At 33.7% G+C, this 72,089-nt stretch overlaps 1 protein-coding gene across 1 annotated transcript; it reads right to left on the bottom strand.

The window, feature by feature from the left end:
• Positions 1 to 48,394: 48,394 nt before the first annotated feature.
• On the bottom strand, positions 48,395 to 50,275 carry LOC131630993 (uncharacterized). The gene is made up of 2 exons (XM_058901754.1): positions 49,894 to 50,275; positions 48,395 to 49,706 (listed from the first exon to the last, which is right to left on the bottom strand). Exons 1-2 carry the CDS (start codon positions 50,212 to 50,214, stop codon positions 48,582 to 48,584), a joined length of 1,446 nt encoding a protein of 481 aa, XP_058757737.1. The 5' UTR covers positions 50,215 to 50,275; the 3' UTR covers positions 48,395 to 48,581.
• Positions 50,276 to 72,089: the final 21,814 nt, after the last annotated feature.

Raw genomic sequence — 72,089 nt, 5'->3', positions numbered from 1 at the left:
GCAAAACTTAACTATCTAATCAATTTGTTAGTTGGTGCTTCAACTAATTTATTATAACTTGAGTAACACCTCATAATAGATTGAGTGACCTTGTTAATTGATTAAATGACACAATATATTAGGATTTCCTTTTTTGGCTTAAACTAATTGATTTGGTTGGTGTTCTAATTAATTAGCAAGCAATCATGCCCATGGATTGTCTCACTCATTCTCTTTCTTTTATAAGTTTTTATTCACTATAAGTTTCCTTAGTGATGCAGGTTTTAATAATGTTCGTGGTTCTACTAATTGAGGGTGGTGCTTTAGGGATCATTTGGGAAGATTCATCAGTGCAGGTGCTTCGTGGGATTTGGGACTTTTTTCCGTTTTTGAAGCCGAAGCCATTGCTTTAAAGGAAGCTATCCAGCATGCTATCTCCTCCCAATTTTCTCATGTTATCTTTGAAAGCGATTGCCAAGTTATTGTCAATTCTATTCAAGCTAAACATGTCGGATCCTCTGAATTTAGTTTTATCATTAAGTCTATTCAAAATTTGTTATGTTTATTTCCAAACTTTGAGGTAAAGTTCATTAAGCGCCAAGCGAATTCGGTTGCCCATACGTTAACTAAGGCGGCCAATTCTTGGACTAGGCGTAGGTTCTTTAATATGATACCTCCTTGTATTATCGTTGTTTGATGAATGAAATGTGTTAAGTTTGTTTTTGTCCAAAAAAAAAAGTTGCCTTAGTGATGAAAGGGGGAAAAGCTTCATCTGAGAGTTGCGTTGTTCTAATGTTGTGCTTAATTTATTATATTAAATAGCTTAGTTCTTGCGTGTTCTTATAATAGATTTGATGATTGCAATCAAAACCTATAAAATCTTGGAGGAAGGTTTGCTGGGTTGATACTGCGTAAATGTTCAAGTTGATGTTGTAAGGTTGCTAGGTTGAACTTGTGTAAGAGCTCAAGGGTGTTTTTAATGGAATTCTCGAGAGGAAATTCTTGGGGACTGGAATAATTCACATGTTTAAAGGCAGAACGAGGATAATATCTAGAGTGGTTTTTCTCACCATATCTCTTTATATTTCTGTCATTTATATTTTCGGTATCTTTTATATTTTTCTTTGCTTAATATCGGCTTATATCTTCTTCTAACATAAATATTTTTAAAATAAATTGTTTTTTAAAAAATATTTTGAAAACTGAATATCATAATTCACCCTCTTTTATGTTTAGAATCGTTTGCTTAACAAGTGACATCATAGCCTAACTACTATTATAAGCCTAATAGTCGCAAGTGCTAGGAATGACTTTTAATTCTTCACTAAACAAACCATCATCCTTCAACAGAGATGGGTATGCTTATTGAAAAGAGAATATGAGAATATGTATAGAGGGTATGGATTGTGATATTGGACTGCTGTTAAAAATGGTCCATTTATTCTATCACATCAAGTTGATGGTACTGTGGAAAATAAATCTAGAAAAATTGGGACCAAAGAGCACATGGAAAAAGTGCAACACATTTTGAAAGCTAACACTATTATCACTACCGCTTTTGGTAATGATGAGTTTTTGTGTGTTTCCCATTATAAAACTATCAAAGAAAGAATTATGGGACACCCTTCAACTTGCTCCTTAAGGTACAACCAAGATAAAAAGGGATGTGATGAACATATTGACCCATGAGCACGAGCCTTTTGGAATGAAATTTGAGAAAAACATTTAGAATATGGAAAAAAATTATTGAAATTTTGAATTACATGATAACTTTGGGTAAAGTTTTTCTAAATGAGGATTTGATTAACAAAGTCCTTAGATACCTAAACTGCAGGTTGCAACCTAAAGTCAAAGTAATTTGTAAATATAAGGACTTTGTTGGTCCGAAGATTTAAAAAATTCATAAAACATGACAATCAACAGGACTTTCAAAACAAAAATGAAGAAAGATCTTTGTTAGTCCCAACTTAGTATCAATGCGAAAATAAGGGTCATATAAACCAAATATCTCTTAGAACCAAAATCAGATTAAAAGATGAAAAAAAATTTAAAAGCCTAAAAAAGAAACAAAAAAGGTGTACATAGCTTGTGATGACAATGATATGGAGTCTTCAGATGAAATGGAAAAGGAGAAACAAAAAAACATATATTTGATGGAAAAACATGAAGATGAGTAGGTAAATAGTTAAACTTCATACTTAACTTATACTGAATTATTTCGTATCTATAAAATGTTGGATAGGAAATCAAATAAATTAAAATACATTTTTTTATATCTCTAAGACTACTATCCCTTCTCTTGAAATAGAAAATAAAAATTTGTTGGAAGAAATAGATAATTATAGAGAGAAAGAAAGTACTTTAATTCAAATCACTCCTTCTCCTGCTTCTCCTTTTCACGAGGATCTTTTGAAACCTATCGAGTGTGAACAATGTAATATTTATCAAAGGAATAGATAACTTGAATCTCATTCTAAGTAGTCAAAGAGCCTCATATAGAAAAATCGATTTAGGTGATGAACCTACAGAATGATAAAAGTTTTAGTAACATATGTCATGCAACTATGACCTCTAAATATAATATGCTTAAATGTAATTATTGTAATTAAAATGAGCATGTTGCTATATTTAATTTTTTAGAAAATCATGAAAGTGAAAATGTGTATCCTCCTTCTCATTTCCATAAAGAATGTCATGAAAATAAAAATGAGAAATATGTTTGTCTCATCTTACTTCTGCAATTATCATCCTAATTAGAAAGACAAAAAAAAAAACATGCCTTATACTAAAGTTAGAGTATCCAAAATGATTTGAATATCTAAAGTTAAGACTGATAATGATGATGTATACAATTATATTTTACCCTTATACTATATTGAACACAAAAACAATTTTAGTTGTAATTAAAATAAAATATAAATAGTTAAAGGGAGAATTATTGGTTCCAGTATTATTGGTAAGTTTCTCAATTCAACGATTGAGGATGTTTTCTAATTTGGTGGTTTAAAGCATACTCTGCTAATTATTAGCCAAATATGCAATAAAGGTAATAATGTGATTTTTTATTCTTTTGATGCGGGATTGTGAAATCTTAAACTAGTCAAACTCTTTTTACTAGTGTAAGAAGTGAGAATACCTATACTAGTAATTTTAATAAAATCTCTTCAAATGATGTATGTATTTTAAGTGATGATGATGAATTGTGTCTATGGCATAGAACCCATATCCATATGGATCATTTGAACAAATTGGCCCCCAAGGATTTGGTAATCGATTTTTCCAAACATGTATTTTGAAAATAATGGGTTATGTTAAGCGCTCCAAAAGGGAAAACAAGTAAAGGCATAATTTAAATAGAAAAAAAATTGTTTCTAGCAATAGGCCTTTATAGGTGTTTCATATGGTTCTTTTTTACTCATCCACAACCATGAGTTTTGGAGGTAATTACCATGTCCTTGTAATCGCAGATGATTATTCTTGTTGTACCTGGACGCTATTCTTATCTTATAAAATAGACACGTTTACTGCGTTTTGGAAGTTAGACAAATTTATCTAAAACAAAAAAGGAATAAGCATTGCGTCAATCCAAAGTGATTATTGAGGTGAATTTCGTTATGTAGATTTTGATAACTTTTGTAAAAAGAATGTAATTAATCACACTTTCCTAATTACTTTTGATGAACTAGTGAGGATAATGCTCAATGAGACTCACTTTCCTAAGTACTTTTGAGTTGATGTAGTAAGCATTACTTGCTATGTAATGAATGTTGAACATATGAATCCACACACTAGAGAGAAAGTGAATTGTAGAAGTTTGAAAAACAAAAAATTTAAAATTAATTTTTTTTTCTAAATCAGAGTTTACTTTTTTTTAGGAAAACATTTGAATATTGCAGCGAAAAAACAATGATAAATAAGTTATACGGAAAGTAAAGAGATGAGGAAAAAGGGATGACACTAAGATTTATAAAGGTTCAGTATAAATGAAGTGATAACTTAATCCTCTCCCTAAGACTTGATCTTCTCTCCCTAAGACTTGATCTTGAGAGTATCCAATAGTACTTATAAATTTTTAGTTGGTTAAGCTCATGAACCCCCTTATACAAGGAAAAATAAAGTTTTAGGTTTACTTCCAACTAAACAGCGAACAATAAAATGAAGTGGTTAGTCTTCCTTCAAAACACAAACATAGCTTTGAGTGGTTAGTTCCTAAGCTAAATTGAGATTTTATAAGAATTTATCTCAAACCAATGCGGAGTTTTGAACAGACTATCCTCCAAACTGAACAGGGATTTTACACTTGACCTCTTTGATGTTAATGAGGGTGGTTGTTCTTTGTTGCGGAGATTTTTTCCTAAATTTAGGTGTATACATCAAATATAGTCTTGACCTAGCAAACTGAATTTTTCAATTGTTTATGTCTCTAATGTCCCACCATGCATGTCAAATTTGTTGTTGAACAAGAACATCAACCAAAGTATCCGCTAGTAGCTCTCAATAGTGATTCCCTTTTCTTCGAGTGACTACATTGAGGAAGAAAAACTATGTCTCTCGGTTGGGTTACTTAACTACTCCAAAGAATGTTAAGTTCAATATTTTAGATGTTTGACCTATTGAACTAAAAATACATAAAGATTATAAGATAAAGATAGAACGACAAATAATAAAATGGTAAAATAACTTGTTTGATGGATATTATATGTTGGAAAATTTATAAATTCGGTATTTATAAACAATACTAGATCTACATGTGACCTTCAAAATTTAATTTTGCTCAACCATTTTTGTGAGTAATGCGTGAATTTTTCTGTAAAAATGACCCACGTTCCATTTGATTCTCCACTTTCCCATAATTTCCCATTTCTTTTTTTTAGGTGTGAGGAGCTCTCTAAAATTTATTTGCCAATCTCAACTAACAAATAATTATTTTATATATAAATAAATACATAAAAATATTTCAAGTCAACTAAATTGATTATCTATAACATTATGTTCTATTCTTGGAGGTGGTTATGTAATAGTGACACTAAGTCTAGGTTTATTTTCTATGATTGGTACAAGCTACCACTTAATAGTTTCAACTCTTATTAGAGTTTTTTGGTTGTAAGGGTTGCACCCCTAGTGCGATTTCTTTAATCAATTGCCTATTAAAAAAAAAAAAATCTAATGCTATTTTAGTATATGGAATCCAAAATCCATGTCCTTCTCATGCATCTAGCTACATGGAGATTCCATATCTCTCTCTTTCTCTCTCTTTGATTCTACATCATGACAAAGCATAAATTTGGATCAACTCATCCAATAAACCATAGAAGATTCTAGAGGCATAACCTATCATGCTTTTCATATCACAATATAAAATAAAAAATAATTGACCAAATTTCTCTATCCAACATGGCCAGATGAGTCCTTATCATTGGACTCCACCATGTACAACGATTGTATACTAATTTTGTGAACATAATTAAAAGGTAGCTGTTATCTATGCAAGTGATTCTATCATTTTTACGTTTGTCTCAAGATAGGTAACTCTCAATTACCCTCTTCTTTGAATTGTTATTTTCAGCTGAGGGAAATTGAGACAACTATCACTTAGTGCCCTTCAATGTCTTGTACCTATCCATGTACAACTTGATCATTTATTTACCTATTTGTAGGACATATCCAAAATTTTCTAGTTCAATTTCAACCAATATACCTATGACTTCAATGCAAAAAACTTTAGTTTCATTTTCTTATTTCCAACCAACATGGTGTGACTAGTGTTGTCTTGATTTTTTTTTTGTAAATTTTTTTTAATCGGAATTTATACATGTCAAATTTTAAATCATATACGATAATCTGTCTTATACGCTCTCAAGAATGATATTAAACGTGACAAGTTAAAAGATAATCAAATTTCTTAATATAATATTAGAGATACCTTGAAAGATTCAAATAATATTGTTGTCTTATTATAAATAAATGAAATACATCTCAATTCACCATGGCCCCATTAACAAACTCCAATTGGTTGAGGTAGCACATCAGATATAGTAGCTAATTTACACCACTCTTCACTCCACAATTACATAATAGAAAATCAAATCAATGGCTATTAATTAATTATAACCTCCTAATCATTTCTATTTATTTAACTAGTCAAGAGAGATTCCCTTTCCTCATCAATTATTTCCCCTAAGTACAACCAATTCAACACAAACCATGCAATAAATAATTCACATTAATCTTTCCCTTCATAATTCTAAGGGACATAATCAACTACTTTTTCCTGCATGTCAATGATTATAATAGGAAATGGGCATATCGTATCTGTTTAGATTCGTTCTGTCAAAACTTGTCAAAAAACGGGCAGAATAGAATGACCATAGTAGAGAGGTACATTTGAAACTTTAGCTTGATGATAGAGAGTAAAATTGTGTTTAGTTTAATTAGAATTATTAATTTAAGGTTTTATATTAGTTGGTATTTTAGTTTAATTGTTATTGAATTGGACTTCCACTAGTATTGGGGTATTTTAGATAATGGCCCATTAGTATTATTATATATGTAGTGTCTTTGACACATTAGGGGAAATGAATGAAAATCAAAGTTATCTTTTAATTCTATTTTTCTTAGTTTGTTTACTTGTCTTTCTCTTTTTATTGTTGAACCCTAAATTGATAGTCTTGGTAGGATTAACTTCTTATCAATGGGTGCTTTCATCATGTACTCAAATCCTCCTATGGATTATCATTTTCATACACCTTCATATCATCCATGGAGTATTCCTCCTACCTATCCCACAAACCCTTCCTTTACATCCCCTACCCCACCTTCATTTCCATCATTTCCATGGGAAAATTTTTCACCTTCTTACACAAATCCATATGTTGCAACTCCATCACCATACTTGTATTTTAATCATGGGTATACACCTCCTCCACCTAACCCATATTCATCCTATCGTACATCTCATTATTCATCCTACTACAACAATTTCTATCAAATCCAAAACCCAACAAATAACTCCTCCATACTTGGTCCTAAATTTCAAACTCATTCTAATCATGCAAGAGATTTTGAGAAATATTTGCAAGTGTCTCACCTCTCTTTTAAGAAAAGATCCAAAACCTTTAAGAAGGGTTTTACGGTTGCCAGTAAGAATCCTACTAGTATTACCAACGCTGGAGTTGCAAATTTTGATGAAATCCTTGCAAATCTAAATGTGATTGAGTATTGTTCCTTCAGAATGTGTGATTTAGGGTTTCATGAAAAACGTAGATCACGGAGGCGTGTCGGTTCAACACGACGTAACACCGCCACCACCGTCGTTGTGGCCGGTGATACAAGCCCTGACTCTGTCATCTTCACTCTCGAATCTAACGTCAGTCTCTTCTCCTCCGCTTCCGCCAGCGTCGATCTCCGTTCCTTCGCTTCCGATGCTCACAATCGTGACTCTTTGAACTCCGAAATCTCACTGCATTTAGCTGGGAACGGTGATTTTGCTCCGAGTGAAAGTTGGAGCGGTCCAAATCCGAATCCGAATCTGAATCCAAATAGACAACACCATGATACAGTACAGAAAAAGAAACCCTTTCTAAACCCTGATTCAACAAACCTTTATTCTTCACTCTCAACAATGTCACCCAGTTTCATCTTCGACCCTCCCAGCGACAAAGAAACAGACGAAGATGAAGTCGTAGAACCGCGAGTTTCGAAATCTGAACAAGAACGACCTGGATCTCCATCTCCATCACATTCACAATCAGAAGCAGAGCTAGAATCAGACGAAGATGAAGTCGTAGAACCGCGAGTTTCGAAAAAGAAAACACAGTCTCCATGGGATTCCACTAAATACACTGAATTAGTAGCTGAAGAACACGAACGTCGAAGCACAACATCAGTAAACGACAAAATCTCAGCCATCAGACACCGTTCAGCGCCCGTCGTTGCTTTGCCTGATTCAGACGAAGACAGCGCCTCTGACTCCGAACCTGATAAACAAGAAGACTATAGACCAGAAGAAAAAGATGGGAAAGAGGGTAATGCTGGTGACACTAAGTCCTTTTTTTCTCCTTCTGATGGAGCCTCCTTCAGTGCTGATTCCTTCATGCAACTCAATTTTTCTCGCCCTTTGCTCAGGGCTTGTGAGGCCTTGGGGTATGCTACACCAACACCAATTCAGGCTGCTTGTGTACCGACAGCGTTGACTGGTCGTGATATATGTGAAAGTGCCATTACTGGGTCAGGAAAGACAACTGCATTTGCACTACGTATTTTAGAGAGGTTGTTGTTTCGTCCAAAACGCCTGTATGCAATAAGGGTCCTTATTCTTGCTCCAACCAGTGAGTTGGTTGCCCAAGTTCACATTATTATAGAGAAGCTTGCTCAATTGAGTTGTGTCAAACAGGGAAGACTTGATAAATTGGTGGAAACAATTTTAACTTTGGGCGGTGTTCACCTACAACTCTCTCGAGAACCTGTTAGTGCATTTCAAGCTCATGTTGAAGATACACAGGATCTCTTTTCTGATTTTGAAATGAGTGATGTTAAAGAAAGTAAATTACAAATTTCTTCTTTACTTAAAAGCTTCCATTGCAGCATCACTCAACTTAGAATTTTCTGGTGTGAGGTGCATAGTGTTGTTAATGTCAACAACCAGAGATCTTTCCCTACTTGGAATTCAATTAATGAGTTTGATCCAAAACATTTTGGTGTGGAATGGAGGCAGAAATTTGAGACATTGATCAGCTTGGAAAAATACTTGCAGTGACGAATACTTGAAGTTTGGAATAATAAAGTTCTCATTCCTTCTCATAATTTAATTTCTGCATGTGAGACTATGGGATCTGCTACTACTATTTGCACTGATAAAACAGGAGTTGCTCATAATACAACTGGTGGTGTTAAAGAGAAGTTTGGAAATTTCATAGTTGAACCTCCTGGATTATTTTGTGGCCGAGGAGAGCATCCCAAGATGGGAAGATTAAAAAAATGCATTCATCCAAGTGCTATTGTAATTAATATTGGAAGTGATGCACCAGTTCCTGAATGTCCTACTACTTGTGAAAGATGGAAGGATATAAGAAATGACAATACAGTTACATGGTTATGCTATTGGAGTGACCCAATTAATCCAAAGCTATTCAAGTATGTGTTGCTGGCAGCTATTAGTTCCTTGAAGGGTCATTTCTTGGTTGCATATTTTGGTGCACATCAGTGGGTGCACCTGATGTCAAAATATGAGTTTGCAGCTAAATTAAGACCAATAGAGGAGTTTCTCAGCAAATTTGAAGGCCAATACACTTTCAAAGGTATCAAGGTTGTTGGCTATAGAAACATGGGCTGGAATTCTGTTGTAAGTATGGTTGCATATGTCTACACTAACAGAGTTTTTCTCTTCATACTATGGGATCCAGGGAAGATTTTTACAACCTTGAGGACAAGGTTGATCTTGAAGGGGTGAGTAATGATAGAGAGTAAAATTGTGTTTAGTTTAATTAGAATTATTAATTTAAGGTTTTATATTAGTTGGTATTTTAGTTTAATTGTTATTGAATTGGACTTCCACTAGTATTGGGGTATTTTAGATAATGGCCCATTAGTATTATTATATAGGGTTAAACCCTATTTTGCCCCCTGCCATTTGGGGTGAATCCCAAAAAGGACCCTGTAAAAAAAAAACACAGATTCCATCCTTGCCAAATTCAGATTCCCTCATTTTAAACCCTCAGTGGATGAGATCCCATAAAAAGCTGACATGGACTTGCCACGTTGGCATATCTTATTATTTGAGGTACAGGTGTCATTTTTTATTTTTATTTTTAATTCAGAATAAACATTTAACATATTTTAATTATTGGAACACTTAAACTTAAAATTAAAAAATCAAATGAAGATATAAACCTTTCGTTCTCCCCCTTGCAACCCTAAAACAGAAAAGTTCCATTTGCATGTTCTCCATGTCAGCTTTTTATGGGATCTCATCCACTGAGGGTTTAAAATGAGGGAATCTGAATTTGGCAAGGATGGAATCTGTGTTTTTTTTTTACAGGGTCCTTTTTGGGATTCACCCCAAATGGCAGGGGGCAAAATAGGGTTTAACCCTATTATATATGTAGTGTCTTTGACAAATTAGGGGAAATGAATGAAAATCAAAGTTATCTTTTAATTCTATTTTTCTTAGTTTGTTTACTTGTCTTTCTCTTTTTATTGTTGAACCCTAAATTGATAGTCTTGGTAGGATTAACTTCTTATCACTTGACCTAAAAAATAAAAGTAAGTTAAATGGACGAACATAACAACCTACTATATTTTGTCACTCCTATAATATATTTTGAGGGATAAAAACTTGTCCGCTTTATTTAACTCGTCCTACCAAAATCCATCAAAATATAGAGCAGAAAAGAGCCTTTAAATTAGCGGACGGCCGTTCAAAACTTTAATTTTATCAATAAAAAATTACGTGTTAAAAAAGCGGAAACAAAACAATTGCAACAATGGTACCATTTATAAATGCATTTCTTCTATCCTCTTATTGTCTTAGCTATACCTAATAAATTTTTGTTGAATTTTTTTTTCAAACAAGTTTACTTTCTACAAAAGCAATCATTCTCAACCCTAACCACACTTCATCACTCCATTATCATATGTTTAAGATAACAATGAAGAAAAAAAAAAAAGCCAAAAATCACATCTTGTAATTAATATTTTGAAAACCATGTAGTAGTAGTAGCTAGTAGTATTAAATATGCACATGTGGACGTGTGTAAGGCACAGGAGAATGGTTATCCACTGACCCATTGTTGAATCAAGGACACTCGTAGTTTCAACTTTCATGGTATCAAATAACTATTTCTGAAAATTATGTTCCCTATTGTTTGGTGCAATATCACTTTCAATATATTATATACTTCTTCCGTCCCAAAATAAGCGTCCCAAAATAAGTGTCACATTTTCTTTTTAGGTTCATTGAATATTTAATGTATCTAGTCTGTACAGACTAGATACATTAAATATTCAATGAACCTAAAAAGAAAATGTGACACTTATTTTGGGACAGAGGGAGGAACATTGTAATGCTTCATGTAGACGTGTCAGTTAACAGTTGCTACTTTTATTTTTTTGTTGCAACAGTTTGCATAAAGCTCAACAGTTTAATGACCTTCACGCATGGAGCATGCAAATTGCTGTACATATACTGTTGAAAAATATAAAAATCTGAATGGGATACATAAAATTAAATCTCAATTATATGTCATAAAATAAAATAAAATGTCAAAGTTTCATTTTGATTTGAATCCTCTCATTACATACTTTATGGCTCTGATGGGTAAAATTAGCGGTTGGATGATAAGCTAGCTGATAATTTATAACTTATGATTGATTGGTAAATTTTGTGGTTGGATGATAAGCTAGCCGATAACTTATAACTTATGGCTGATAGCTTATAACTTATAGCTGATGGTTGATGATTGATAACTGATAAGAAATGTTTGGTAAAATTAAAGATTTAACTAGCTGATCAATTTACAATAACATAAAAAGATATTTCTTAATTAATAATTAAATGTATATTTAAAATAATTAAAATTTATACGAGTAATAATGGATGAAAAGTGATAAGTTAAAAGCTATAAGCTAAAACGCTATTAAAAATAGTGTCTAAAAAATAAGCTATAAGTTAGTAAAATAAACTATAAACTTATGGTGAAAAGACTGTTATCAAACATGTATCTTATTATCATACGAACTTATAAGCTATAAGCTCAAAATAAGATTTGCGAAACAAAGCCTATATCAATATCTTAAAATCGACCAATCCTTTGATCCAACAAGGTAATAGGATCAAAAGGTTAGTGGTCGAACCAAAAAAAGATATTAATTAAGTTATATAACTGACTTGAATAAAATCGAATAATTCAATGATAATAACAAAATTTTACAAGTATTAAATCGTTGAATTAGATGATTCAATGCATAAAAAGTTCTAAAAAGAATTATACCATCTAAAGAAAAGTTAAAAATACCATAGACAATTGATTTTTTTATTTTTTTAACAATTGAGATTTTTCTTTTCAACTTCTTTCAAATATTCAATTTTTAATTTTTTAATTTTAAAGTTTTTTTTAATTTTTTAAAATAAAAATAATTATTATAAAATGATATTTATTTGATTTTTTAAAAAGAAAAGATATCGACATTAATCCTTCGATTATTTTTCAATTTTTTTTTCAATTTTTCATCATTTACATCAATTTTCTTCGATCTAATTAAATGATCGATTCAATAACCAGTTCAGAACAAAATAGCTCTCCAATTCTCGACTTAAGGTCAATCATTATCTCTATGACACTTTCATCAACTCCAAGGCTCTCTTTGGTAAGAAATTTTTTTGAGTATATAGTTTATAGCTTATAAGCTTATATGACAATTTAGACTTGTTTGATAGCGGTCTTTTCATCACGAACTTATAACTTATTTTCCAAATGCTATTTTAAATACCGTTTTAACTTAATTTAAAATGAAATAATTATGAATTAATTATCTTTTATCTTTTATGTCATTTCATATTTATAAGTTAGTTGAACCATTAATTTACCAAATATTTCAATTAGCTTATCAGCTATAAGCTACAAGATATCAGTCATCGACAATCAGTCATAAGCTATAAATTATTCGATAACTTATCAGTCAACGGTTATTTTTACCAAACAGTATCCTCGAAGGTTGAACTCAAATCAATTATCAAATATATTTTTAAATGATTAATTGCTCTATTAATAAATCAAAAGTTAATTTAGTGCTACTTGTATTTTAGAATAAAATGTTACCCACTATCAATCATTTCTCTGTTTTCACATCACTCCCTAGAGAGTCCCACTTACTTAGTAGCTAGTATCTACCCATTTGATTATTGTGAAAGGCAAGACTTTGTGGATATGGTGTTCGTGGCAATGTGAATTTTCTATGTCAAATTGAGTTTTGGATACAATCATGACGTAAAGCACTTTGATTTTTATAATGCTTAGCCCAAATGAGTGAAAAATGAATGATGTGCTTGGCATCTACTAAAAAAAAATAAGTGTCACCATAAATCAGTGTCACTAAAAGGTCCCATGACATTTCAAATCAAGATTTTAATAGGCTATTTGTTGTGTCTAGAAGTACAAGTTAAATGGCTTTAATTATGATGGGTATGGTCCCCTCATGAAACATGTTGTGGACATGAACTAATCAATAAGTCGCCTTGTAATTATGTTTGAAATTAGAATAGTTGGGTTCTTAGGCTTATTTGTGTTTATCCCTTTTAATAGTTTCTCTATGTAAAGGAATTAGAAGTTGTTTCTTAATTATCTATATGTAGTTTATATATATGTTTATTATCTATATGTGGATCAACTCATAAATTGAATTAGATTATGTTTTATGGATCAAGATATGATACAAGTTGGAGAATTTAACTTGCCACCCCTAAAATTAAATCTGCCATTCCCCAAAGTTATATTTTTATCATTATACTCTTGCTTAAATTTATTAATTTTCAAAAAAATTACGTTTTTATTGAAAATTTTAAAAAAATACTGGATTTTTTCCGTGAGTTTTTATCGGAAATTTCATAAAAAATTTGGAAATTTTGAAAAACTTATCGGATTTTTCAAAATTTCCAATATTTTTTGCAAAATAAAATCTTTGTATCTCAACATTTTTCAACAAAGATAAAATTAGATTAAAAAAATATGAGGAGTGGCAAGTTAATTCCTCCACAAATTGACTCTAGTTATGAGTAAGAGGAGGGACAATGTGTGTCATGGGCCAAGAGGATTAGAGTCAAGCCCAAATAATTGTAGGACTACTACATACCCACATTAGTTTGTCCAAGAACTCATTAGAGGTGAGGTATTCCTTACGGGTGGAAAGAGGCTAATTTAGATATAGGTTTTGCCAAGCTTACGTTTTTCTACTAAAAAATTTAGAGTCTAAGTCAAACATGTAACATGTTAAATACTTATTTATAGGTTAGACTTTGCTTTTTTCGAAAATCTAATTGATTTATTAATCTATTCAAAATCTATTTCATTTAAACTTTATATAAATGAAAAACCAACCAAATTTTTAAGTAGATTAATAAATTAAAAGAACAATTGGACTAAATATTTGTTTGCATTGACTTAATCGAGTTTACCTAGTAACATAAATTTTGTAATACTATTTATTTTTGAAAACTTATAAAAACAACTTATGATAATATTTTATAAATTTTTTCAGTTTATTATCATAAATTCTTCATAATAACTAAGCTTTATTTTTGTATTTAATTTAAATTCTAAAATATAATATTATAATAATAAATTTATTCATATTTATTTAAATATGTCGCCGTGATAGATTTAAAATGTTTTTAATATGACCTTTGGCTTGGCATTATTAATTAAACAGACTTTAAAAAAAAAGCTAAACCTTTTCGATTTAAAGAAAGTCTAATGTGACTTAGGCCTCTGTAGGCTAGATTGGATGTCTTTGTTAGTTAGTCTAACCTATTATCACCTATAGCTATACAAACTAACACGCTATATTTAATACAATATGCATAAATCCACATGTTAAACGATTTAGACTAATTCGTCTGCAATTATTAATGAGTTGGGATATGCTGATCCAAATTTGACATGTGTGATGGAAAATTTACATACAATAATAGACCAATACACAGCTGAAACAAAATTTCTCAAACTGGTAAGAACCTTGAGGGTCAACAACTAATATATGACAACAAATGGAACAAACAAAGGCACAAGAGAACATCAATATTTTAACGTGGAAATCCCCTCAATATAAGAGTAAAAACAATGAGTCGTCAAGATCAAAGATTTAACTCCACTATAATCAAATAAGGGTACAAAAGAGTCTTAAAGTGATTCACAAACTAATGCTAACAGCTGCAAAATCACAAAGCAAACTAGCTTACTTATAAGAATTAAGAAGTTGGAAAATTACTCAAATCTACAGTTTCAGTGCAAAGCATATATATCTCGGCTCAGACTTTGTTTTGAAGATCCGAACAGTCAAAAGGTAAACACAGGTGTTGCGAACCTGTCCTCAACATTTTAGCTCGATCCAATGGTTAACAAATTTGGAATCACCAATTTAGTGGGACTGGTAGCAAAAAAACTAGAATATGGTTCTCTACTCTTTTCTAGCTAACTTTGTGTGTCTTTTTCTCTCCTTGTCTCAATCCTAAATTGAACCTCTCTACTTAAGTAAGAGAGACAAATTGACTAATCATATTTGGGTCTTTCTCCATATAGGAAGAGAGCCCAAACTCAACAAATCTCCCCCTCACAACCAGTGACGGATCCAGACATTTTGTCTATTGGGGGCAAAATGCAGTTGAATAAATTTTTATTTAGAATAGAAAATTACTATTAATCTTACTTTAATTGATAAAAAATTATTTTCTTCTAAATTTTTTTAAAATATATATTAATAAATTAATATTATATTGATAAATTAATATTACAGTATCAGTCGCTAGAATTTTTTTCTTTCAAAAATAATTATTTTCTTTTAAATTTTTTAAAATATATATTAAAAGGATGTTGGATAGGTGTTACATAGAACTAAGAGAATCACTATAAATTATAACCAATTAAAAGGATGTTGGATAGGTGTTACATAGAATTTTGTATGGAAATTTTCTATTAAGTAACAAAATAAATAGTAAATAGAAAATTTTACTTTACAAATTAAAAAAGAAAAATTTAAACTAAAGTGCCAATGAGTTATAAACTATAGACGCCTATCTAAATAGTAGGATTATTATATTTGAATTATTAGTATACAACAAATAGTGAGAAAGTGGAGAAAATATCAAAAAAAAAAAAAGTTGTGGGGGCAAGCATCTCCATACTTCATATACATAGGAAGAATACTAACATTGCAAGTAGAGAGAAAATTAATTGGTGGGGGCTTGAGCCCACATATGAAGGTACGTAGATCCGCCACTGCTCACAACTATGTGGAGGAAATCTCTAAACCGACGATATCATAACAATCTTCACACTACCCTATTAATAATGCTTTAGTCATCATATCATAACCATTGTCATCTGTATGAAATTTAGCTAACTCTAACAACTTAGTATTCAAAACTTCGTGTGTCCAATGATATCTCACATCAATGGGTTTGGAGCTATTATGAAAAATCGAATTCTTACCAAGATGAATACCGCTTTGACTATCAACAAATAACACATATTTGTTTTGAACAAAACCAAGCTCCTGTAAAAATTTCTTCAACCATAGTAACTCTTTGCATGCTTCGATAATGGCGATAAACTCAGCCTCTGTAGTAAACAATGCTATACATTTTGCATTATAGACTGCCAAGCCACAACTTTCCCTGAAAATTTAATCATGTAACCAGAAGTGGACTTTCTGGAATCTAATGACTCCAACCATATCAAATTTAGAGTACCTTAATAGGCTAGGCTTATCTCCTCCAAAGAAAAGCCTCACACAAGTAGTACCGCGAAGGTACCTTAAAATCCATTTTACGGCATTACAATACTCTCTACCTAGATTTGACAAAAATCTACTAATCAATAACATGCGTTATATTTGGTCTTGTACACTCCATTGCATATATCAAACTATCCATAACAGACACATAAGAAACACATTTCAATATCAAATGTTTCATCTTCATTTGAAGGAATTTGATTAGAACTCACATTGAAATAAGTAGCAAGAGGAGTGCTTATCGCCTTAGAACTTTCATTTTGAATCTTTGTAGCATTCTTTCAATATAATATTCTTGTGACATCTAAAAAATATTCTTCTTTCTGTCACGCATGATTATAATGCTTATAATCTCTTTAGCTACTCTGATGTCTTTCATGGAAAATGACTCGTCTAATCGTTTCTTTAACCTGCCAATGTTAGAAATATTTTTCCCTACAATAAGCATATCATCAACATATAACAACATGATAATAAAGTCATCGTAAGAAAAATTTCTAACAAAGACGCAATGATTTGAAGAAGTCTTCTAGTATCCTTGATCACACATAACAAAGACAAAATTTTCATGTATCGAATTTTGTTTTTCTTGTTTATGGATAAGTTTGTTAATGAGTTGTGTTTTTAGTTCATTAAGTATCTGTTGGGTTTCAACAGTTCTTGTCTTCACAACCATTAGAACTTTGAGAGTTGAAGACTGAGAATAATGTTTAGGAATCCTAATGGTAATCTTAAAGAGTTAAAGATAAATTCCCAAGAGTGTGTTTTTGGAATTTGGGAAAAATTTGGAGATATCTAAAGGAGATTGAAAAACAATTCAAAACATTTTGCGCTTGTGTGATTCATATATAGAGTATGAGAGATTGAGAAGCCTTAGGTAGAACATAGGTTTTGTTCTTGCAAACTTTGACTACTATTTTCTCGTAACTCGTTTGTAATCTTTTATAACAACTTTTAGAAATATAGTAAATTGGAGAGATACTCTCTTCTCTAGAGTAAATTGGTTAATGGTAAACAAATTATTATGTTTCTTATCTTTTTTTCTCTTTTGTCAAATATAATTGTTGTTTTGTATTTTCAAGCTTCTCCAAAATTTCTTGAAGACTTAGTTTTGATGAAGACAACATATTTCAAAAAGGATGAGCAAAGACAAATGGATAGAACATCAAGACTTATAACTTTCATGAAGATTAAAGACTTGGTTTGATTGATCTTCAAATATTGGTACAAAACTAAAACTCTTTTACATTGATATTGTTTAGTGCTCAAAAGATATACTTTCATACAAATGCATTATCAAAGTTTCATACAAATGCATACCATAAAGTCTTAGCCCTTTTAAAATATGTTTTTAAGCATCTTTAGTATGATGTAACCGGTTACCAAAATCATGTAACCGGTTACATTGCTGGCAGTAGCTTTTCATCTTTTGTTATTGATCTTTTTTAACATGATGTAACCGGTTACATCATTTAGGTAACCGGTTACATGGTCGTGAATTTAAAATTTCTAGGCATAACGTAACCATGTAACCGGTTACATCCTTTAGGTAATCGGTTACATCTGAACCAGTGGCACTTTTTCAGGCTGTTTTGAATCCAAACGAATTTGTCTTTCAAGCCTTTAACCATTGCATTGTTCCATCAAAATGCAACCATTCTAAAAGGTGTAAAGCCACCTATATATACTATACATTTCAGATTTTATACTTTACCTCTTTCATAATATTCACAACCTTTATCTCACAAATATTTTTAAACAAAGTGTTCCATATTCTTCAAATTTTATTGAGAAATTTTCTGCATTGCTACATATCATTTCAGAAAAATAATCTCATACATTCATATACATTGAGCACTAACTTATCCTTGTGAATTATTTTATTTGAAAGGGAAGATCAATCCAAGATTGATATATTATTCATCTTCATAAATTCTTGTATCATTCAAAGATATTTTTCTTTTTCCTTACTATCCAGGATTGTTGGAAGTAAGTGTTGTGTTTTGAAGAGGATTGTTCTTCATTCACATTAGTGTTGTTTTGATCTTAAAGGTGTTAAGAACCTTTGATCACCCTATAGGTTAGATAGTAAGCATAGGCTTGTACAATAATTCCAACTATAGTGAAATCTCTTTCGTGTTTGAAAGAGGACTGGAGTACTCTCGGATTGTGAGGGGAACCAGTATATATCCTTGCGTTCTTTACCTTTCCGCATTTTATCGCTTTCACTATTACCAAGAAAAGAAAAGAACCATTCAAAAACCTTCAAACACTTAACCAAAAATTATTAGAAGTATTCTCATAAAACCGATTGATTTTTTGAAAACCTAATTCACCCCCCCCCCCTCTTAAGGCGTATCTGATACTTACATGTTTTACTGGAACTTTTTTGTTGAATATCATTTATTTTATTTGTCATTATTTATTATCCTTTCGCATCAAATTTATCGATGGATTTAAATTTCACAATAAGATTGATCATAAATAAAACCTCAAATTCTTAAACTTAAACCGTGTATTATGTAGTCTAAACAGTCTTACTTACATGAGTAAAAAAAAAGTGGTCTAAAAATCGTGTTGGCCGCCGACTAAATTTCAGTATATTTTGAAATTTCTGGTAAATCAAAAAAAAAATTATAGAAAATTTATAAATAAATTACCAAAATTTTGGTATATTATCAGAAATTTTCGCAAAACTACCAGAAATTTCGTTCTTGACAACTCCTTCTAATTTATTCATGAACATGTTGCAAATAATAAAAAATGAAGGTGCCAGTTATAATTTAGGAGTGGTAGGATAATTTGAAAATAATGAAAATTTTATAACATAATCATAATGGTCGGACCAATTAGTAAACTAAAGCCGTACCATTTCGGCCCAATTTTTAGCTATGATATTCTCAAGTGAAAAACAATAATAATACAATAGTAATCAAATAAACCAACCTACAATAATCTCAAAGCAGAAAAGTTGGCAAAATCAAAATAACAAGGTAAATTAAAATAATAGCCTAGTAATGACATACTCCCTCATGCCAAACTTTTGGACTATATGACAATAAATAACTAGATGATTATGTTCTTAAAAAATTAGAATTTTTTTAAATAGATTGCAATTAAGAAAGTCAGATTAATTATTAAATTTGATTACTAGAATTTTACAATTTTTTTAATTATTCGCTTATTGATAATTTCATTTTGAATATAATTCACACGAATTCATGGAAGAATTCAAAAGTAGTGAACTGACATTTTACACTGTCATCTAATAAAAATTTATCATTTAATTATATTATATAATTTATTTTAAAATAACAGTATGTTTTGACACTTAACATAGTTATGATTGACAGACAGTGTAAAATTTATTCTTTTCACGAAATCCATATAAATTAAAGCCAAGAGTAAAGTAATTGTTAAAAAAATATCAAGAGAGTGTTAATAGTACTCGTTCTCTAACATATATTGGCTTGTATTTTTATCGTAAAGCTTCATAAAATTGACCATTGGGCTCTGTTTCATAGTAGGCTATAATACATGGCCCCAAGTATGGACTTGTGTTTAAGTTGGACGGGAATTTTACCAGGGAGACACTCCTAAATTATGCTTGGCACTCCATATAGTTTTATAATACCAAAAACATTCCTCTCATTTTTTTATTGATCATTTGTTGTAAAAAAAATTGAGGCGCAAAAAATTGGAAATTCGTTTAAAATATACGATATGCATTTTTAACGATATTTTTGAAAAATACAACATGTATCAAAAGTTTTATCAATTTTTTAAAAAGTTCGGTATACCAAATATTCCCCCACACTCCTTAAAATTTTAGTGTTGTTATTTTTGAACGGTCACACTCTGATGAACAAATAAACCAAATAAATAAAAAAATAAATAAAAATTGACCTACTGAATTTTATAAAGTATCCTATCACTGTTAGATTAATTATTTAATTGATCATATATGATTTAATATAATTAAATATTAATTAATTATATTATTGTCAATTTCTATTAAACACTAAATATTGATGAATTACTTGATTGAGTTGTGTGTTTGAATGAACATGGATTGGACCATTCAATTAAGTCCGATGACAGGTTCTGCCCTCGCTTAACTATTTAAACGTTATTCCATTAAACGATTAATATAATCTGAAAATCCTAAACGACAATGAGGGTAGTAATCCTCTCATACTCACTAACTTCGAATGGCAATCTCCCAAATTGAAAAAGTATGTCAATTTATAATTATCTTTTATTATGATATTATGTAGTTTATATTTTTCGTTTATCAGTTCAATATAATATAATATAATATAATGTAAATCCTTCGAGTGGTATCAGAACCTTATTAGATATATTTTATAGCTATTGTTTTTTAATATATTGTTGTTTTAATTATTGTTATTGCTATTAAAAATCATGTAAACAAATGATCAAGAACATATTGCTAAATCTCTTCTCTTGTGCCTTAGATTATATCACTTAAGAGTTATTCAAATTTGAATTCCTTTTCATTTTAATCTCCACTTAATCAATAAAATTCTAAAACATATTTGGAGCCTTAAGGATATAAGAGACTTTATCGGATTTCATTCTTGACATGTTGTTTGATTCATTTGATTAAAGATATAAAAGCTAACAATATATGTGGAACTTTTCTTATTATATTTTTATTACAATTTTAGTTGAAAGTGTAATTCATAGTGTCATGTTTGTTACTTAGGAAACAAGCAATAAGTTAGTTAATTAAAAATTTGTTGTTATACAACGCAATTCTGTTTGGAAAAGTTAGTTAGGCTAGATGAGATTATTTAACTTATAAATAATCTCAATATAAGTGATTTTCTAACTTTGCAAGAAAGTGGTCAATAGAATACTCTCTTCTTCTTCCTATATACTCTCATTCTATTTCAATCTTTATTCTTCTTTCAATTCTAAAAGAGTTAGGAACAAACTTGAATATTGAAATCTTGTGTGTGTATGTGTGTATGCATCACTTTCATGAAGAGTGTTGTTGAAGTTTCTACAAGTGTGGTAGAGGGCTGATGATGCACCAAAGAAGGTATGCTAGTGACATACTTAAGATATTTGAGATTGAGGATTGTAATTCTATTTTAACATCAACTAAACCAAGATTACAATTGACAAAGGATTCAAATGAAGATGATGTTGATCCAATATACTATAGAAGATTTATTAGATCATTGAGATGCATTTGTCACACAAGACTTGACTAGCATACATTGTAGGCATGGTGAGTAGATTCATGTAGAATCCAAAGTTATCATGTCTTGCAGCCACCAAGAGGATACTAATTTATCTCATAGGAACACTAGATTATGGAATATTGTTTCCAGCAGCAAATGAAGGAAAGGAATGCAAACTTGTGGGATATAATGACTCAAGTTGGTGTGGAGATGTTAAGGATAGAAAATCTACAACTGGTCATATGTTCATGTTAGGTGGTGCACCAATTGCTTATAGCTCAAGAAAGGAACCAGTTGTAGCATTGTTATCTCCTAAAGCAAAATACATAAGTGATTATCTTTGTGCCTGTCAAGAACCATGGGTGGTGAAATCTTGTTGATGAGATTGAAGGCAAGAATCATGGAGCTATGTATATGAGAATTGATAACATGTATGAAATTAACTTGGCCAAGAACTCGATAACACAAGGAAGGAGAAAACATATTGAAATGAGATTATACTATCTCAGAGAACAAGTAAGCAATGGGTGGTTGTGCTTGGATTATTGTAGAAGTGAGAATCAAATAGATGACATCATGACCAAACTTGTATAGATTGAATTGTTCAAAAGGTTAAGAAGCATTTTGAATGTAGAGAGTCTAGACACAATGAGTTAGCTGGTGTATAAAAAGTGTAATTAATAGTGTTTTGTTTATTACTTATGAAGGTGAGAAAAACACAAGAAGGGGGTTGAATTGTGTTATCTTTTTTTTATCTCTTTTGAAACTCTCTTATCGAATTCTGAACATAAGATTTTGAATCTTATACATAAGTGATACTTTGCAGCGGATAAGTTATGATTAAATTTAGAGAGCAAGAGAAAGAAAGACACAAACAATATATCCTGGTTTCTCCCATAAATAAGGAGTAGTGCAGTTCCCTTGCACTTCCAAGGGATTTTTACTATAGCCAAATCTAATTACAATTGCCCAAGCATACAAGCAAGAGAATTCTAATGCTCAAACTCTCAAGTAAGAGACTTCAAATGTTCAAGCACACATGCGAGAGACTTCCAGATGCTCAAGCACACAAGCAAGAGACTTCTTACATTCTAACTATTATAAATGATATTGTTTAAGAGTTTCACTTGATATACAATCAGAGGTGTACACAAGATACGATTCAAAAGACTCTTAAGACTTGAGAATTTCTAAGAATGTACAATTGTTAAGCATTTCTAAGTTGAACTTGTGATTTTGTTTTGACATAGTAACTACTCTTTGTTTGTCAATGGTTCATTCAATTAATCAATTTTCTTCAAGTCTTAAGTTCCTTAAATAGAGAAACATAAGAGAGAGAGAGACGTTGGATGAGACTTCTTGCACAAGTGAGTCTATGAGAAGCTTTCATCAGAGACGTTGTGATGTTTCTTTAAATGGTTAATGCATAGTAAAAACACTTTTGAAAATACTTATCTTCAAAAGTAATTATCTGTTCCATCCCTGCTGTCTTTGATCTTGAATCTTCACGTGATCAGAAGAAGACAAAGTGCTCTCAGAGTCTGATAGTAACTTATCAGAGTTTCTTGATCCTAGCACTTTGACCGACTTCTGATCTGAGTCTTTAGAGTCAGGGACTTCAAAGGTTGACCACTTCTTTAGAGTTTGAGTCTTTAGAGGTTGACCTCCTTTTAAGAGTTTGGATCTTTAGAGGTTGACTTTCTTCAGAGCCTAATCTTTAGAAGTTAGCCTCTTCAGAGTCTGGTCTTTAGGTTCTGATCCTTCAGATTTGGATTTTCAACCTTCTCTTTAAATGTTCAACTTTAGTATCATAATTTAACTTGTATCACAAATTTTTAGCCTATGGTCCTGCATGATTGAACATAAGTTAGTATACCCAATTATTCTTTAAATACTTTGCTATCATCAAAACTTTAGAGATATGGTACAAATCAATTTTGTTCCAACAACTTAAAAAACAAGTAACAAATTAGTTAATTGTAAATATTATGTTATGTAATAGAATTCTATTTTGAAAAGTTAGTTAGGGAAAATGAAATTATTTGAATCGTAAGTAATCTTAATGTAAGTAGTTTTCTAACTTGGTAAGAAAGTGTTCAATAGAATATTTTCTTCTTCCTCTATACTCTCATTTTATTCCAACTTTTATTCTTCTTTCAATTCCAAAAGAGTGAGAAACAAATTTGAACATTGAAAATTATGTGTGTATGCAACACTTGAATGAAAAGTGTTGTTGAAAATTGCTGCATCAATCGAGTGAAGATTGATCTTGTTCGAGCAAGATTTCAACAATTCCCACATTTCATTATGATATCTTCTTGAACAATAATTACACTAATAAAACCAAACAAGAGATTTTGTCACATGATTAGTCAGATGATTTTTCCTAAGTGACGAAGAGTATTTTTCATTTAAATTGAAACTCCACTTTTTAATTGAAAATGTTTAAATTTATTGTCCATTTTAATATTGACACAATAATACATTCTTTTTTAATTTATAGTATTAAAAAAATTGCAGTATTGCGTCAGGACTTATGAGCACGTAGTTTTCAAAGAACTCTAATGCACTAATATTTTAAGTAGACTGTTTTTTAGCCTTCTTTATTTAGTATATGACACACACATATCTCGAGAATACTATAACATACCCATTCATCTTTATGAAAGTGTGTATTAACATGATGAACTTTCTTAATTTAACACTAAAAATTATTCTTTCTCTTTTATATATATATATATATATATATATATATATATATATATATATATATATATATATCGGAGACGTATCAAATGAAAACTTTGATTATTATGATAACTGAGAACTTTTAATAACAACCATACGATTTAAAATAAATGCTCATATATGCATTTATGTGATATGTATTTAAACCAAAATCTATCTATTAATTATTATCTCTTAAAATTTGAATGAAATCTGAGGCATTGATTTTAAATCTAATGGTTATTATTAAAAGTTCTCGTTTCTCATAATAACTAAAGTTCTCATTTGATACGTCTCCAATATATATATATATATATATATATATATATATATATATATATATATATATATATATATATATATAGGGTCTTGCTAACCAGTGCCTCCAGGGCAATGGTTAAGCATTTAAAAAAAAGAAAATATTTTATAGAAAGTTTAATATTTCAATTTTCAAGGCATTAAATACGCAAATTATCGAGATAAATTTATTATTTTGGAATGCTTAACGATTGCCTTGAATGCACTCGTTAGCATTATATATATATATATATATATATATATATATATATATATATATATATATATATATATATATATATATATATATATATATATATATATATATATATATATATATATATATATATATATATATATATATATATATATATATATATATATATATATATATATATTGTCATACATGAAACATCAATCTGCTATTGTATTAATTAGAGCCTCATTAAGTAGGTAAAATGATAAGTGCCATGTTATTAGTTCTCTCCATGTAATGGAAAGTTTGTTCATTTGTGGGGTTCATACATCAAAGTTTATCTCACCGCATGTTATGAAATTGGGAACATTTACCTAACATAAGCAAACAGAGTAGACTTTGCAACTTCCTATCATGTCTATTTATTCATGATATCATAGGAGTTTCTCCAACCTATTAAAACACTTGTTTTTAAGAGGAACAACTACTCATAATCAATCAAACATATTAACCAGCAAAGTAAGACAGCAGAAATCATCGGCATATCGTGAGGTCTATCAATTCAGAAATGTTTTTTATTTGCAGACATAATAATACTTTATGGGGTCACGATTAATCATTCAATCTCGTGCTTATCATTAACTAGTATGGTGGTAGATATTCGCATAAATATTTGTGTTAATCTTAGTTTAAATTCATTATAAAATGTTGTGTCATTTATATGTTATTCATTGTTTAAGAATCAACGATTTTTTTATGAAAATACATTTAATAATGTTCTTGTGAAATACAATAAAGAAGAAAGTTTGTTTAGGTGTTTGATAGCAAGAAAATGTGTATGTTAGAATTTGATGGAATTAGTATATTCGAAACTTTGAGCAGTATTATGTACAGAAAGCCTCGGGGGTCAGATAGTGGGGGACGAAGAAACAATTTGTCCTACTTTTTTTACAAAGTCATTTATATATGGAGATATAGCATATGGATCGTCACCTGTTTTTTATGTTCTTCCCTCCTTCATCCTGCCTTTAATTCAAAAGTCAAGAAATATTAATGGAAGAAAATAAATTTAAGAAAATTTTAATGAAGTTAGATCAATAGTTGAAATTGGAGTTAAACAGATGAGAACAGAGAAAGAAAAGGAGAGAATTCTAATCCGGAGATATATGTTCTTCCTCTATTATATGGGGAGGAATTTCCTCCCCTTTTCTTACATATTATTTATTCAATTAAAAATATCATGCATGTCATCATGTCATCTGTTGGCTAGATGGGATCCAAGTCAAAGTCGGACGAGGCGATCGTTAACTCATACGATTCGTCTTAAGACTTTTTTACGAGACTTTGGGTTGCATGAGTTATGAGTTGTCCTATTCTATGACTCATTCAAAATTATTTCAGTCCAAATATAATTAATATTTTATCGTAATTATTTATAAATATAAATATATATATATATATATATATATATATATATATATATATATATATAAATAATATAATTGAAATGTACGGACAATATAAAATAATTTTACACGATCAATTAATTATAGACGTTGGATGTTGAAAGAAATTTGATTTTTATTTTAACTAGCTATAAAGTAAGGCAAACACATGATGATGGTGAATTGAAAGTGTAAATTTTTTTACATTGACAATGTATGGTAATTAATCTCTTTAAGAATTAGTGTTTGACATAATTCATTCTTATCAAACAAGTTTGTTAGGTAAGGTGTCACTCTATATTAACTCTTTTCATACTCCATGTCTAACCAATGTGAAATTTGAGATTTTTTCAATACAGCCTCTCACGTTAAACACTATTGAGTTTGGTGTTTGGGTGGCCTATGGTCCAATTGATAGACTGTGATATCATTAAAATTATAGTTTGGTTTAAATCATCCCTATAAAATTGACTCGTAAGGTGAGGTATATAAGTAACTCTTTTTGAACTCTATGTCTAACCAATGTGTCACTTGAGATTTTCTCAATAATATCCATGTGTTTTTTCTTTTTGAATTTAGTTTTTTTCTAATAAAATTATTGATATTAACATGCTAATTAGTATATGATTTGCATTAGTGACCTTTTATGTATGAGATAATATTGTGTGCTTTTTTATTTTATTTTAAATTACGTTTATAGAATTTAAAGAAGATCGACTTTATGATTCAATTCATTATTGTTGGATCGACTCTGTGATTGATGTCATTATTTTGGATTTTTTTCAGGCGATTTATAGGTGTTTAGTTTCACGACGCGTGTTGTGAACGGTTAAATGAAATATGGTCTTGAGCTCTTTTTTTATATGTAAGTTGATAATTTAATTTGGAGTGTTTATCCAAACTTCTCATTTTTCCTCTTCAAAGCTTTTTGAGTGTTTGGTTTCACGACGTGTTGTGAACGGTTAAATGGATTATGGTGTTCTGCTCATATCTTTTTATTTTTTGATATGTAAGTTAGACAGTTTCATTCAGAGTGTTTATTCAAACTTCCCATTTTTTCTCTTTAGAGCTTTTTGAATGCTTTTCTAACTTTCGTATTTCAAATTATTTATTTTAGCTATTGTCCCTTCTTATTGAAGGTTTTAGCTATTGTCCCTCCTTGTAAAAAAACCAAGGAACTAGTATTTTTCTCTAAAATAATTCCCACCTTATGAAAACCAGTCTCTTGCAATGTTGATGGATCAAAATTGAGGGTTTGGATTAATAGATCAATAGAAATATTCAAAGTAAAATTGAAAGTAAAAAGCTATAATCAAATTGAGGGTTTGGATTTATTTTAATACATACTCACCATTTTCAAAACCCACTACAGTCATATTGGTCATAGCATTCACTACAAGAAGATATTTAAATGAAAATTTTACCTAATGTCACTCCTTCATACCTCAATTAAGTCTACAAACGCAAAATCATTATATAGTCTCAAGCAAGCCATTAAAAAGTTGTATGACATACTCACATCACTTCTAGTTGCACCCAATTATCATCAAGCACATGTATACCATTCCTTCTTTATCAAGAAAACTCACTAGTCATTTAATTTTCTATTGATCTTTGTTGATGATATCTTTATTGTAGAAAATTATATGGCTTAACTTAACAACGTCAAACTAGTACGTCTCCATATTGTTTTAGATCAAGAACTTGGTCAACTAAAATACTTCGTAGGCTTTAAAGTTTCTCATTACAAGTAAGACATTTACATATGCCAAAGGAAGTATATATTTGGCCTCCTCTCATGTGAAAGCCTCATTGATTCCAAATGTTTGTGTAAGTCCTAGAGGCCAATAGTTTTACCAGAACTTGATACTTGTATCGAATTATCTATTAATAATAAGAAGAAATTTCTTTATTATGTTTGTTTTTTTCACAGTAATAACTTCCCTAGAATATCTAGTCTATTTGATGAAACATTAAGTGTGACTTAATCACAAGACCACATTAAATATAAGAAAATTATTCTTAAAGTATATGTAGTCAAGCTTTATTGTGGAGCAGGATAACATTAAAGCATTGAGACAACTATATGGATTGATTGATGATAACATCACACAGATCATAGATAAAGATTTATAGATTCTCACATAAGATTAAATATTATGAGTGATATTTATACTAGATTGAACCTCCAAGAAACTCCTACATAAAATGTTATGCAAGATTCATAAGCTATTTTCATGGTGATAGTGGTGTAAACCATCCTTCGATCTAAAACCACTATGGACCCTAGATGATTATTGAGTAATTTGCTACCGATCCAATGTTATCTGTAACAGGATGACCATAAAGATTGTTGATGGGTACTTCACAAATCATGTTGAAGGGCATGGGTGACCTAGATGGAATTTCTCCATCAGGCGTAACAAGATAAATGTCTAAGGACCAAATATTGAATTGGACAAGGGTGACACAATATATTCCTTATGTTAAATATAGAAATGAAGGAAAAAAGATCATTATGCACATAAACATTATCACAAAAAAGTTTTGTCAAATCTCATGACATTTTTCGTGACTTGGATAACAGTGACATGTTGCTAGATATTGCCCACTATTTATTATATTTAATGTGTGATTTGATATAATTGCCAATGTCACAAGAACATAAAGGGTCACACACATAAGCACAAATTCTTGGGAGAAAATAAATAAGTGAAGCATATTGTGCAATCTTGCAATGCACTAGCATTAATTGGATAAACATGGTACAATGTAAGCTATGATGTACTTAAGTGCAATATATAACACTTTAAGGTACAATGTACTTAATTGAAATAATAAACACCATAAGGTATGATGTACTTAAGCAGAAAAAGAAAGGAACACTGTAAGGTGCGATAGTGGAATACGGAACAACATAAGGTACGATAAACTTAAGTGAAATATATTACACTATGCTTAATGGGCTTTTTTAGCTTCCAAGCCAGACAAGCGAATATATAAATAGAACTCTTGTGCTTAAGTATTTATTACTTGACCAAATTCAGTTTGAGAAACTCTATCCACACTTCTATCTCTCTCTCTCTCTCTCTCTCTCTCTCTCTCTCTCAAAGTCTTCATTCATAACAACTAGCACTAAGATAGAAGGCATGTGTTCATGTAGACTGATTATAGATGTTTTTGTTCTTTCATAGCTCATAATTATTCAATGATTCTACTTCAATGTTTAATAGCCACAAGAGGTAACCATTATATGATTTATCATTCCTAAGAATCAACTTAAGAAAACATTTTGTTTTCCGCTACATATTTTAATCGTGATTTCTCTTCTCTTGACCTGACATCTCTCCTGCTAACCCATCAATCAAGTTATATCATGGAATAGGTCATGGCTTCATTTACACACCTCCTCAGAGGCTCTTATTTGAAAGATGACTATATCTTACAACCACACGACCCAATACCACTTTCATTACACTACAATTGAGTCGATTCCTCATCAATCCAACCATTACTCACTACAATGCAACTGCAAGAAATCTCATATACTTGAAATAGTTTTCTACTCGAGACTTGTTATTCCCTAGAGAATGTTTCGTGAAATTGATTGGTCTTATATATGATGATTGGGAGGGATGTGTGGAATCTTGAAGATCTATATCAAGGTAACGTTCTTTCCTAGACAAATCTTTAATTTCATAGCGCACTAAGAAGCAACTCACTAATTCTTGATCCACCTCAGAGGCAAAATATTGAGCTCTAGCTACACCTACTTATGAACTCCAATGGTTATTATACATCATTCAAGAAATTAAATCCTTATATTCCAAACTTCACGTCTTCCATTGCGACAATCTTAGTGCTATCCACATAGCATCTAATATAGAGTTCCATTAACAGAAGAAATACTTAGAGATTAATTGCCATATAGTCCAAAAATATACATTTTGTATTTATAATATAAAAATGAGGACTATATGGAAATGGAACTATATATGCTATCAATAGCTCAACATTCCAAAGAATATAAGACATCGAGAGATAGGTTAAGATCACATAGAAAAAAGAATATAAAACATAAAGAGATGGAATATAATAAAAATATAGTGGATACTAGCTTAAATGATGACCATTAATAAGAAGAGATTATCAAAGGAGAGAAACTCAATCAAGTGAATAGGTAAAAAATGATAAGAATGCATAAAAATGGAGTATTTAAAGAGAAAGACTTATAAATCATAAAACTTAATATCTCAAGTGGGGGATCACTTAAATGGTTGTAATGATGGTAAAGAAAAAATAGGAAGAAATTATTGTTAACGTGACAAGACTAAATGAATAAGCCACTTCAAAAGTATTAAAAGTAAGAGAATAAAGTTTTGAAAAACTCCTTGGAATCAAACTAGTGTTTATGCCTTATAAAGCTTTGATGGACTATGAACTAACATGTATGGGCCAATCTAATGAGAACCAAATGTTTACACCTTATTAGGCTCGAATCGTGGACTGGCATGCATTGGTCATTCTGATGAGAAGTAAACACTTATGACTTATTCGACTCAAAGCTTGGTGGACTGACATGCATGGACCAATCTAATGAGAAGCAAGTATCTACACCTTATTTGCCTCGACACTTGGTGGACTGTAGACTGACATGCATGAGTTGATTCGATGTGAAGAAAATGTTTGCGCCTTATTAGGCTCAACGTTTGGTGGGCTGTGGACTGGAATGCATAGGCCGATTTGATGAGAAACAAATGCCCATGTCTTTTCAGGCTCAACACTTGGTGGAATGTGGAATGACATGGATGACCATACCATGCAACTTTCGTTACGCTTTGACCAAGCAGAACATGTCTAACTCACTTCAAGCATTTGACGTGTTTAGCTAAACTTAACCATTCATGTTATTTTGAGCTTCAACTTGATGAACTACACCAAATTTTTCCTCAAAATTGTGGTCCTCCTAAGTAGAGCTGTCAAATGAGTCGGCCCGACCCAGTTCGCTACGGCCCAGGGGGCCAAAGCATATGAAGGGACTGAAGTGGGTAGGCCCGACCCAGTCCGCTACTGCCCAGGGGGCCAAAGCATATGAAGGGAGTGAAGTGGGTCGGCTCGATTACTTCATAGACTGTAAAAAATGAGCCCAACCCAATTACTAATAGTCCTTATGGCTCGATGGGCCAGTCAGTCCTAATATTATAGTTTTAAATTTATAAAAAGGATGTAATGGATAAAAGCTACATAACATAAGTAGAGAGTAATGATAAACTTAGTTAAGTGATATTTAGCATATTCATCAATTCAACATCCATATATACGAATCCCACGAAGATATCTATGTAAAAATAGAGAAAAACTTAATATTATCTCTAATACTTATCTAAATTTCTCTTCATCTAACAACTATTTCTTTAACCATATCATCTTGAAATATATATTCATCCTCTTTAACTTTTCTTTTTCAATTGAAATACACTTATGCAATTATACCTTAACTCAATATTTTTCTCCAAAATTAACTAAAATTATTTTGAAATTTTATTTTTAATTAGTCAGCCCGAAGCCCGCTCGGCCGATCCGGACCATGAAAAATATAGGCCTGATGGGCTTGTTAGCTGAAGATTTCGTTTTATATTGTTTGTCCTTCGAAGGAGTTGAGAATCGAAGGAAAGATGGTTACTGATGGCCATCCCTTAAAAAGTGAAAGAATGGCTACTGATGGTCATGCTTCGAAAATAAAGACTTCTAAGTTCATTGAAGATAGTGGACACTGAAAGACTAATGAAAGCATATGTCTTCGGGACTTAGACAAAATTTATAAAGTATATATTCAAGTATTACTACTTAGCGTGTTTTTTTTTAGTAGTGTTTGTTTAAATACACTGCCACGCGTCGAAGACGGACTCAGGCGGGAAGATTTGAAATTCGAAGACGGTTTCGTAACCGTTCAAATACGGATGGCTTCGCTGGAAGTTCTGATGAGAAACGTGGCAGCAGATTAGTGTAGGACCGTTAAGGTCGAAACTAGTATAAATAGGGGTCTTTATGTTAGGATTCCGTGTGTTCATTTTGTACAAATCACTCACATATTTACTCAAGTATCAAGTGTTACGAGAAAGAGTTCGCTGAGAAAATGTACGTATGACACCACCATTTTAATACATGTGTATTGTATTTTATTTTCGAATACATTTCTGAATTACTGCATTTCGTTTATTTCTTGTCATTTACATTCCTGTATCTTTATTTTACTTTCGAATTTACTTTCATGATCATTTACTTTTAAAACCTTTAACATTTCTGCAGTTTAAGATTCTTTATGTTTTAAAAATCTTTAAGTTTCATATGTTATGTTATTTATCTTTCTTGATTGAAGTTATAATTACATATAACGAAGCAATTACCAAGATTCTTGAATCGAACAATACTCATCGAAGAGGACAAATTACGAATATGATTCAAATGAACATTGATAACAATCTTCTTGACTATGTGTCCTAGGATCAATCTAGTCGATCCTGCAAGTAACCAAATCATATTTATTATAGTTTGGAAGACTAGCGGTTGTTTACCGGAAATCACCGTAAACAAATTGGCACGCCCAGTGGGACAGTGTCACGCGGATTGTTTTAATCAATTGTTTTGTTTTTGTCTAGACAATATCAAGACCTTGTATGAACCTTAGGAACGGTAAATTAAAAGACAGTGCACAACCGATTCCCAAACGAAGGTACAACAGGAAAATGGTCGTTACGGCCAGTGCAGGGGGTAATCAAGATCCCCCACAAGGTTCAGGATCAGGAGCGGCAAATACGACTTCTACTCAAGAAGCACGAGATGCAACGGGTCCAAATGGATCGAGACCTGTAGACAATTCCCAGACTGCGCCTGAAAATACTACAGGACATTCAGGAACTGTTCCAGTTTCGGCATCGACAATCGCACCCTCATCTACAAGTGCAGATGATGTACTGTATCCCTGGACAAACGCTGCAAACAATTCAATGGGTCAAGGCACAAGTTCTGGCTTCGAATGGAGGCCAAATACTCCATATGGAATGCCATACCCATTCCCATTTGGAACAGACGTCCGAGGGGCAAGACCCATAAACACCTCAACTAATAATACGGCATTTTCACCAAATGTTAGTTCAGTGGGTCGAAGTGGACGCAACACTAATTTTTCTACCCAAATACCCAATTTCACCACAAATAACCAAGCAGCATTTCGACAAGAAATGGATGCAAGCAACCATGATATGGTAGGGGTTTTGGCCAGAGAACTAACTTCAGTCTTGAACCCACTAATGGCAAATGTTACTACGACAAATAGAGAAAACGTAGAAATTTTCCAAAAGATATCATCGCAAATGAATCGAATGGCAGAATTCATGGGAGTACCACCACCTAAAAGGAAAGATAAACAGCCTGTGAATCAAGAAGAGAGGCCTATTTTGGAACATGTGCAAGATGTGGTTCCCCCACCTAGGACGGTTCCTAGGGATATAGGTCCTTCACGAAGGACGGAGTCGTTCGAAAGGACTCCGGTAATTAACTTGGAGGATTCAAGTCAAAGGACCGGCCCCTTTCGACAAGAAATGGAGGAAGAACGACCCAGATTGAGGATTTTGGGTAGGGACGATCATCCAGACGAGATTGTCCAAAGAGTTAGAAGAGAAAATCTGGCCACAGAAAATAATTTAACTGCCATGATAGAAAGGGTTATGGCCAATAATGGCCTTAGTACTAGACTCAGACGTCCAAATTATACATCCCCTATATCAGATTATATCATGCAAACAGAATTGCCTAGGGGAACTAAGGTTCCTAAATTCACAAAATTTTCTGGCGAAACTAATGAGTCAACTGTGGAACATATTGCTAGATATTTAACAGAAGCAGGACACTTGGCGGGAAACGAGGATCTAAGGATTAAATATTTCCCTAGTTCGCTGACAAAAAATGCGTTTATTTGGTTCACTACTTTGCCACCAAATTCGATAGACGCATGGGCATACTTAGAAAGGTTGTTCCACGAGCAATTCTACATGGGTCAAACTAAGATAAGTCTGAAAGAACTGGCCAGTGTTAAAAGAAAATTCGCAGAGAAAATTGATGACTACTTAAATAGGTTCCGCCTGTTGAAATCAAGATGTTTTACAACGGTTCCGGAACATGAACTCGTCGAAATGGCTGCGGGTGGTTTGGATTATTCAATAAGAAAGAAACTAGATACCCAATACCTCAGGGACATGGCCCAATTAGCAGATAGGGTTCGACAGGTCAAACGCCTGAAGGCAGAAAAAGCTAGGGCAAATAAAAGCTATAAGAAAGAAAGAGTGGCGTACGTCGAAGCCGAGAATGTTGATGAGGAGTCTTTCAATGATTCATATAGCCCTGAAGAGGTCGAAATAGACTTGGCTGAATTAAAAGAAGCGCCACCTTATGCTTGCAAATTGTTAAATCCAGCAAATGGAAAAAACCCAGTAGAAAATGATAAGAATGATAGGTTCCCTAAGAAAACTTATACATTTGACATTACCAAATGTGATGAAATATTTGATTTACTGGTAAAAGATGGCCAAATGATACTACCCCCAAATTCCAAAATTCCTCCGTTGGAACAACGGAAGAAAAGAGGTTTCTGTAAATATCATGGTTTTTTAGGCCATAAAACTTCTCAATGTTTTCTTTTCAGGGATCTAATTCAAAATGCTCTCAATGACGGAAGGTTGAAGTTTGCTGACAAAACCAAGAATCAAATGAGGGTAGATTCAAATCCTCTGAACATTGCTGACGCTAGCCTCTGTGAGGTAGAAGATATCAACATGGTGGAGGCGTCTGAAGTCGAAGTTATAGAAATTAAATCAAAGTTCAATGGAAAGCAGGCTACTGAAAGCCTAAATGGTGACATAATCTTCAATACTGATGTTGAAGAATCTTCCAAGGCAGAGATAACTGAAGCCTCGAAGGAAGAAAGCAGCGAGGACACTGAAGACCTCAGGATGAAACTCCAGAAAATACAAATCTCTGAAGTTCCTCCAGTAGCAGTTAACATGGTCAGTGCCAGACGCCCAGTGTCTGAGTTTGGCGAATTAGAGACTTGGTTAACAAGGCAAAATGGGGGCATCGAAGCTCAACAAAAAACTGAAAGCCTCAAAGAATATCTTTGGAAATGTCACGAGAGAAGCGGTGGTAAGCAATGGATGTGTCCAAGGTGCTCGATCATGTTGAATCGAAGAGTCGAAGCCAACTTCGAGAGGGCTCGGCGCGAAAGATGGGAACATCCAGGAAGAGAGCCAAATCCCCTGCTACAACTATATCCAAAAATGGATGAAAGCTTGGTAGGATTTTTGGTCAGATGCCACAAAGGAAACACTGAAGTTGCTCTGTGTCCCAGATGTGGGGCAGTCTATGATGAAAGACTCGCACGATCATTCGAACGCATATACTGCCATATGAGTAGGGAAACTCAGGGGTTGCGTCCTAACCTTTATGGTTTCGACATATGGACTCCGACAAAGAGGCCTGATAGTCCACACCCTAGAGCTCGAAGAGTGACTTTCAAAGTCCCTGCGAATGCACCCAGGGATAGGTGGATACAAGCGGATGCAAGAACCAAAAAATGGCGAAGCTGGGACCAAGGAGGAAGAACTGCAATGGCATATAGGAAACAATTTCAAAGACCAAATCGAGAGGCGAATCGATTGGAGAATTATAAGGGAAAAAATCCTATGTCTCGATCCCAGTGGAGAAGGCATCAGAGGATAAAAAAGTCTCAGAAGGAATACAGGCCAAGAGAAGTTGGAGAATCTAGTAGCAACCAAGTCTCATACCAGGGGGCAAAGTTAAACAAACCTCCGGTGGAACGCAGGTTGTTCGAAGCTGAGAAACTCTTAGATGAAGAAGAGAAGATGCGTTCAAATTCCTGGAAAGAAGAGGATAGAATGACAAATGATTTTGATTCCGATGGAGTGTCATCCATAAATCTTAATTGTAATGTAGTATCTGTACTCCCTCACGAGTTTAACCAGGAAGTTGAAGTAGAAGACTGTGAAGAGGCTGATATCGAAGAGATGACAAAACACAGACGTGTGTGTTACTATGTGTTGAATAATGGTGCAGTAGAAGAACAGAATGCTTTCTTCGAAAGACCAGATGAGGGTATGCGAAACCACTTGAAGCCACTTTACATCAGGGCGAAGATTGAGAATGTTGGTATTAACAAAGTCTTAGTTGATGGAGGAGCAGCAGTGAATCTAATGCCTCAATATATGCTGAAAAGAATTGGTATGTTCGATACAGATATAAGGCCACATAACATGGTCTTATCTAATTATGAAGGCAAAATAGGACAAACACTGGGAGTTGTTCAAGTCAATTTGACAGTAGGCTCAGTGACGAGGCCAACCATGTTTATGGTTATACCAGCAAAAGCAAACTACAACCTTTTGCTTGGTAGAGAATGGATTCATGGTGTAGCAGCTGTACCCTCAACAATGCATCAGAGGGTGACGATTTGGAGAGAAGATGGTATAGTGGAGAATATCGAAGGTGATCAGAGTTACTACATGGCTGAAGTCAACCAGGTAAATAGAACCAACTTCGATAGGAACCTGGCAAACATAGGTCCTTGTCATGCTGCTGAAGAGATGTATGCTCCAAATAGAAATGCATTGTACTATTTGACTTTGCATCCAAATGGATTCCAATGGGATAGAGAGATCATGGATGGTCCACCAGATCCAGCAACATTGGAGAATCATCAGACAGTACGGCCAACAGGCTGGGATGATGACGGTAATAATGTCTGAGTCTGTGTTCTTCGAAAAGATTTAGGCCTATGTGGCCGAGAACAAAAGAAAGGCGGCTCTCGAAGCCGAACTATCAAGTATAAAGATAGATACAGTTCCAATCAAGGAAGGAACAACAGAATTGGAGATACGTACGAGTTTCGAATTCCCTGAAGACACGGCTCCAGTTGAAGAGATCATAAGAGAAGAACCAAGTCAGAGGTTAGATGCAATATACGACGAAGAACCTTTGGGATTCGAGAAAGACCCAATGGCGTCGAATATAAAGATGTTGGCCCAAGATCCTCTTGAAGAAGTAAATCTTGGAGACAATGATCAAAAGAGAATAACATATATCAGCGCGAAACTAGAGCTTGAGTTAAAAGCAACGATCATCAAAATGTTGAAAGACAACAGAGATTGTTTTGCTTGGGATTATGATGAGATGCCTGGTCTCGGAAGAGACTTAGTCGAATTGAAATTACCAATAAAAGAAGGGAAGAAGCCAATAAAGCAAACTCCCAGAAGATTCGCGCCAGAGATTCACTCGAAGATTAAGACAGAAGTCGAAAGACTCTTGCGTTGCAAATTTATCCGAACTACAAGGTATGTCGAGTGGATTGCTAATATAGTACCTGTAATTAAAAAGAATGGCTCATTAAGAGTATGCATAGACTTTCGTGACCTTAATGCAGCTACTCCTAAAGATGAGTATCCTATGCCTGTAGCAGAAATGCTAGTAGACTCAGCCGCAGGTTTCGAGTATTTGAGCATGTTAGATGGATATTCAGGATACAATCAAATTTTTATAGCAGAAGATGATGTATCCAAGACAGCATTTCGTTGCCCAGGAGCAATAGGCACTTACGAATGGATTGTGATGCCTTTTGGTTTGAAAAACGCTGGGGCAACTTATCAAAGAGCAATGAATTCTATATTTCATGACTTTATAGAAACATTCATGCAAGTATATATAGATGACATCGTAGTAAAATCTACCCCGGGTATGAGTCATCTCGATCATCTAAGCCAATCATTCGAAAGAATGAGGAAATATGGCTTGAAGATGAATCCCCTTAAATGTGCTTTCTTTGTGCAGGCAGGAGATTTCTTGGGTTTCGTAGTCCACAAAAAAGGGATAGAAATCAATCAAAACAAGACAAAAGCCATTATGGAAACCAAGTCTCCATCCACGAAGAAAGAATTGCAGTCTTTATTGGGTAAGATAAATTTCTTGAGAAGATTTATCTCTAACTTAAGTGGACGCACCCAAGCTTTCTCGCCCCTATTACGACTTAAGCAAGGAAAGTTCGAATGGAGTGCAGAACATCAAGAAGCTTTCGATCAAATAAAGCAATACTTGACGTGTCCACCAATTCTCATTCCCCCGAATGGGAAGAAGCACATGCGCCTGTATATCTCAGCATCAGATAAAACAATAGGCAACATGTTAGCCCAAGAAGATGAGAACGGCATCGAAAGAGCCATTTATTACTTAAGTAGAGTACTCAATGATGCAGAGACTAGATATACTGATATAGAAAAACTCTGCCTTTGTTTGTATTTCTCTTGTATCAAACTTAAGTATTATATAAAACCAGTTGACGTCTACGTTTCATCTCATTGTGATGTTATTAAACACATGTTATCTAAGCCAATACTACACAGTCGGATTGGCAAGTGGGCTTTAGCCCTTACAGAATATTCATTAATATTTCAGCCTCTCAAGGCAATGAAAGGTCAAATTGTGTCAGATTTCATTGTTGACCATGCGGTGGTTGAGAATCATCAGCATTATGTGGATTTGAAACCTTGAAAGTTATATTTCGATGGTTCAACACATACAGAGGGTACTGGTGTTGGAATATTGATAATTTCTCCTGATGGAATTCCAACAAAGCTCAAGTATAAAATTGAAGGTCCATTATGCTCCAATAATGAAGCTGAATATGAAGCATTGATTGCTGGACTTGAGGCTTTGTTAGAATTGGGGGCAACCAGAGTCGAAATTAAAGGGGACTCCGAATTGGTCATCAAGCAATTGACAAAAGAATACAAGTGTATCAAAGAGAATTTGATCATGTATTTTGTTATTGCAAATAGGCTACTCAAGAAATTTGAATATGTGGAATTAAAACACGTATCAAGAGTGAATAACCAGGAAGCAAACGACTTGGCACAATTAGCCTCAGGATATAAAGTACCAAAAGAAAAGTTGGAAGAATTGATTGAAGTAAGAGGAAGAGCAATGTTTACTAAACTTTCGCCAAGTGATCTGGAGAACTCACGATTGGGTTATGCCAACAAAGAACAATTCGAGGTACTGAATATAGATTCATTAACAGACACAGATTGGAGGAGTCCAATTATTAACTATCTGAAAAATCCTTCGACGGATACAGACAGAAAAGTCAAGTATAGAGCCTTGTCATATTATCTGATGGGAAATGAATTGTTCAAGAAAACTCCTGAAGGGATATTGTTAAAATGCTTGGGAGAAGCAGAAGCATACTTGGCTCTGTCGAACGTACATAGTGGGGCATGTGGTGCACATCAAGCAGGGCACAAAATGAAATGGCTTTTGTTTCGATATGGGATGTATTGGCCTTCGATGTTAAAAGATTGCATAGAATTTGCAAAAGGGTGCCAAGAACACGCAGGTATCCAACACGCCCCAGCAAACGAACTAAGTACGATAGTAAAACCATGGCCTTTTAGGGGATGGGCACTAGATTTGATTGGAGAAATTCACCCCAAGTCCTCTAAAGGTCAAAGATACATTTTGGTGGGAATAGACTATTTCACAAAATGGGTCGAAGCAATACCGCTGGCAAATGTGGATCAAGAGGCTGTGATTGAGTTTATTCAAAAACATATTATATATAGGTTTGGAATCCCAGAAAGCATAACAACGGATCAGGGATCAGTCTTTACTGGACGAAAAATGCAAGACTTTGCCAGAGAAATAGGTTTCAAGTTATTTACTTCTACACCTTATTATGCTCAAGCAAATGGCCAGGTCGAAGCAGCAAATAAAGTAATAATTGGCCTTATTAAGAAACATGTAGGAAAGAAACCCAAGAATTGGCATAAGACTTTAGATCAGGCACTTTGGGCTTGTCGAACGTCTCCAAAAGAAGCCACAAATACAACTCCTTTTCAGTTAACGTTTGGACACGACGCAGTACTTCCAATTGAGATATGTTTGCAATCAGTAAGAATACAAAGGCAAGCAGACATTCCTCCCAACGTATACTGGGAATTAATGATGAACGAGTTAGTAGATTTGGACGAAGATAGGCTTCGAGCATTGGAAATGATAAAGAGGCAAAAGGAAAGAGTGTCCAGAGCATATAACAAAAAGGTGAAAGGTAAAACTTTTGTTAATAATGATCTAGTTTGGAAAGTTATTCTACCTATAGATCGAAAGAATCAGGCACTTGGTAAATGGTCCCCACATTGGGAAGGACCTTTTCGAATCTTAAAAGTATTCTCGAACAATGCCTACGAAATAGAAGAGTTAGCAGAAGATCGCAGGATCTTAAGAGTAAACGGGAAATACTTGAAGAGATATAAACCTAGCATGCATGAAGTAAAGATTGCAAAGACGTAGATACTCAAAGTACTACGAAAAGCCAAAATGGTCAGGCATGTGTCAAAATATACTTCACATTGATCAAAATGGCTTTAGAATCAGAAAGAATTATGGAAAGAAAAATCAAAACACCAAAATATTCTTTTCATTGCAAGCACGGAAATGCATTTCATTACAAAAAGATCCAGAAATAGGATCTGGGATTACAAAAGAGAGGAAGGCATAGACATACAAAAAGATTAAACTTAGACTCGCTAGTTAATTCTGGCGTCCAGACTGTCCAGAGATAGCACAGGAACAGGTTCAACTTCGAACATGTCCCTAGCCCCAGAATCACGCATTCTTCTCACTACGCCTTTCTTGAGGAAAATGTAACTAAGGAGTCTCCCGTATGGAAGACAAGTTACACTTTCTCGACGGTCCACGCCGATAGCAACAGCTTTGACAAGACCTTTGAAGATCATCAAAGGTATGTTAATCTTTCTTCCCCGAATACCACAGAGAATAAACTCCAGATCTTCAACCATGATGTTATTCTCATCAATCACCCGAGGCTGAAAGTTGCCTACGAGCATTTGGTGCCAAATCCTGATGGTTTGTGCGCTGTAGCGATCACTATCCATGAGTGTTCTCAACATGATATGAGTAGTCATGCTAAGAACATTATCATCAAAAGTTGCTCCGGTGTTATTGCATCTTATGAGATTGGCAATAGTGGTGGGGGTAATGCTAAGGTGAGCATGTCGAACGGATGAATCAATGGTGGCTCTACCTTCAGGGTCCATGCGTAAAGACGCATTCATCCAAAACTCTGCCACCATATTAGGGTAGATGGCACCCTCCAGGACTTCCTCAAAGTAGAAGTTCAGTTCCTGATTAGCAAAGAGATTTTCAATGTTAATGAAATGACGAAGGAGTTCATCCTCATCAAGTCTGAACTCACCCTTGATGAGAGCTTTGAGATCGTTAAAGGAAAGAATTCCAGCCATTTCAAGCAAAAATGGTGTTTGAGAGGAAAGAGTTGTGTTTTCTCTTTTTTCTGTGTTTTGGTTTGTGGAAGAAATATTTGAATGAAGAAATAAAAGTGATATGGAACCCTTTATATAGAAGGAGAATACTGAGGGTTGGTTTTACATTTTTAATGAGTGATTAGACTGCGGTTCGTTTTTCAAAGTAAGAAGTTATGGCCTCCGCCGTTTCCCGCCCTTGGAAGTTGAAAAGTAATCATTAAACTGATGCACGCACGTCTTAAAAACCGACGTTTTGGAGAAAGTGACGTCACTTTTAATAATGATTATGGCTAGAAGAAGTGGAAACGTCAAGTCTAGAGACAAGAGTGCTGCGAAGGATGTTCAGGTTCTACGTGTTGTATTTAATAAAAGCACTGTAGGAAATCTAAAGATATATTTGGCAGAAAATTGAAAGATTTGTTAAAATTAGTGTAAGCAAATATTATAGATAGAAATGGGAGTCAGGCGTACAAATATTATATGTCTCGATTACAAAATAAAAATCCAACAAATGAAACAAGATTGAAGATATCTAGCTAAAGTCCTCAGGGAAATCCCTTTTGATCTTCAGATATTGAGTTTCCCATGAGGACATTCGAAGTTCAATTAGTGCCCTTTGTTTCTTCAATTTGTCGATCTCTGGCACTAACTTCTGGGCAGTCTCGAAATGTTTGATTCCTGACTGCACCACTTCGAGCAAATCTTGTTGGTTAGATTCTTGGAGGGCTGCTTGGTTACTTTCAGCTTCCTTTATCTTGCCCTCGAGCATTTTTATTTCTTGTTTCCAGGAGCTGATTTTCTTCTCATAGTCATCAATGGCTTTCTGATTCGCCGAATGTTTAAGCTTGAGGGCTTCACCTTGTTTTGTGGCTTCCACAGCAGAATTCCATGAAGAGTCATGAGAGGCCACTTTCTCAGATAATTCTTTCTCGACGTTTTGCTTTCGAAGAATGTCGGCTTGGAGTTGGTCAAGGAGAGAGCCTAACAGAACAATCATCTCTGAGACTTCTGGGGAAACTTGAAGCAAATCTACTTTCTTTAAAAGTTGATTTAAGTTGTAGCTTTTAACAGGGTCCCGGTTGAGAACATCTACAAGATTGACCCCAAAGAATCTCTCTTTTATCTGTCGAAGAAGATTAGGAGTATCTTCCTTGTCACTAGAATCTGCAGTTACAGCTAGAGAGACATCAGGCTCCGAAAGTGAAGAAGTATTCACATTCATGATAGCCCTTAGGAACCCAAGAGGATCAGTTTGTTTAAGTTGTTCAAGCTCCGAAGGAGTAAGCTTCGTAGAAGCAGGCGTCGAAGTTGTTTCAGGAATAGTTTTTACATCGGGAGTCGAAGTTCCCTGAGAAATTGGTTTTTCTGGTTGAGAAATCTCCTCCATGGCATCTTTTTCCGATGCAGAGTCTTCGTTGCCATGAGATTGCTGGTTCGCATTTTCGCTGACGGAGAATGGATGATCCTCTTCCAAATCTTTGCCTTGATGAGTAGGTGGGGATTCGTCAGTAGATTGGCTTTCTTCGATTGGCTCATTAGGCAATATAGTGGCAATTGGCCTAACGTCTTCGAAGACTGGTGAGAGAACATGGGTTCTAGCTTGAGAAGTATCTGTTTCGAACGAAGCCAAGTCAATCGTGAGGTTAAGCCTTCGAAAGTTTTAATTGACGAAAGTTGAAATTTAACAATTACCATAAAGTTTATCAACATCAATGGTGAGGCCAGGGTCTTTGAAACCAGAAGTAGCAGTGCCAGCATCATCCTGCAATAACAAGGTAAAATGCCAGTGCAATTAGTTAGTTAAAATTGCAAGATAACATGTAAGACAAACGCAAGATACCTTGGGTGGATTATTGTCTGGGCTTGAGTTATGACTTTCCAAAACAAGAGCATTGCTGGCAGTCTTCAAAGGAGACTCTTCAGAAGACGCTTTATTGCCAGGAGAAGCAGCTTTGGAGGGACTTGCTTTTTTCCCTTTTCTTGAAGGGGTAACAGCTTTGTGTTTCTTTTTATGTCCTTGTCTAGTTTGAGGAGGAGATTTGTCTTCACCATCTGAGGCATTGGTCGAAGAAGCTTTACGCTTCGAACCCGTTGGGGGTTTCGAGCTCTGGCAAGTGAAAGATGAGAAAGATGAGTACCAATCACAGAATTGTACAAGATTTAGAGTATGAGATAAGTATTTACCGTGGGATTCTTATCCGTGACGATCGAATCACTCTCGTTTGGTTTGTCGCTTTTAGATGTCTCAGACTCTTTTGGAGCAGAAGCTTCTTTAATCTTCTTCCTTCGTGCAACAGCAGTAGTTGAGACTGAAATCAGTATATCAGTAAAAGAAAAGAAAAGTCAGCCGAAAAAGATTGCCTTAATCCAAACCTTCAGGTATTGGAGTCAGGACACGAACGTGTTTAAGATCTATATGAAGATGTCCTTTGAAAGTATCCAAGGTATGCTTAGTCGGAACCACTTGTTCAGCGCGTTTTTTGGCACTCTCTTGAAGAATTTTGAGAGCATTCCCGCACACGAACCAGTCTGGGAAAGGAGGACTTAGAGCCACACCAAAATCAGCACTTGGTAGTGAAGGGAATTTTGGAGGATGAAGTTTGAAAGCCACTTCATAACGTAGTTCTGGTCGAACATACGAGGGCAATTTCAACTTACTCAGTTTGGCGGAAAACTTTTCGCGCAAAGTAACTGCAGCCTCACAAACGGTCCGACTAAGATCATCAGGCCTATAGATAGTTTCAAAGAATTTTTGAAAAGCTTGGATTTCTTTAATATGAGTTGAAGTACCTTTTTTGAAGTTCTCCTGCACATCAGTGAAAGCTGCGGTTAGTTCTTGAGCAAGGTTATCAGCATCAAAAATTTGAGAGCTATAATACTCTGTCCACCATTGATGGAAATCTGGTGTAGAGTAAAAAGAAGGTTCGAAAGGAATAGGAGAAAGGTTGGCGACGCCAGTATATTTGTTGATTTTTCGTTCACATTCTTCTTCAGTCAAATACAAAGTGTGGAAACACATATGGTTCCTTTTCTCATATAAGCACTTAGGTGTTATTTGAGTTAGCCCAAACTGCCTCGAGACCAAATTTGGTTGATAACATATGAGGAAACATTGACCCTTTGATGGTCGAAGACGGTGGGAAAATAATCTTGGAGTCAAGAAGGCTTTCCAAATTTCCATGGATTCAGTTTGCTGATCTTGAGATGTTGGTGGAAATTTTCGAGTAAACCATTCAGGACCTATTATTCTGTGTACAAATGGGGCCATGGAAGGATCGAACTGATCACGCCGAGCAAACATCATTGAATACGCCAAGAAATGTTCATGAAGCTTTCCCATTTCCTCTTTTGGAGTAAGGTAAGCTAACCTGGTCCCTTCTATAGTTCGATTTTTTATTGTGCTATCTTCCTCATTGACATCTCCTCGAAAAGGAAGATAAGTTTCGAATGTGGCATTGAGCCACAGTTGCAATAACCAAAAAGGACCAGCATAAAGTAAATTGCCAGATTTGAAATTCTTGGTAAGATTCGCAGCTTCGCTAAGGTTTTCGTAAAGAGACCCTAGAAGTAGTTGGCTGAGGTTGAGTTTTCTACCAGCATGCAACTGATTAGCCATGCAAAGGTACCTCTTTGCAACCTGGATAGATCTTGAGCAGAAGGCGCACCGTGAGAGCCATAATGCTAGAAAAGCAATATGCTCTTCGTCAGATACTGTCGCTTTGGTGGTAATATGGTGTCTCTGGATGAATGCCGTGTAAGTAACTTGCGAATCGTTGAAACCTATAGTGTCATTATCCATGTCATTGGGATCAAAGGTTTCGCCAGTTGGTCGAAGTCCCGTAATAGCAGCCACATCAAAAAGCGTGGGGGTAACCATTCCACATGGGAGATGGAAGGTATTGTGAGAAGCATCCCAGAAATGAACCGCTGCTACTAACATGGGTTGGTTGTATTCTAAACCTGTTTTTGATAGTTGGATCAAATCGTATATCCCTAACGATTTCCAAAAGGATCCTTTTTGTTTCTCTACCTTTTCTAGCCAAGCATAATACAAATCAGGATCTTTGGCTAAAGGAAATGACCTAAACACTTTTACAGAATTGGTCATATAGTTTAACCTAATCTTGGCTAAAGCTAAAGGGGTTGCAGTTGAAGTTTTCTCTACATTAGCAGATTTGCCTAAAGGAGAAAGACCGTCTTCATCTATCCTAACTTTGCTAACTAATGGTCTAGTCTTGTAATAAGCAGGGAAGAATTTGTTCACATATTGGATACTTTCACTCGGTAACGGACCCATAAAAGCAAGAGTTTTTCCAGAAAGATCAAAAGGTATGATTACCTGGGAAGCGTAGATTGCGCGTATTTCTTCAGTGTTAGGGTTTGGAACGAACTCTCATTCCCCAGAACGTGTTGTTGATTGGAGCTTCAAAGCGGGTTGAAGAACATTTGAAGATGAAGCCATGGAGAAATTTTTGATTAAAAGGACAAGATTCTAAAAAGAGTGAAGATGTTTCAATTTTTCGGTGAAGAAGATGAATGAAAGGCGGTATAGAGGCACAAGATCAAGTATTTAAAGGTTTAACGGAAACCCTTTTTAAATCTTTTGGGTAAAACCCGAGAGACACGTGGCGGCTGGTGATTTAATCCAACGGCGGTTGAATAAGTTAGCCTTACTCCTAGTATATAGGAATAATGATCAGTAAGTAAGGTTAAAACGTGGGAATGTAAGTCATGAGAAGACATCTTTGAAAATGACAAGACGTTTCGGAAACAGTGTTATCAGTGATTATGACGTTAGTCAGCAGTCTTGGAACTTTCAAAGATCATAAAAACGAAATCTTATAATGACAAGAAACGCCTATTTCTGTTGATTCTCGAAACAGGCATTTATTGGGGGCAATTTGTTAGCTGAAGATTTCGTTTTATATTGTTTGTCCTTCGAAGGAGTTGAGAATCGAAGGAAAGATGGTTACTGATGGCCATCCCTTAAAAAGTGAAAGAATGGCTACTGATGGTCATGCTTCGAAAATAAAGACTTCTAAGTTCATTGAAGATAGTGGACACTGAAAGACTAATGAAAGCATATGTCTTCGGGACTTAGACAAAATTTATAAAGTATATATTCAAGTATTACTACTTAGCGTGTTTTTTTTAGTAGTGTTTGTTTAAATACACTGCCACGCGTCGAAGACGGACTCAGGCGGGAAGATTTGAAATTCGAAGACGGTTTCGTAACCGTTCAAATACAGATGGCTTCGCTGGAAGTTCTGATGAGAAACGTGGCAGCAGATTAGTGTAGGACCGTTAAGGTCGAAACTAGTATAAATAGGGGTCTTTATGTTAGGATTCCGTGTGTTCATTTTGTACAAATCACTCACATATTTACTCAAGTATCAAGTGTTACGAGAAAGAGTTCGCTGAGAAAATGTACGTATGACACCACCATTTTAATACATGTGTATTGTATTTTATTTTCGAATACATTTCTGAATTACTGCATTTCGTTTATTTCTTGTCATTTACATTCCTGTATCTTTATTTTACTTTCGAATTTACTTTCATGATCATTTACTTTTAAAACCTTTAACATTTCTGCAGTTTAAGATTCTTTATGTTTTAAAAATCTTTAAGTTTCATATGTTATGTTATTTATCTTTCTTGATTGAAGTTATAATTACATATAACGAAGCAATTACCAAGATTCTTGAATCGAACAATACTCATCGAAGAGGACAAATTACGAATATGATTCAAATGAACATTGATAACAATCTTCTTGACTATGTGTCCTAGGATCAATCTAGTCGATCCTGCAAGTAACCAAATCATATTTATTATAGTTTGGAAGACTAGCGGTTGTTTACCGGAAATCACCGTAAACAGGGCTGTCCCAAAAAGATAAGGATGTGTTTTTTAAAGATTTTTTGCGACCCGACCCACGATAAAATATAGGGTTTGTGGGTCGAGCCCATTTTAACAACTCTACTCCTAAGAGTTTCTATGACATGTTGTGCACCTTGAACGACCGAGTGACATAAGCTACACGTGCTCAACTTCATACTTCTCTATGAACAAGTAACGTAAGTTGTATGTAAGTTGTATGCACTGAACTCCACGCTTCTGCGTGGATGAGTGCATAAGTGGTGCGTGCTCAACTCCTCTCTCTTGTACGAACCAGTTGTGTGAATATTTTAGTTAAAACTTAATGAGCTTGAATATCCACAAAGAAGCTCATTAGGTCAAGATAGCGAGGACTATAAAAGATGATAAATACTTAGGAAAAAAGAGAGACAGATTGATCTAAAACAAAATACATTTTATTATAAGTGGTTTTCTAAGAATACTCTTACAATTCTTTCAAAGATATTCTATTAAGTTGCTCATCTGTTATAACTATTTTGTGTTTAGATATGTGGACAATTCTTATTAATTTTCAACAAGAAGCTAAAAAAAAGTAAAAGCATTTGTCCTTTGACATCTCCTTGGTGAATGGTGATGCTATTAAAAAGAACTTCTTGCTTTCAAGCAACTACCATGCATAATTAGTTTCATAAATTAGTTATATTATGAGTGAAAAACAATCTCTAGAGAAAACAAAATATGCAATATACATCCAAAAAAATTGTACTCAACTTTTTCAAAATATGATCAAAATTACATTGTTTTGCACACAATGTAACCAAAACTAATCCAACAATGAAAAAACAAAATCCATGGAGTTGTCTCCATTATGTTTCTAAGATCTTTACCAAAGAACAAATCATTCAAAAGAATTTGAATATGAATCTTAACTGAATATTTTTTTTTTATCAGTAGTGATTTAAAAAGCCTTTGGCTTAAGAATGTGTTGCAACTGAGATTTCTGGCTTCTCACTTTTTCTTCCAAAGGATTAATAACTTTGGAATTAGTTTTAATACCTTTTGGCCATTCTATGCATCCTTTCATCCCACGAGTTATGTGAGGATTATTGCTATCTCTTGAGTTTCTGAAGCTACCTTCAATAGAAATTGTTTTTTCGTCGTTGCGGCACGACCTTAGTTGATTAGAGGCAGGATCAGAACATAACATACCAGTTTCTTCACTACATTCCTCATACATTGGAAATACATTATCTGATTTTGAGAAATCATATGAAAGTTCTAGAATTCGTCGAATGTTTACCGATTGAACCGCTCGTTCGATCAACCGAGCATCCTCTATCTCCTCATTGCTAACTTCATTTCCTTTTGATCTTAGAAACCTTTGTAAATAAGCAATCAACTCTACCATTTGATTATACTTCTCTTCGACTAGATTTTTCGCGTCGTCTAGCTTCATTTGCACGCGTTCTTCGCGCCATAGCTCGATCATTTTCGTCATCTCCCTCTCTTCTTCAACTTCCTTGTAAATTTTCATTGCTTCCCTCATTAGCTTCTCAATCTCACCTTTGTCTTCTTCTATTTGATGGTTCATTTCTTCACACACTTTTTCTGCTAATTCTCTTTTTCTCTTTTCCTTTTCGTAGTTTTTTCTTAACCGATCAGCGCTTTCTTTTGCCTTGTCCAATTCCTGCAACAATTTGGCATTCAAAATCTCCATCCTTTCTCTTCTTCTTCTCTCCCTTGCCAACTTTCCCTCTAACTCATCTAACATTTTTTCAATCATCTTCTGTTCTTTGCATTTCCATAACACTTTTTCGTGTTCGAGATTTTGCAAAAACTGTCTGAATTTTTTCTTAGAGGAAATCTTTTCAGCTTTAAGTTTTCTAACCATTCTTTGTGATCGAAGGAGTTCTTCGAGAAGAACGGTGACGATCGAGTCGCGTTGATCATCAACTAATTTTCTGTCTTCTAGAAGCTTCCTCCAATGAACTATTGTGGACTCATTGGATCCTTTATTAAACAAATGGTTCCATTTTGTTTCTCTTTCTCTTGAAGATTTGATCAATGGCTTAAAGACTTCAAGCTAATTAGGACAACATACCAACACATCTAATTAGTTATTTATCAATGACTATTGAAATGATCGATAGATAGTGTCGTGTCTGGTATCTGTGTCTGGTGTCTGTGTCAGAGTACATGAACCTCAATTTATAACAATTGTTGGAATGAGAGACAAAAAAGAAAAGAACCACATTGACATTAACGCATACCTTAGTCTTTGAAGATCGAAATGATGCATCTCCGAAAACATTGCCGCAATCACGAGAGACCTCAACAAACCGCAACTGCCACAAACCAGCTGCGAGTTTCCTAGCAGAAACCTTATTTTTCTCTAAACCTTGTCTGAAATTCACAGGGGAACTTCTACCGGAATATTTCTTATGCGTACTTCTGCGGCGAAGAGCAATGGCGATGTTTGAATTTCGATGTTTCTGTGTCTCTAGAGTAAGGGAATGATCGCCGGAGGGATGAAAAGGATCGAGAATGGTGGTGTTATTGGAAGCCATGAACAAAGAAAGGTTCATAGACATAAGAAATATTCAAAGCAAAAAGAGAAAAGTAAAAGAGACATAGGAAAAAAACAAAGGTTGATTTGGAATTTTGAAATGTTTGTGTCTGGTTAGTGCTGTGTGCTGAGTAAGATTTTATTTTTGCATGCATTTTTATCTTTCACTTTTATTCCAATTTAAAATACTATAAAATATGTACCTAAAAAAACTAAAATAATAACATCATTGTTGTTGCTAGTTATGCTGATAAATTTTTATAATTAATTTCCTCTATTTTTATATTTTAGTTATAACCATATGAGTGTGTATATATTGGGTAGGTTAATAATAAATTTTAAGTTGGTGATATTATTTTCTCTTTTTGGTTATTAGTTTTCTGCATTATCTCTCTTTATAATAATGTCAATTTTAATAAGTTTATTGAACAAAAGTTAATATAGTATATAAAAAATTCAATAATTCTCTTTTTATATTTTCACATATTTTTTACAGTTCTTTCTCTCCTATTAGACCGTTATCACAATTTCTCTTCGATTTACAATCTCAAGATTTCACTCTGATCATTTCTTATTGATTTTTTTCAAACACACAAGTTCCACGTGTGTCCATTTCTTATTGATAGTGCAAGATATCACTCAAAACAACATTATCACAACACATCTCAAATCTTATCTCTTTCTCATAAAATATCGATGTGCTTAAATCCTATTTCCCTCATAAGATTGCATCATATCACTCCTCATTATCCTCATGGAAAAACCTTTATGCAATTCATTTCTTACTTTCATTTTTCTCTTTCTTCCTCAGCCCGCCCTGAAAACTTCTTCTTCTTTAAATTTATGTTTCTTTCTTCTTCGCATACTCTCTCTTCTCATCGGTCATGGCATACTCTAGAACAACCACCATACTATAACCCACGACTACCATACCATCATTTTTGTCCTCCACCTCACAAAACTCCACCAACACAGTTCTTCAACATGCAACAACCAGTAACTACCAACAAGATATGCTCGATCCCTACTTTATGCATCCCACTGACAAATGTGGGCTTGCAATCGTCACTGCACCATTAAATAAATTCAACTATAATTCTTGGTTTCGCTTCGTTGTTATTGCTCTGCGCTCCAAAAACAAGCTAGAATTTCTTGACGGAACCATCCATCGTCCTCATGAAACATATATTCTTTCTCTTTCTTGGGGCATACATAATACTATTATGGTGAAGTCTTGGCTCACTAACTCCATTGAGGACGAGATTGCTCAAAGTGTCCTTTGGGTGGACACAACTCACGATATTTGGACTAAGCTAAGTGATTGTTATCATCAAGAAGATGCTTTTAGTGTTTCATATTTCCAAGAAGAGATATTCATCCAAACAAGGAGATCAAACAATAACCCAGTTCTATACAACCCTCAAGAAACTTTGGCAAGAAATGGGAAATTTCTCACTGGTCCTTAGTTGTTTGTATCCCATAAATTATTCTATATAACCCTTAAGAAACTTTATGAAGAGATAGAAATTTTTTTACCTATCCCTAGTTGTCTGTGTAACCTCATCCCCACTATAAAAATTACAGAGATATTGTCTATGTAATCAGGTTTTTCAAGGGCCCCAATGAGCAATATGCTCTGGTTCATTCCTAGACAATTCTTATGAACCTTATTCCTCATATCAACAAAGTGTTTTCCTTGGTCATTCAGCAAGAGCGTCCATTCGAAGATTTTTTTATTGAAGAATATAACCTAATCAAAAAAATTTCCTTCAGATTCCTACAAAAAATTTCCTTCTTATGATCATGGTAGAGGCATAAAGGTTTTCAGTTATTATACCAAACCCATGTATACGATAGAAGTTTGAATAAAAAAGCATGGATTCCCCCCTTATTTCAAGAAGTATGGCATCAATCAAGTTACTTCCTTTAATGAAAATCCAGATGAACTCCAACACGACGATGCTGATGATAACCTATAAAGCTTAGGAGTTTCTCCTTTCACGCCTAATCAACATAAAGCACTATTGCAGCTTCTCCAACAAACCTTTGCTTTGAACTAACCTCACATTCAGCTCGTCGAGACTACCATTAATCATCCATCGGGTATTCTTCCACCTCCCTCTATTCTAGATAGCACTAAAGCTTGGATTATTAACACACAAGCGACAAATCATGTGTGTCATTGTGTATCCCTCTTTCAGAACATTCATATTATCTCTTCCATAACTATTAAGCTCCTCAATTGGGCCACTATCAATACTAACAAATAAAACATTGTTGTTTTTAATAAAGATTTTTACCTTCATAATATTTTATTCATTCCCAAATTTTTTACCAACCTTATACTCGTTTCTAGATTAATTAAGATCCTTAATTGCACTGTTAAATTCAATTCCATATCATGTAATATACAGGGGAACCTTACCCAGTGGCTAGTCTTCGTCAAGGTCTTTACCACCTCATTTTTTTCATATTCTCTTGTTCCCCATAACAATAGTTCCTTTTATAATTATAAGATCAATTGTATTCAAAATTGCAAAGTGTGGCATTTTTCGTCTGGGACATCCCTCTTGTCTAACTACCTCATATATCAATAAATATTTCTCTTAAATATTTCATCCAAACATATTATTATTTGTGATTCTCGTGTCTTAGATAAACATAAAAGATTACCATTTTCTTCTAGTACAACTCATGTTGCTCATTGTTTTGATTTAGTCTACATGGATATTTTGAGTCCTTACTCGATTCCTTCCATGCTTGGACACAAATATTTCTTAAGTATGGTAGTTTATCAAAATAGATTTTGTTGGATCTACCTTATGAAATATAAATCTAAAAATTCTAATCTTGTAAAATCCTTTATCACTATCTTTCAAACTCAATTTCATAAAACTGTCAAAACAATATGAACAAATAATGATCATGAATTCATATTAAAATATTTTTACTTGAAATAAGGGATTCATCATCAAACTTCTTGTTTTGACACCTCTCAATAAAATGGCATTGTTGAGAGAAAACATCAACATCTTTTGGGTGTTTCTAGAACCATTCTTTTTCATCTCATCTCCCTAATTTTTGTGGGCCCATGCTCTCTCTCATGCTATTTTTATTTAATAAATAGACTCCTTCAAAGTTCTTAAAACAAAAATCTCCCTATTTGATCATGCATAACAAATTAATCATAAAATTTTTAGTTGCTTAGTGTTTGTTGCTACTTTTAAACATGGTAGAACTAAATTTGATTATAAAAGTATTTCCCCTCCTACAAATAGCACGCCTACCACTCAGATCCATCAGCCTATACATACCACTCAAGATTAAAGAAAGTTAGCGGGCAAGGGAACCATAAACTTAATTCTACGCTCCTTGACTTTGGCTATACTCAATCTAATTCTGATTACTCACCTTCCGTGGGAAAAGTGTCTCCAAACAGAAGATCGGGGTTGGATTGTGTGGGTTTTAAAACTGGTGTTCAAATAAAATGTTGGACATGTGACTTAACACACAAGAGGGTGCGCGAATTGTGTGATTTAGAAAAACATAGTTTTAAAAAACTTTGCGGGTTAACCTCAAAGTTAAAATCATTTTTGAAAGTAGGAAAACAATATCTCTAGAGATGAAAAGATTTTTAGCTTGTAAGTCAAACTAAACATGACCTTTAACCTGTTAATCAGGAAATAATCAAACACATTTATTGTGAATAATTTACATTCATAGAATAGGAAATTAGCGATTATAAGTTGTAATTAGTTATTATGAGTTGTAATTAGTCATTATGAATTGTAATTACCGACACTATTATATATAGTATCAAATGCAATGAGAAAGGCATTAAGCCAGAATTCATGACATGGTATCAGAAGGGTTCGATCTAACCTGTAACTCCTTGTTCTCTTGGCTGAATAGCGACACCCCACTGGGTCGCTCTTGAAATCGTGTTTCTTGTTTGTATTTCTCGAAATCGCGTTTCTCAATTGAAATCTTTCAATTGTCGTTTCGTGATTTCTTCATTGTTGTTGCTTCGTGATCTTGATTCCGTGTTTACCGCATCGGTGATAGTTAATCATTTGGTGCTGCTAACATATTGTGCTTTGCGATTCCGTTTCGTATTCTCGGCGATTCCGCTTGGTGATCGTTGGTCTGGGTGATTCCGTTCGGTGATTGTGGTTTCATTGTCGAATTGTTGGCGATTTCTAGATCGTGGGTGTTTCTTCACCGCTCGTTAGCTACTGTGTGGTTTCCTGGCTTAGCTACTGCGTGGTTTTCTGGTTTGCTTACCATTGTTTTACTATTTATTTAATTGTTATTATTAAATAAATTGGTTGCACGTGCACAGGATTTGGATTTATCCTGTTTATTTATCAATACAAAGGGGTTATATCTAATGGCAATGGAAAATGAAAAGAATTTTTGTGTCCGTTTTACCGGCAAGAATTATTCTGCATGGGAATTTCAGTTCAAGATGTATGTTAAAGGAAAGGGATTATGGAGTCATTTAGATGATGTTTCTAAGGCACCGACGGAGAAAACTGATTTAGATGCGTGGGAAACTAAAGATGCTCAAATCATCACTTGGATTCTCAACAGTATTGATCCTCACATGATCAATAACTTACGCTCTTTTTCAACTGCTCAAGAAATGTGGAATTATCTAAAGCGCATTTACAACCAGGACAATTCGGCAAAACGTTTTCAGTTGGAGTTAGAAATAGCCAACTACAAATAAGGTGATTTGTCTATTCAAGAATACTATTTTGGTTTTTTAAATCTCTGGGCAGAACACTCTGCTATTATACATGCTAATGTTCCCAAGACCTCTCTTGCGGTTGTTCAAGAGGTTTATAACACAAGTGGTCGAGATCAATTTCTCATGAAATTACGTCCAGAATATGAGGTTGTCAGAGGTGCCTTGCTGAATAGGAATCCTGTTCCTTCTTTAGATACATGTGTTGGAGAACTTCTAAGGGAGGAACAACGTCTTATTACTCAAGGAGCCATGTCTCATGATGCTACCATTTCCGAGCCCGTGACGGTTGCATATGCTGCTCACAGTAAAGGTAAAAATCGTGATATGAAACAGGTTCAGTGCTTCTCTTGCAAACAATTTGGTTATATTGCTCGTAGCTGCAATAAGAAGTTTTGTAATTACTGCAAGCAACAGGGTCATATTATCTCTGAGTGTCCCACACGTCCTCCACGACCAACACAACGTTCAGTACAGGCATTCCATGCAACTACAAATCATGCGGTTGGTCCTTCCACTAATGGGGCATCAAACAATGGTGCTATACAACCTGAATTGATTCAACAAATGGTACTTTCTGCTCTCTCGGCCTTGGGAATTCAGGGTAAGTCTTCTAATGTTTCTCGCCCATGGTTTCTTGATTCGGGTGCATCCAATCACATGACAGGTTCTTTAGAGTATTTGAACAATTTACACTCTTATCATGGTAATCAGAAAATTCAAATAGCTGATGGTAATACTTTATCTATTACGGATATTGGCGACATAAACTCTGATTTTCGGGACGTGCTTGTATCACCTGGACTTGCGTCTAATTTATTATCTGTTGGTCAATTGGTAGATAAAAATTATGATGTTAACTTTTCTCGTGATGGTTGTCTTGTGCAGGAACAGGTGTCGGGGAAAGTGATCGTGACGGGGCCTAAAGTGGGAAGATTGTTTCCACTTCAGTTTATTTCTAATCATATATCTCTTGCTTGTAATAATGTTTTGAACTCTTATGAGGATTGGCATAGAAAATTAGGTCATCCAAACTCTGTTGTTTTGTCCCATTTATTTAAAAATGGTTTGTTGGGAAATAAAAATGTTTCTAATGCCTCTATTTCATGTTCTGTTTGCAAATTGGCTAAGAGTAAAACACTTCCTTTTCCGTCTGGTGCTTATCGTGCTTCCACTTGTTTTGAAATGATTCATAGTGATGTATGGGGTATGTCTCCTGTAGTTTCTCATTCTCACTATAAATATTTTGTCACATTTATTGATGATTATAGTCGTTTTGTTTGGTTATATTTCCTTCGGTCTAAATCTGAAGTGTTTTCTGTGTTTAAGAAATTTTTAACATATGTTGAAACTCAATTTCAAGCAAGTGTTAAAATTTTTCGCTCTGACTCTGGTGGTGAGTACATGTCTCATAAGTTTCAGGAATACCTTCAACAAAAAGGCATCTTGTCGCAACGATCTTGTCCCAATACCCCTCAACAAAATGGTATTGCAGAACGTAAGAATCGTCATTTGCTTGATGTTACACGCACATTGCTTCTCCAAGCTTCAGTACCTTCCCGATTTTGGGTAGAAGCTCTTTCCACAGCTGTCTTCTTGATCAATCGTCTTCCTTCTACGGTTATTGAACTTGATTCTCCTTTCTTTTGTCTTTTTAAAATTCATCCTGATTATAGTTCTTTACATACTTTTGGGTGTGTGTGTTTTGTTCACTTACCTGCTTTTGAAAGGCATAAGCTTGGAGCACAATCAGTTCAATGTGCATTTATGGGATATAGTCACTCTCATAAGGGATTTGTGTGTTATGATGTCACTAACCATCGTTTTCGCATTTCTAGAAATGTGACATTTTTTGATAATCAGTTTATGTTTCCCTGTGTTTCTCCTGCCATTAATGATATTGTTACTCTTCCTAAGTTTTCTATTATTCCTCAATCTATAGAACGTTATAAACCAGGTCATGTATATGTCAGAAAACACAGACAGCAGGTTCCCACGGCCCTTCCCGACGCTGAACCGCCACTTGATCCTGTACTGGTTGAACCACGAAGTTCTGGTCGAATATCTCGTGCACCTGATAGATATTCACCAGACAGGTATGATTCCTCACATACTTCTCTGACTGCCACACTCTCTAGCATATCTATTCCTACTTGTTACTCACAGGCTGTTAAGGATGTGCGATGGATAAAAGCAATGAATGAAGAGCTTCAAGCTCTTCAAGAGAATTTCACATGGGATATTGTCTCTTGCCCTCCCGATGTAAAACCTATAGGTTGCAAATGGGTGTATTATGTGAAATTAAATTCTGATGGTTCCCTCAATCGTTACAAGGCTCGTTTGGTTGCGTTAGGAAACAAGCAGGAATATGGAATTGATTATGATGAGACATTTGCACCGGTTGCCAAAATGACAACTGTCCGCACGATCATCTCTATAGCTGCTTCTAGTGGTTGGACTCTTCATCAAATGGATGTGAAGAATGCTTTTCTTCATGGTGACCTGAGAGAAGATATTTATATGACTCCACCTCAAGGCTTATTCTCGTCATCTAAAGGCGTGTGTAAGCTCAAACGCTCCTTATATGGTTTGAAACAGGCACCTAGAGCATGGTACGAGAAATTCCGCTCCACTCTACTTGGATTCTCCTTTATTCAGAGTCAGTATGATTCATCTTTATTTATTCATAGCACATCTACGGGTATTGTTCTACTTCTTTTGTATGTTGATGATATGGTTATTACTGGTTCGGATCATGCTTCCATTCAGCGACTTAAGCAACAGTTACAAGCCTCATTTCACATGAAAGACTTGGGTAATCTACATTATTTTCTTGGTCTTGAGGTTCATTCTACATCCAAGGGCATCTTTCTCCATCAACACAAGTATGCTACAGATTTGATTTCTATGGTCGGTCTCGAATCGGCTAATCCGGTAGATACTCCTCTTGAGGTTAATGTTAAATATCATCGTGATGATGGTGATCTTTTGCCTGATCCCTTATTGTATCGACAACTTGTGGGCAGCCTCAACTACTTGACTATTACTCGCCCTGACATATCTTTTGCTGTTCAACAAGTAAGTCAATTCATGCATTCTCCTCGTCATCTTCACTTGGCTGCGGTTCGTCGTATAATTTGCTACTTAAAGGGAACCTCTCACCGCGGATTATTCTTTTCCGTTGGAATTTCTCTTCAGTTGAGTGCTTATAGTGATGCTGATTGGGCAGGGTGTCCCGATACTCGTCGATCTGTTACTGGTTGGTGCATGTTTCTTGGTTCTTCATTGATCTCTTGGAAAAGTAAGAAGCAAGCAAGAGTTTCTAAGTCTTCTACTGAATCCAAGTATCGTGCCATGTCTGCTGCTTGTTCAGAAATACTTTGGCTTCGTGGTCTTTTGGCTGAACTTGGATTTCCCCAAACAGAGGCAACTTCACTTTATGCTGACAATACAAGTGCCATTCAAATTGTTGCAAATCCTGTTTTTCATGAGCGCACTAAACATATCGAAGTTGATTGTCATTCAATACGTGACGCCTACGATAATCGAATAATATCACTTCTTCATGTCAGTACTCAGTTGCAACTTGCAGATATTCTTACCAAGGCTGTTCCACGCCCACGACATCAGTTTCTTGTTAGCAAATTGATGCTCCTTGACCAGCCGCATCAATTTGAGGGGGGATGTTAATTAGGAAATAATCAAACACATTTATTATGAATAATTTACATTCATAGAATAGGAAATTAGCGATTATAAGTTGTAATTAGTTATTATGAGTTGTAATTAGTCATTATGAATTGTAATTACCGACACTATTATATATAGTATCAAATGCAATGAGAAAGGCATTAAGCCAGAATTCATGACATAACCCATATTTATGACCAAGATTTCTTGGTCATAAATATGGGTTAAAGGTCATGTTTAGTTTGACTTACAAGCTAAAAATCTTTTCATCTCTAGAGATATTGTTTTCTTCAAAAAGATATTTCCTTACCCTATTTCCCCTCCTACAAATAGCACGCCTACCACTCAGATCCATCAGCCTATACATACCACTCAAGATTAAAGAAAGTTAGCGGGCAAGGGAACCATAAACTTAATTCTACGCTCCTTGACTTTGGCTATACTCAATCTAATTCTGATTACTCACCTTCCGTAGGAAAAGTGTCTCCAAACAGAAGATGGGGGTTGGATTGTGTGGGTTTTAAAAATGGTGTTCAAATAAAATGTTGGACATGTGACTTAACACACAAGAGGGTGCGCGAATTGTGTGATTTAGAAAAACATAGTTTTAAAAAACTTTGCGGGTTAACCTCAAAGTTAAAATCATTTTTGAAAGTAGCTTTATTTTATTAAGTAGTGGGAAAATAAATTGCAGAATATAAATTGCAGAAAGTAAAGAGTTTAGGGAAAGAGAGAACACTGAGAATTGAAGGGGTTTGGTCAAACAAGAAAAATACATACTCCCCTCCCCAAGAATTGATCTTGAGTGTATCCAATAAACTTTGAGAGCTTTTAGTAGGTAATACTCATGAACCCTGTAACACCCCGCATTTAATTAAATTATTGAAGGATTTAAATATTTGATTTAGTCGAATTTGGATTGTCGGTGTTATTTAAGGGCGTATTTGGAATTATATAAATTGAAGTGGGATAGTCGGGAAATAATATTAAGAATAATATTATTTATAAGTCGGAATTATTATATTGAAGAAATTATTATTATAAGTGATATAATTGATTATTTGAGTTATATCTCTTATTGGGCCTAAATTGATTTTGGAAGATATTAAATAAAGAGAGGATTTAAACACTAAGTCCAATTGGTTTTATATTAGGGTTTAGAGATTTTGGAAAGGGGGAGTTGTCATAATGAAGAAACAAGAATAGAGGAGAAAGAGGCAAGACTATGGAGAAGAAGAAGAAGCTTGAAGATTTTTCATCCATGGTGGCAAGTAAAGATGCAATTATAGACCCATTGAGTTGCTTCCATTGATAAGGTAAGGGTGAGACTCTCTTCCTATAATGGGGCTTATGAAACTTTGTATGAGGATTTAGGGATTTAGGTTGTTGCAATTGTTTGTGTTAATTGATTGTTTGAAGTAGAATTTTACTATAAAATCGATTGAATCCAAGTTGCTGTGTTCATAAATTGTTGTCCAAAAATGATTATGTGTTGTAACTTCGTTATATGAAAATCTAGAATGGAAACCGAAATGAACGAATCCCTGTTTTTTTAGAAGGCCGTCTCAAGCTAATGCTTCCATTGTTCCTTCATTTTTATTTTTGGTTATTGGCGGTCGTCGGCAAGAGAGCCCAAGACGGGTTGCTTGTGTGTGGAGAACCTATTTTCCTTTTGTTTCATTGCCATTTCTTTATACTGTGCTGTAACTTATTCCTTTTCTGTTTCACATGTTATGTTCGTGCCTTGTTTCATTTCATAAGCTTGCTGTTACTTAAATATGAAAATGGAAGTAATACAAGGAAATGAAGTATGGTTTTAGATTGATATATATTAGAAAAGTAGGAACTGTATAATAGTAGTCAATATAGAACTAATAAAATACAAAACAATCTCGTTTGATGGAAATAGTCGAATTAAGCGGTTTATTTAGTTGTCCGGAATTTGATGAAAATTGACGTAGTAGCTAAGTTTAATTAGTAGATTAACGTGGTGGTGTTATTTTGTTGAAATTGTGATATTTTACGAATCGACCGAAATTGTGTTTGATTTAAATATTCTTTATAAATAAATTATAATAATTTAATAGAATTGTCAATAGAGTTGTTAGAGTTGTCAATAGAGTTGTTAGAGTTGACAATAAGTTGTCAGAGTTGTTTTGGGTTATTAAGAGTCATACTTTTATTTGTTTAGTGTAATTTTGACATGTTTAGAGTTGTTAGTGTATGATGTCGGTGTTTGCTTTTTCGTTGAAACTTTAACAATTCATATCTTTAGAACCATAACTCCGTTTGAGTCTCCGTTCATGGCGTTAGAAAGCTAGCGCGATATTCTTTTTAATAAAAATGGTCTTAAGCAATAGAATGCTAGAAATTGGAAATGGAGTAGAAATAAAAGTGAATTAAATTAGTATAGTTTGATATTAATTGGTTAAACTAATAATTGAATTAATTGTGATGAGTCTATTTAATCAGATTATGTTTGGACTTGGATGACTTATTCGGTTTATCGGTAAATTACAGTATTTTGAGAATTTGTCTGTAATTGTGTTTTTGGCTCGAATATTTATGTTGAGAATAATATATTGTTATACCAATGATGTTGTTTTGATAATGTGTATATTCATATATATGTGGTAAATGTGAATTGATATGAGATAGTATGGATACTAGTGTTAATTGGATTTTGTGAATCGTAATTGATTAATTGGCCTCTTATATGTTAATGATGTGTGTGTGTTGCGAATGTTGTGTACAATTGGTGGATAATTCATAGAGTTGAATTATTGTGATATGCAGAAAGTTAAGATGGTAGAGATGATCTTAATTGCATATACTTGTGATATTGTACATACATTCATATCATGGTGTGCCTTGAAACACAGGTGGATTTGCTTTGAAACACAAGCGGGCTTGAATTCTAGAGTGAATTCGGAAAGCGGTAAACTATATGTTTACATTTGGTGGCTTCGATCTTGTCCGGATCTGAAGCGTGGCTAGATTCTATATGAATCGGAAGCGGTGGAACTTTGGGTCCATATTGGGTACCACATGCATAGAGTCACATGTCTTGCATTGAGTCACATTGAGGTTATGTGATGTTTGAATATATGCATTTATGTGATTGTTATGTGTACATGAGATGTGATAATTGAAATTGATGATGTTTTGATACATAATTGGTTAAATGTGTGGATATGTGATAATGATGGATTGTGTATATATTTGGGATAATAGTATTGAATCTTTTGAGTATTATACTATTGAATTTTGTGCATACTTGAATATGTGAAATTTATTAGATGATACTATTTACATGATTATGATTTGTTGTGTGATGAAAAGTATGTGAGACTAATGAACGGTAGAAGTATGATGTGTATAGTAGCTATTGATACTTGTGATGTGATGATTTTATATGTCTGAATCCTAGCATGCAATTTATCATACGCCCACTTATATGATTTGATATCTCACCCTTTTCTCTTGTTTCGTCGTTGCCTTTATATTGGCAACGTGCAGGTATTCAAGTATGAAGATTTAGTTGCCATTACTCGAGTTGGTTGTCGCTCTGATACGTAGCACTCTGGGGGGAAAGATTTACATTATTTATGATGTTGCTATTTAATTGTTTCATTTTGGTTGGACAAAATAATAAGTTAACTGAAGATATTTTATTGAATACATTCTTAAGTGATTCCGCTGTGTTTTAATAAAATAAGTTATTCTGTTTCAAAGGTGCTATGTATCCGCTTTATGCGACGAGGTGATTTGTTTTGTTTTGATTATGTGACGCCTCATTTGTTTATTGAGAAATTTTTAAAACTCTGATTTTTAGATATAATTGCCGGGTAGAAATGGGGTGTTACAAACCCCTTATACAAGGAAAATGGATAACTTCCAACCAAACAATAAGACTAGGAATAAAGTGGTTTGAGTCTTTTCTTCCAAACGGCAAATCGAAGCAGTTAGTCTTCTTTCCATTCATCTTCTTTCCATTCAGTAGATTGAAGTTGTTAGTCTTCTTTCCAAGAGAATCTTGGAGTGTTTAGTCTTCAAGCTTCTAAGCAAACTTTGCTAGCTTTTATCACAGGGTGAGCTCACGAACCTTAAACCTTGATTTTATCACGGGCTAGCCAATAACCTGGGAGATTTTAATACCGGGATAATCTCGAACCTTATCTAAGCTTTTAATATCAGTCTAAGATTTAACCTAAACTTGGTTTTACCAAAGGATAACCAAGAACCTATGAAATCTTTTAACACAGGCTAAGCCTTCGAACATAAACAAAGGTTTGATCACACATTCCCCAAACCAAAACTTTTTACAAGTTTAACCTCTAATCCATAAAAGATCCTTAAATGGATAGTATTCAACAAAGGTGTAAATAAAATATCTCTTGGTGAATATTACAATTCTACCCTTCCAGAATTAGAACTTATCCTCACTCACAAAAAACTTTCTCGGAGAAGAACTTGGGCTAAAATATTAGTAAGAGAAAGTAAAAGAAAAGTTTAGAGATATTGAGTGTGTGTGAGAATGAAAAGTGTCAAAACACGATAACACGATTATGGATGATCTGAAATGAGGGAATGGATATATATTTATAGCCTAGAGGTTGACTTAAAAATGAAATTAATTTTAATGCTTTTTAAGACAATTTAATCGACTAGCACCTAATGCCAATCGATTAGACACTTCAAAATAATTAATTATAAGTTAAAAAAGGAAATAATAGATATCTAGCCATTGCACATCATTAAGATCCTTTCTAAATAGTTTAGGAATCAATTTTGAATTGAGCCAATCAATTAGGTTGTACCAATCGAATGGAAAAAACAAAACTTTTTCCAAAGCTATTATGACGACTTCTAACTCATCTGGCACAACTTCAAGACATTTTTAAAAATATTTTCTTGAGAAAAATTAGTTCGAAAAGATATTTGTGTGTGAGTGATTTAGCCATGTTGTTTTTTACAAGAACGCCCTAATGCTTTACAAAGTTTTCACTCAGACTAATCAAGGCATAGAATTCTTGCACTTCAAGACTTCGTCGGATACTTTCTTTTGTATACACTTTCTTAAGTTCACTTAAGACGAGGTATGAGTTGTATTCTATTTGATTTCCATCATTAGATAGTCAAGTTCATCGAACCCTAATAATTATGTTTTCATCTTTATCCTCTTAAACGCTTATGCTTGACTTGTCATTAGTTGTCATCATTAAAAGTTCTTGTCCTTGTTAAAAGTATATCACCTGCAAAACAAGGTTTCATATTCTCCCACTGTGTGTGCACAAAGTCTGGTTCTTCTTCTCCGAACTCATAGCCGGTGTAGGATAGGATTTTGGTGATTAGTTTGGCATAGGTTAAGGTAATGTTTTTCCTCTTGCTATCTAGCATGTGGTGAAGTACGACATCAGTCCAATTTTTCACAATTTTGTTTTTTAAAAACCAAACTGCAGGGACATCTGGCTTTTGGAGGGTGCTAAAGTTACCTTTCCTTGGTAAAAGTACGTGATTAATTGTGTAATGAATCAATTTGTTGTTTGGGAGAATGAGGCCAACGTTGAAGGGAGTTGGAGTTCCAGAAGAGGGATTAATGATAAGAGAGTGGGCATGAATGTCAAAATTAAATTAGTTACCTTAAAGATCTAGTTGATCATAATATTATTCCATGAAGGGTAGGTTGCACACATGAGCAAAATCTTCTAGAGACATGGTGATGAGGTGTTTATTGACTTCTGAGTTAATGATGTTATCTTTGTAGGAGTGATTAGCATAGAACATTCTCACTAACTCAGGGTAGGTTGCACACAAAATTCTTCAACCAGGCGAAGGAGTGGTTATTGAAGAGATCTTTATCCAAGTAGTGAGAGACATATAGTTGTATATCAGTGTAGTAGAGTTTGAAGTTAGTTTCTTGAGCTTGAGAGGAGAAATCTTCAAAGAAGTATGAGATTGAAGGTTTGGAGGAACGAGTTATTTTAGGCCATTTTGAGGTGATGATGGATGAATGAGAGAGCTAATATGTTTCTAATGCAATGCACGAGTGAAAAAATGATGAGATTAGAATAATGATAAAGTTACCTCTCTCTATATAGCTTCTTCCTAATCGATTGGAAGGATGTGTCAATCGATTCGCAACATTAAAATTTGAGATATAGTCATTGTAAATAATCATTGAATTTATTTCTCACCCAACTAGCCATTTTGGTGAGCTCTAAATTTTGAATTTTTGAATTTTCACATGTTCTAATCGATTGGATTTTAGTGCGAAATGATTGTTTTAGCCCAATTCAACATATTTTACTTTGGGGTTTGTGTATTATGCCCATGTTTGGCTATATTTACACCTCCTTACTAGTAACACATAAAACATAATTGTTTTGGGTTAGAGTAACATTTACTTAAGATGAGCAAAAAATAAATTCATTATTTTAATGTTTGAATCAAAGATTACTAATTATTTTCGCATTAAAATAATGTATACCTCTTTCTATCAAGAATTCTTTATAAACTTTTCTCTAAAAAAGGAAACACCAAATGTACTATGGTGTATCCTTCTCTACACATTGTTGGATGCAAGAGTTGGTATAAACAATAAAATAAACAAGTCCATTACAGACATATCCATGAAATTGATCAGTAAAGATCATAAACTTTGAGATATTCTCAAACAATTTGCTTGGATCACAACAGTTGATAAAATATGTTTGTAAAATCAGAGTTTAAAATATGCTTGTAAAACAAAATGGGGTAAAAGTTGTGGAAATCAGAGTAGAAAGAAAGAAATACAACGGAAGTAAATAAATGGCTGAAATGTAAAGAAATAAGGGAAGAGATAAAATCACTAGTGATTTATAAAGGTTTGACCTAACAACTTGGCCTACATCTTCTCTTCAAGAATTCCTTCTTGAGAGTTCCACTATGATTTTGTATGAGCTTTTCACAAGTTTTTCCCACGAGCCTTCTCACAAAAAGACTGAAGTTTTACAATGGATATTCTTCAAACCAAACACGAGATTTTTAACTACGAAGATCTCTCAACCAAGAGATTTTACCACTAGGACAATCTTCACCCAACTAGGAGATTTTAATATCAAGCTAAACTCACGAACCAAACATGAGTTTTAACTTTGGAGACCTCCCAACCAAACATATGTTTTACCAGGTTCACCTCACCAACCAAACAAGAGCTATTCAATTGGTTTAGTTCATAACCAAAACAAATTTCCCACGATGAGAGATATTACAAAAATGCCCCCACACCACACCCAAACACCTCATAGATAAAAGATTCACTCTCAAAAGAACTAAGGCAAAAGTGAAGAAGTAAATAGAGAATGAGAGAGAGAGGCGGGGGAGAGTGAGAAAATGGTATTTGAAATATGTTTTCTAGTATGAATTAAATAAGAAATTATTCTTCTATTTATAGGATAAAGTGTGGCTCAAATATGGAAAGAATCCATGGGCCTTTTAAAGCTCATAATTGATTATGCCATAGAGATAATCGATTATGTAGTACAACAAAGGATGGTTTTTAATAGCACTATCACTAATCGATTAAGAACCCTAATAATCAATTATTATGGTTACAAAAATGATAATCGACTAAACCTAATGGGCTTATTGTTTATCCAATGTGAAAAAAATTCTAATTGATTAGAGTTAGTCTCTAATCCATAGTTTAACACGACACGGACAAAGCGAGCTTTCAAACGTCAAAGTAAATTCAACAGCTAATCATATATCGTTACATACATAGATCACTCGACACGGACAAAGCGAGCTTTCAAACGTCTTGTCTTTCACAACTCTAAAGATTTAGGATCCCTTGTTAGATTTAACATTAACTTAGCACTTCATTTGTGACTTCACTTATATTATCTAATGATGCTTGAGATAACTTCAGGAGAATCATCATAGATAATGCTTCATTAAAGATCTTCATTGACTACACCAAACGCCTCTTGACATTAGATGTTGTCCTCCAAATATAGATTTTAGTATTTTGATCTCCAAGCTTGAGCTCTCATTAACATGATTAAATAATTACTAACATTATATTTAAAATTAAAATAATATTTGATTACATTATGAGTGAGTGAGAGAGAGAGAGAGAGAGAGAGAGAGAGAGAGAGAGAGAATTTGGTTTTTGAAGTTTGAATGGTTAATGAATATCTTTCAAACAATAATTTCAATCATTTGATATTTATAATTAAATAAATAAGTTTTATTATTTTATTTTAAAATTTATTTAATGGATTTTGAATATTTAAATGCAATTTTCAAAACAAAATTTTTATGTTTAAAACTAGTTATCAAATAAAAATCGATTTTAAAAATTTAAAATTACTTATAAAATGGATTATGGATATAACTGGTTTATAACCCTTTTAAGAAAATAAAATCTAGTTATAACAATTGGTTTTGCTATCTAGTTGTAAGATATGAATTATAAATGGTTATGTGAATAAACTATCCACGACCATCCCTAGTCCAAACTCACTTAGTATCAACAAGACCCGACCCATTATCCTAAAGCACGATGGATCTATGGAGAATACTAAAACCAATGTAGATGATGTGGATCCAACCTAAAGTCATGTTGACTATTTTGGCACGATATGCTACATGGGCGAGATCATCCCGAAGAGATCCTCCCACTAAGAGTTTGACTCAACTTTAAGATAAGGAGTTAAAGTTGCATTTATTATCTCTTATATACAAAGGTCAATCCTTTGGAGCACGTCATTTCCATCAACACACAAATGAAAATCATTGGGGCGATGGATTCATTTAAATGTAAAATCATGTCCAGAACAGTGAAAGAAATGACCATGTGTTACGAGAATACATCAAGAAAATTAATCCATTAATTCTCAGCGAGCAAGCATCAAAAACTATCTACCACCAAGTTATTCATTGTATACCAGAGACACTAAGGATCATCATGAGAATACATAATGAGGTTCAACGAGGCCCCAATTTTGATAGAAGATCCTTAAGTAAATGAGGAAGTTAAGTCCATCAATAAGGTTATCTTGCCCAGAATCTAGAGGAAGCTCAATAAAGAAAATGGGTTATTGGCATGAAGTAATATGGTCATATTACACAACTTCTCATTCTTCCATCAAAGATAAGCCCTTCAAGGGGGTGTATGGATCTAACGCGAAGCTACTCGTAGAGATCGACTCCCCTATTTTTTTAATTGTCATTTTCAACATCCAAAATTTAAACTTCACATGCTTGAGGAAATATGTGAGATGGAAAACATCTAAGAATTTGAAACTAAGAAAGAAAAAACTAGAAGAAAGTACACTTTTTGAGTAGTACCGAGATAAATGAGAGATGGCAAATAGAACTTAAATAGGTTGTGGCAACCGCTAAGTTGGGAAAACTATCTCTTAATTAGGAGGTCCATTACACCGTAAAAATAGGTTATCACACGGTGGCTATAAGTTGGAAAAGTTCAATGGTAATGTTATTCTTAGGTCTTGGAGCTTAGTAAACTTGAGGCACTACTATAGCTAATTTGAAATCATTAACGCTAATAAAGGTGAAGTAATAAACTGCCAACATTTATTGTTTTAAAGTTATATTTGCATTTGTCGCCCTCGATTTTTTCTATCTCTCGTGTGAGAGATACGAACTGACTCTTCTTTTGTTTTTGAGTTTTGAAAATCAGAGAGTCGCCACCGACTTTTATTTTATCCAATTAAGGAAAAGTTTATAAAAGAAACAGAAAAAGACCTTTAAGAGATTTTGGGTTCAGGGGTAGGTTATACAAAGGGAAGGTATTAGCACCCCTTTGTATCCATGGTTATCCAGGGGCTCTTAATTGCTTAGCTCACTTGTTTTGAATCATTTGTCTTGCCTTGAAATGCTTGTATGTGGTTTTAAAATACCTTTGTAAATTGGCTTTGTAATGATCCTTGTGCGGATGTATACAAAGTGTTTTATCTTTTGAAAGATGTTTTGAAAAAAAAGAGCTTTAACTTCGTAATGATCCTTGTTTGGATATATACCAAGTATTGTCTTTTTTGAAAGTTTTATTTTGAAAAACAATGATATATGAGACATTTGTTTGTTTTAATTTGAGCAAGCAATTAGGAGATCTACCCTAAGTTTATAAGGTCCTTTCCTATTTCTTTTAGAAAATTCTCCTTTACCGGATGTAAACAAAAGTTTGAATTTGTATTTGAAACAATAGAATTTGATTTTTTTTGAAAAGAGTAACAGAGGGATTACCCTAAGAGGTGCAAGTGTGATTGTGTTTTTATTCAGATATTTTTATCTTTGAAGTTAGTGACCTAACGCTTCAGTTATTATCTTTGACATATACGCAGTTTTATATGTACAGAAATTTAAAGTGCAGGAATGTAAAATGCGGAAAGTAAATCTACGCTATTACATCGATTGTGCGGGAAATGTAAACTACGCTATTTACATGATTTTGACAACCTATACACTTTATCTAGGAATTTAAATTGCAATAAGATAAAAGAAATATTTTTGGATTTTTTGTATGGTTGATTTTAATTAGAATTAATACATAATTAATTTAATTAAAATGAGAAAAGGTAGAAATAAAATTTAAACCTAAAAATTAAGTCTAAAATATGTTCATATTGCTTGTTAATTAATTTTAAAGTAAAACTATTTTTTTAGGATTTTTTGAAGTTGTTTTGAAAATTGTTAAGTTAATTAACATATAATTATGCAAATAATTATACAAATAATTAAAACTTGAAGAGAAAAATATTCTAAATATGTACAAAATTAGCTTACAATATATAAACTTAATTTAATAAAAAGGAAATATTTTTTTCTGATTTTTTGATGGTTTTAAAATATTTAAAATGAAATATTTGAAGATATATTGATTAATTAAACAAAATATTTTAATTACTAAGAAAAATAAAATATTTTTATGTCAAAAATTAAAACAATATTTTATCAACCTAAAAATATTTTTATTATATTTTTTTGATTTTTGAAATTATTTTAAATTAATTTTTCAAAGAAAATAAAACAAAATAGAAAATATTTAATATATGTAATCTGGTGTGGTGCTATTCTGAGGGAGCATGGTATGGTTGTGTGTTTTGGCGCGTTGGATGTGTTGTTAGATTAATCCAGTGGCTCAGATTGTAGGTCACATGATAGTCTTGGAAAGAGAGAATCATTGGATTTGTGTGGTGACCAAAGTCAGACTGGGCCCACCATATCCTGCATGGACCAATGATAATTGAGAGAAAATGAGTTGAAATGTTGACCAGCCAGCCAAACCATGCCACACGAGCGGAGAGAGAGAGACCAAGTCTGACCAGCGAACCACGCTTGGACGCGTGGTCGTCTTCTTCCTTCGTCCCATGCAACTTTTTTCTTCATGCAAATTATGGCGGTTAAAACCGTCGTTATTTGCTTCGTAGAAACGCCATAATTTGCATGAACTTATAACCTGCAAAAATGGAATCAACAAAAAACAAAACCAGCCCAGATCCACTTAAAATTTCCTCCTGAACATGAATATGGGGTTAGTTTCTTCATTTGAGCATGTTAAATATGAAAACGAAAAGATTGAAGCTTTGAGCTTCAAATATGGCACACCAGGTTCAGGTCTTATGGCTTCTATATAGCATGTTCAATCTCCTCTAAATGGTGTCAGAAACGAATTAGAGTGATCATATTATGTTGACACAAACATTAATATAGAAAACGAAAGCTATACATGTATGTTTATGGAAAACACTATGCATGTGTTATGACTCTCATGGGACCATATTAAGGGTTCATGCTTACTCTATATGATCTCAGAAGATGATTGAAAAGATCTGTTTTGATTGATAATAGCTTTTACAAAGGAAACGAAAATTACAAGTGTTTAGATATTTGTGAGTTTTTTGATGTTTGTGGCTATTCTTTTTGGGAATGATTTCGTGTCTCCCTTTTTGTTGAAGTGTCTTGAGCTATTTATGAGCAAGGAAGTGCTGCAAATTGAAGCTAAGAAGCATTGATTGCTTTGTTGAATTTTTGACTTTTTTAATAATATAAAGCTTTGAATTCAAGCAACCATGGCTTGATTTTCTTCACCCTCTTGCTCTAGGCCTGCTGTACCATCTCTTTGTGGCAGAGTTGAATCAATTTTGAGGGCTTTAGCTTGATATCAAAGCAACATAACATTATCTTGCACCATTTCTTTTTTAATTTAACTTTAAATGTAATAAAATTAAACCAAAAAAGAAATGAAAATGTTATGGGCCTTAGGTTGGTCGTGGGAGGCCCTTAGCAACATTAGAATCATGTTTGGATCATGAAAACTTGGCCCTTTTTGGAAAAAAAAAACATTTTTGATCAATGTTGGTTTCATGCATTTTCCCAAAATATAGCCAACTTCAACAAGGCATAAATCCCTCAATTTTTATCATATGAAGAAGTTCTGGTACTTTTTAGAAACCTCAAGATGTCCTCTACAAGCCACTTTGGAAACTTTTTTTCATTTGGAGAAGTTATCTTGATGTTATGGCCTTTGACAAAAAACCACTTTTTGTTGACCTTGAAAATGACCTGTAATGTCTGAGCTCATATTTTTCAAATGGTGAATCCAATGACCATGGGACCAATTTCATTTAAAAGATAATTGAATTTCCTTCAAAACAAGATTCGGTTGGAATTTTTTGAATGAACGAGGAGAGAGTTATGGCCGGTCAAAGTTCAGTTGACTTTTTAGGAGAAAACCCTAATTTTGAAACTTAGGGTTTTGTTGATTTTTGATCTTTCCTTGATGAATTATGATCAACCAATGATCAAATGATGAATCTTTTGACAAAATATGGATGTTGACAAAAAATTTCATTTTTGACTATCTGTTGACTTTTCGGTCAAATTGGTCGTCTGTTGACTGTTTGAGCTCCTGACTGTGCGTCTGAGCGATTTGAAGTTTCAAAATTTGTATGGTGGTACTTTGAGATATATGGAGGTCCATGAAATCCATTTGAGGTCTCAAAAAACTTGTTCTCCTGAAAAAAAAAAAACCCCTAGTTAAGGACTGTTTGTGTAGGAGATAGTTAAGCGTACTTGATTTTTGTGCAGTGCTGAGTCTCTGCTGATCATGTGATTATCAGAAGACTTCTAGAACAAAAATCTTGGAATTTTGAAATGCAAAAGATTGATTTGATTGATGGTACAAAACACGGAGAATCGCGCTGTCAGCGGGTTTGACTGTCAACTGGCTGTTCAGGCATTAACGTAACAGTTAAAGTGAAAATTCAACAGTTTAAAGTTAATTTTTTCTTTTTGTTTTTTGTTGTGTTAATGGTGAAAATTTATTTACATGAGTTGTTAGAAAAACACAGACATAATAAATAAATAATATATACTGTACGCGAACAAAATTACCGATAATAACCTTGAAAAATATTTAAGGCACAGAAAAATAAATATTTAACTGGCAGAAA

This window comes from Vicia villosa, unplaced genomic scaffold, assembly GCF_029867415.1.
Source record: "Vicia villosa cultivar HV-30 ecotype Madison, WI unplaced genomic scaffold, Vvil1.0 ctg.000758F_1_1, whole genome shotgun sequence".
NCBI classification, from domain to species: Eukaryota; Viridiplantae; Streptophyta; class Magnoliopsida; order Fabales; family Fabaceae; genus Vicia; species Vicia villosa.
The sequence above is the reverse complement of the archived record's forward strand: the minus strand, read 5'-3'. Positions and strand labels throughout refer to the sequence as shown.

Bases quoted from the DNA above. Each gene is read 5' to 3' on its own strand.
- LOC131630993 (XM_058901754.1), bottom strand. From the start codon at position 50,214: ATGTCTATGAACCTTTCTTTGTTCATGGCTTCCAATAACACCACCATT. The intron at 49,707-49,893 runs GTATGCGTTAAT...TGTCCTAATTAG, and splicing joins TTCGATCTTCAAAGACTAAG to CTTGAAGTCTTTAAGCCATT.